Here is a 55,613-nt window from a genome sequence, read left to right as displayed (position 1 = left end):
GAGGTTACTTTAATCCTTCAGGTTCTGGTGCCTCCAAAACACTGGCTAGGGAAATGCTTTCCTCCCTTTAGTTTATTGAGGAAGATGCCTCCCAGTTGTAATGGAGCCACAAACTGGTGTTTGTCAGCTAGTGCATTGGGATCCCAGAAACTCTTAGGTCAGGACAGACTGATGGCTTCCTCAAGCTTTACGGTCCATCAGTCCACTCTCAGAGAATTACAAGGTGCTAGTGTTGGAATACCTGAACTCTGCAGATTTGCCCGCAGCAGTGTTTGCAGACTGAGGAAAATGGTGGCAAAGGATGGCAGCCCAGGTGCTGCAGGAAGCCAAGATGTGTCCTTAGGCTGCCCTCAGAAAGAGTTAATGCACAGCCATGTTCCAGGTGTTTGAAGTGACTGCAGTTGCAAAGGGGAGGAGAGGTCATTTTTGGGTGGGGAGAGCAGCCCTCTCTGTGAGCCAATGGCTAAATGATTCAGTCTCAACGCCCAGTTTTGGGGATTATTTCATGGGCAAGAATTCTCAGGACTTTCCTCTCAAGGGAATTTGTCCTGGATGAAAACTAGGGACTGGACCCCAAGGCTTGTTGGTGTTTCCCTGTCTGTGCTGTAGAAGGTAAAGTGCTGTGCTCTGGTGCCTTGCTTCTTTCAGGCGGGTAGTGGGGAGTTCTTCCCTGGCTGCCTACAGTGAAGGTATCTATGGTGCCTGTCTACAGCTCCCCTTTTCAGAAGAACCATTTTGCAGGGTGGTGTAAGGGCTCTGCTAGGATAGGCTGTATTTGGAACACAACCCAGCTGTTAGACTGAGATACGTAACTCATTTCTAGGCTCAGTTTTCTGTGCAGCCCTGCCGTATACTTGTTCAGCTGACTTTCTTCTGGTGGAAAGGAAACTCAGAAGGTTTCAGCAGAAAAGCTGAAGTCTTTCTTTGTGACTCTGTTAAATCAGGTTGGATTGCTATAAATGGCCTAATAAGGCACTGCTGGTAGAGTAACTGCAGCAGCATGGGGCATCTCTAGGTGCAAACTTCACTGAACCAGTGAGAAATTTGCTCAGATACCAAATCCTGCCTGAACCAGGCAACACTACAGCCCTTCTGGCTCAGTCTCTGTGGCAAGGAAGGGGAAGCTGTGTTGTATCTGTGAGTGTGGGGCTACATAACTACCGTCAGGAAAGCACCACTGTTCACTGAATTGCTTTTCAGTGGAGCAGAGAAATAGGACAGAATAGAAAGCATAAGCAGTTTGTGACAGGATTTCAAGGTAGTGTGCCAGTGTCAGCAAGAACGGACTTTGTGTCTCAGGAGGTCTGCCTCTTCTCTGCTCTATCCCTAAACTGCTGGTGGAAATCCCTGAGTCATCAGCAGTTTGTAAGTTAGGCTTTTCCTGCCTGGTCTAGCTCGTGTTCTGGGTATAACATGCTGGGATGTGTAAGTCACCTGTGTGTTCATTTTTTGGGTCTTGAAGGCAGCTGTTTCTCTGCTGTGCCTTGCTTGTTGCTCATTTTCAGGTTGAACTACAGGCCCTTTGCTTGTGGCAGTGCTGCCTCCTGGATTTCCCTCTTGGCCGTACCAGTCTTGCTCCATTTTCTAAGCATTGCCTTTTGCTCTAGGCTCTCTGGGCTGGGCTGTTCTTGGCTGACAGAAGCAAGTGTCTAACCCCTATCCTGCCACTGCCCAGTGCATACTGATAACATTGAAGAACAGCTACCTTTTTGGTATCTGATATTTGATTTATAGCGCTACATATCTGTCTGTAGACTGGAGGAACATTCTGGATAGGAACACTCATAGTGGGTCCTTCTGTCAGTGAAATATTGAATCTGCAGTCAAGAAGTGACTACAACATTCTGCTAATTCTTGTCTGCTGGCTTTAGCAGGGCTTTCCCCTCCTCAGCATGGAGGTCCATGCTAGGCAATAGTACAGTTAACACACAGGAGTGCCTTGATCTTTCCTGATCTTTCTCACTGTATTGCTCTCTCACTTATGCATGGGGTTTCACTACATCCTGGCACCAAATGCAGCCCTAATTGCTGCTGCTGCTTCGTCCATAGGCAGTAGGTAGTGTCTACAGCTTTCAGAAGTTCTACTTATGGGCTGCATCCCCAAATGGACATATTCCTTGTCTGACATGTGTTAACTAAGCCCAGGAAATTCACTTTGCACTGACAGCTCTCAGGATGGACTCGTACCTGATCCAAGTGAATGGCCATGGAGATCATGCCCCTATGCTAGATGTTCATCTCAAGAACACTGGGAACACCATATCACCTGGGAAGGTGAAGGGTCGGAAGCCAAGATGGGCTGTCAGGGCTTCTGAAATGTCAAAGAAGACTTTTAATCCTGTTCGAGCCATCGTAGACAGCATGAAGGTGGAGCCCAACCCAAAGAAAGCCATGATCTCCTTGTCCTTAGGTGAGCACAGTATTGTGGCTGAAGCCTCCAGGAATTTGGATCAACTGTGTGGCTGACACATTGCAGGGGTCTGAAGCACAAAGTTTGTGCGAACACCAAGGGGTAGGTCAGACAGCCACACAGCTCTGTGCCTGTCACAGATTAGTGAGAACTTTACTATTTTCTTAATCTTTGAAAAGGAGACCCGACAGTCTTTGGAAACCTTCCTACAAATGATGAGGTCACACGGGCTATGAAGGAGGCTTTGGACTCAGGACAGTACAATGGTTATGCTCCATCTGTTGGTAAGTTGACAAAGCTTGTCCTGTGAGAGTTGGATGAAGTCATGTGCCAGTTCCTACCCCACAGCAGGTGTATGGAGCCCACAGATATCTTTCTATTAGTAGCCTACAGCTGTCCTCACCAACAGTCACATGAACACACAAGTATGTATCCCCACATACACCTGTGTACTCTTTCCTGCGTGGGCTGTTTGAGACCCAGAGCTCCTGCAGAAGCTGTTTGCTGCCCCAGCCATTGGGGCAGACAGGGTATCAAGAACCCAGAAGGGCTTGGGACTCTGTCTTCCTGCCATGGGTTATAGGCAAGCTCCTTTCTGATCTGCCTTAACCAGGACTTCCCTGACTTCACTGACACTGTGAGCCTTGTTTGCAGTTAGTGCCAAAAGCATGCACAGAGCATAGATCATGCCTCTATCATGGGACCCTCCATCTGGTGACAGGGAGGGCTACCCCATTGCCATCACTAAACAATGAAAACCATGTCATCACACTTGGCTTCCTTCTGGCTCAGAAAACTCCCTGTCTGCCTTCCGCTCTGCTCCTGTCAGTTCTGTCCCTGGGACATGCTGGGGCCAGTTTGCCTCCCTGCCCAAGGTTTGTCCCTGCTCTTGGCAATCGTGGCCTAGCCTTGGGGCTGCATGGTGCTTGGCCTGAGGCAGGACATCCTCTGCCACCCTGGGACATCACCATATGGGTTTTCCCCAGCTGGACAGCAGCTGTGAACCTTGTACCAGTAAGAAGAAAGAAACAGTACTGGTAACAAGAAGGAAAGAATCTGTAAAAACCGCCCTTTCATGCTTGACTCCTCTTTCCTCAGGCTACCAGTCGTGCCGGGAAGCTGTGGCTGCATACTACACCTGCCCGGAGGCGCCGCTGAAGGCCCAGGTACTGGTGCCCAGCCAGGGCGCTCGCCCTGCAGTGCAGACAGGGTTCTGCTGCCTGCAGACCATGGGCCATGGGGGCCCTACCCCAGCTTGCCCTCCCTGCCCAGTCACAGGACTAAAAGCTAGCCAAATCACCTTGTCCCAAGGTGGCCTCCTGCTGCTCTCATCCCTTCCCTGAGCCCTTCACCTCCACCTTCTGCAGGAGGAGGTTGTGCTTTCCACCCGCTGAAGTTTCCCTGCTTTCAGTCAAGCTCTGGCACTGTCTCTTTGGCTGAGAAGCTCTACCTGGCAGAGCTGAGCCTGGATGTTATGTCACTCCTGTATGTTTGAAGTACTTCCGACTGGCTGTGCTTCCCATGGACCTCTCTCTGCTCTTTGCAGGATGTCATCTTAACAAGTGGCTGCAGCCAGGCCATAGAGCTTGCCTTGGCAGTGCTGGCCAATCCAGGCCAGAACATCCTGGTCCCACGGCCTGGCTTCTCCCTCTACAAGACTCTGGCATTGTCTATGGGGATAGAGGTCAAACTCTATAATCTCTTGGTAAGTGGTGGCAGGCCTGGAAGGAGCAGCCCTGACATTTCTCCTCTGAGAAATACCCTGGGAAGTGGGTGAAGGTGGCATGAGTAATCCTGGCTGCACTGGCATACCTGACCTTGTGTGGCAAGTCCAGTTCCTCAGCTTTTACTTCCCTTTCTCTTCACTTTACTAGCCAGATAAGGCCTGGGAAATTGATTTGGAGCACTTGGAGTCCTTGGTGGATGAGAAAACAGCTTGCCTCATTGTGAACAACCCATCAAACCCTTGTGGCTCTGTGTTCAGCAAGAGCCACCTCCAGGAGATCCTGGCAGGTGAGCCTGCCTGTGTGTTTCTGGGGCCTGGGGCATGGTCTAGTGTCTGTCCCCATTGCTCATGTTCAATCGCTGCAGCACCATGGGCCAAGGCTTTGCTTCTGGCTGACTCCACTTTTGGAATGAGGGCTTGCTCAGTGTGGAGGTGCAGTCTTATCTAGGCAAGAACATGCAGAGTATGTGTCTTCCTCAAAAGCTTTGTGAGACTTGGACTGCTTATTTCTCCCCTCTGGCTCTGCATGGGGAGTGTTCACAGGGCCCTGTGCTTGCTGAGCCCTGTCCTGACAGAGAGGGCTGTGCTGCCAGTCCCCACCAATTGGAGCAGAACTAGGCTCAGTCAGGGCAGGGATCCCCAGTGGTCAGGCTCTCCAAATGAACAGTCTGTAGGAGAAAGATAGGGACCCTTCCCTCAGAGCTCTGACAGGCCCTGCAGCAAAGGGCAAGTCTGTTCCCATGCAGGTGGCCAGGCTAAATGCTCTCTCTTCCACAGTGGCATCAAGACAGTGCGTGCCCATTCTGGCTGATGAGATCTACGGAGACATGGTGAGTGTCAGTTGCAGTACTTTGTACTCCCAATGCTGCCCCTAATCCTTGGCCATGGCAGCCAGGTCTCTAGAGGTGAGGGACAGCTCCACTCCCCTGTGCCTGGGTCCATGCCTGGAGCTCCCAGTCCTTTGGCACACAGTCCTAGGGGAACCTCTCATATCCAACTCCCTTCCTTTTCCTGAGCTGCTTGCTTTCATGTGTGTGCATTTACCATGTTCCTACCTTGAAGCTGTGAGTTTTTACCATTGATTTCCCATCTCTTCCCTGCATCCCTTCTTGTTAAGCCTCATGCTTACACCCAGTTCTCACAGTAAGAGGCAGGGAAAGCTCTAACACAGTCTCCGGTCATAGGTATTTGCTGACTGCAAGTATGAACCCATTGCAACTCTCAGCACCAATGTGCCAATCTTGTCCTGTGGTGGCTTGGCAAAGCGGTGGCTAGTCCCTGGCTGGCGGATGGGCTGGATCCTAATTCATGACAGGAGAGACATCTTTGGTAATGAGGTGAGAACTGCTGTGTTGCTGTCATGGCAACAGACTTGCAATCTTCAGTATGTGGATCACCAGGTCTTTAACTGATACAGGCAGGTACTGCTCTTTTGCTTTCAGGTGGGTGTCACCCAGTTGTGCTTACAGGCTTTTCTTTCATGTCACTTCCTTACTTCATCTGCTCCCAGACAAGGCCTTCTACCCACATCTACATTGTAACTCACTCCGTGTCTCTGCTGCTCGTTAATATATGCCTTGTCATTTTCCTGTGCTTCCAACTTCTCAAATAGCTGCAGTGTCCACTGGAAGTATTGCATGGCTTATCCGGCATATGGAGTCCACGTGTGGTGTCTGCTCTTACATGATTTTTCTTAAAAGTAAGAACAAAGCACCTTGCAGTGCTGCCAGTACTTTATCTGGCTATTTTTCAGCTGTGTTACAAGGACAACCATCTACTGCAGTGACCTTTCCACCTAGAAGGCTCTCTGCAGAGGAAGAGGGAGAAGAGAGGACCAAATGAGTGAGCAGAAAAGCTAATGTTGATTGTCATTACCTGGCTTTGAAACTGTGGATTGTGGGCACAAACCAAAGGGAAATGCAAAGTTCTATTTGGAACAGCTCTGGTTTTATTTGTATTACCTATATTCCAGCCTGGTTTAAGTCAGATTGGGGAGCTCCAAAGGTTGTCTCTGTTGACATTTCAATCTGCTACAGAAGAACAGAGAATGACACTGTAAATAGTCTGTTAAGCCTGGCATATAGTCAAACAAATATTCTTTAGTGCTCTGTATGCTCACTGAAGAGAAGGCTGTGAACAGCTATAGGAAGACAGGAAGTGAGCCTTGGAGCTGTTCCCTTCCTTTAGGGAAGCATCATCTAAGCTGCAAATATGATGTTTTCTCAGATCAGGGATGGCCTTGTACGACTGAGTCAAAGGATCCTAGGACCCTGTACAATTGTCCAAGGAGCACTGGAGCGTATCTTACACCGAACGCCACCTGAGTTCTACCACAACACCCTAAGCATCCTCAAGGTAAACAGCCTGTTACAGATCAAGAAGGTCTGTTCACAGATTGTTTGGAGGGAGTCCTTTCTCTCTAATTCACAATTCTTCCTCTCCTCCCCCCAAATTGGAGGTGCAGTTTTGTGTGTGATTAGGATGACCCAACAAATCAAATTCCAACAGGAGCCATTGTAACAGGCAGAAAAAGCCAGCTGTGATAAGTTTCAGGCAGTGTAGCTCTGCAGCTGGAGCTGTTGACCCAGAGGATGGAGTTTGGCACTGACTTGCTGAGCTCAGCTCAGTAACACCTGCTATACTCAAGGCCATGATCTCCCATGGTGTTTGCATTTGTTGTCCCTTTATTTGCAGTAGGCAAACCTGTTCATAGTCCCAGTCCAGAGTCTAGCTTTCAATCACTGAGTTGCTTCCTGGAATTTCTCCTGTTTTGAAATTTCTCCTTTTTGCTTTTCAGTCTAATGCTGACCTTTGTTATGCTGCCTTATCAGCTATCCCTGGCCTTCAGCCTGTGAGGCCTGCTGGAGCCATGTACCTGATGGTAAGTGAGGGTCGCCAACACTCACACTAGATCTGGTTGCCAGAGCTAGTCAGTGTTTCAGATTAGTACTTGCCACCAGATCTCCATTACTGTGCATTTTCATATTGCCCTGTGTGGTAAATGCATCCCTTCATCACTTTAAAAGGCCAGGGTATGCTGTTCACTGTTCACAGAGCAGAGGCCAGTACTCTTAGCCCACTTGCTCCTGCACAGAACTCCATGACTTGTACTTTGCAAGACAAGGCTGTTTTACCTGGTTATGAAGCCAGCTGGCAACCAGATGCCCCTATAAAACAAGGCAGATTATCATACCTCCTGTAGAAGGTGTAGCCTTCTTCATACTAGCATGCCTTTCTTCTGCCTGTGGTGTTGCCTCTTCTGCCTTTTCCCATGCCTGTTCGCTTTAAAGTTTATAATGTGCTGAAATCTCCTTTTTCATCTCATCAAGCTCGATTGATACATTTATGACACTTGAACATATTTTTAGGGGTTTTGCCTTTCATTTTGTTCCATCTCATAATGTCTCCAGTTTTTCATTCACTCTTAAAATGTGGACTCAGAACTGTATCTGTCTTACTCATTTCTGTAGAAAAATCCTTGTCACTTGACCCTGTTTCCAAGTTTACCCTGAGCTATACAGGTCATTTTGCTTATGCTTTTTATGTAGAGGCACAGCTTTAAGATTCTTTCACGCTTATTGTATTTTTGCAGTAGCTGACCGTCAATTTCAAATTACATCATGTGTTTATTTTTGTTTTCTACTAGCTCTTTCAGAACTTCTTTAAGCAAATTATCTCTCAAAGTATCTGTTTAATAATATTTTCGTGAGATGTTTAAAATCTTAAAAGGTCAGTCTGGATGGGGCCCTGAACAAGCTGATCTTGTGGATGGTAGCCCTTCCCATAGTGGAGGCATTGGATCTAATTGGAGCTTTAAGGTTCCTTCCAATCAAAATCATTCTAGGATTAGAGAAACAAAAGGCAAGAATAGCACTGTCTTTATGTGAGAGATGGACAGCTGCCTTCTTTCCAAATACAAAAAAGAAATGTTTATTGAATACTCTACCATTTTTGTGTCATTTGACCTTATATTGTTCTACAAGGATTTATTTTGTTCATTATATTCTAGAGGTTACTATATTTATTTTTACTTTAAACCAAAGCATTAGTTTTTTTCTTGCATGACAGGACTATTAATGTGTATTGAGTTCTCTACCAAGCTCTGTCTTAATGTCTTATTTATTCCTTTTCACTTCTAATTAGTTACTGTGTCTTTTCTATCAGGTTGTTTTTTTACTGAAGCGGCATTTAACTGAAATTCCATCTTTAGGTAGTTAATGAAGGCTTTTTCAGAAGCCCAGTTTTATATATTTATATACTTGTGTCTTGCATCCCAGGCAGCCCAAATCATGAGGGAAAATTGAAGACAGACAGTTGCACTTGACTGGGAAGTCACTGGGCCATGTGTGTAAAGAAGGCCACTGCAGATAGTTTTGGTGCCCTTGATTGCCATGTTACATCTGTCTGCTGCAGGTGGAGATTGAGATGGAGCATTTTCCGGAGTTTGAAAACGACGTGGAGTTCACCGAGCGACTCATCTCGGAGCAGTCCGTGTTCTGCTTGCCAGCCACGGTGAGCCTAACACTGGGAGCCCACCGAGCTGCGAGGCCAAAGCATGGTGGGAGAAGCTGGAGGGGTTTGCACCCCGGAGCTCTGAGAACAGCTGGGAGTTGTGCATGCTAGTGTCCATGGTCTGTGATAGTGTGTAGGAGCTGGCTGTCAGCTCCCTGTGCTGTGTGTCTCTGGCTCACTAACAGCCCCCTGTCAGGCTGCTGGGATATTCCTAGCTCCAGGCTTGCCCAATATTTCTCAAGCTGGCAGAGCTGTATCCCTGAACTCCATATACTCCCACACTTCCTTGCTGAAGGTGCTCCCACAGAGGAGTGCTATGGGTAACATAGGTGGCTATGTTCCTTTCCTCAGTCTGTTTCCAGGTCCTCACCCCTGCAGACATAGGGAAGGCTGACAACTTCTGTGCCTTGGCATTCAGTTCCAGCACTGGATATGGACAGGGCCTTAAATACTTTCCAGCCCTCCCCTTTGCTAGCTCCTTTCAGCTCATTCCCTGCACAATCTGGTCTGCACAGTTCACACAAAGTCCTCTGGCCTGTGCCACTCACAGCACCATGTCTACACAGATGGAGATGGGAGATTTGCATGGAACAGGAAAAACAGTCTAAGGGAGCAAGAACCAAGCCCTGCTGTTCCACATTGACCATATTCATGATGCAGCTCATGGTGCCAAGACAGGGTTCTAAAACTGGCACTGTCGCAGGTAATCTGCCAGCTTCATCTTTTCTCATTTCAGTGCTTTGAGTACCCAAACTTCTTCCGTGTAGTGATCACCGTGCCTGAGGAGATGATCTTGGAGGCCTGCAGTCGCATTCAGGAGTTCTGTGAGATGCACTACCAGGGTGCTGAGGGGGCCCAGGATCTGGAGTGTGACAAGTAGCCACAGCTGGCCCCCTGCCTCTGTCAGGCTACACCTGAGGCAGCAGCCAGGCAGGCAAGGCTGCTTCCAGCTAGCCCCACCCTGCCTGTAAGCAGTCATTGTCCTGCTGCTTCACTTTTTGTGCTCCACAGACTCCTCAGCATTATGGAAGGAAGATGACACTTCTCTCTCCTCCTCCACTAGAGCTTGCACATCCTTTTGCTTCCAGTCCCCCGTGTCTCTGTAGACTCGGCATCTGTGCCCTGCCTTGGTCTGTGCTACCTGTGAACCAGCTGCAGGCAGGGGCAGAAGGTTGTTCCTAAGTTGGGCCCTGTGGCAAAAGCCCTGTTGGCCTGTGCTGGCCACACTTCCCCTTGGGGACAGGAGAAGGCTGCTGTCTTGGAGGATAAGAGAAAAGTACCCACATCTCACCTATGTTACCTTAGGAGGCTAGAGCTCTTTATACTGAGTCCTTTGTGTGATAAAGGGAGTAAGTTATTGTAACTTTTTTTATTAATAAAAATTCTGACATGGCAGTCCTGCACTGTGCTCCTGTTGTGCTAGGTTGGACTTGGTCACTGTGTGGGTCACCTTTGCGCCCCCATGGTATTGCGGTGCCCCAGGCATGTCCCTGCCTGCCCAGGGCCATCCTGTCTGCCAGCAGGAATATAGTGAGAGTGATTGAGACCCCCAAAGCAGCCCACCAACCCTGAGAGCAGGATGGGCCCTGCAAGCTTGACAGAGACTGGAGCCAGCCCCTCCTGCCCCGATGATGTTGGCAGCTCACCGAGGCAGTCTGTCCACTCCCCACAGAGCCATCCTGTCTGCACCTTCTCTATGGCCCTCACAGCCTCTCCCACTGTGGACTCCAGCAGGGCAGTGGGTGCTGTGCTTGCTGCTGCAGGGAGGCAACTGTCCCCAGGGCTGGAGCCAGCCATGCCTAAGCACTCCAGACTTGGCATGCCTTTCCTGCTGTAGTGTGAATCACGGGGTGGCACCCCTGGCTCACACTGAATGGGGTGTTTGTGACCCCAGTGGTACCGGGGTTGCTGATAGCTGAATACGTCAGCTCCATAAAGTAATAAGGAACTTGTGGCCTGTTGTCTGTTTATTCAGTGGAAAAGGGAGGAGGTGATAATGCCCATGCAACAGGTGTTCTGGTGAGATGCTCAGGAGCCATTTCTGGGTCTGTCAGAGCAGCAACTTGAGGAGTGCCTCACGTTGCACCTTCAGCTCTGTTCACCTGTCCTCCCACAGAGTTGGGATCCACAGGTCAACCCTGCCTCCCGAATGACAGGAAAAGTGAGCGAGCTCTGGATTACACACTGAAAGTTCTTCCAGGTTCTATAACTGTCTAATTGTCTCCCCTTACCTTGCCCAGTACAGAATATGGGTGCCAGTACTCCATTAGAGGGGAGGGCTAAATGAGAAAGATAGCAATGTGTGAAAAGGTCTTTGACACCTCAGCTGAGTATCCAGACTACATCTTTTCCTTTCAAAGAAAGCAATCCTGGAACAAAAAGAGAGGGAAGCTGGGGCTGTGAGTGAATGGTATGCAGTTTCAGAGATTTCATGCCACTAGACCTTCAAATAGAGCTGAATAACCAGAGCTGCTTAAGAAAAAACACTGACTAGTAACAAACAGGGTGGTGTGTGAAGGGTGTGTTCGACCAGGAGGTCTTTGCAGCATGATGTTGCTGATTGTTATGCCATCTTGAACCTACTACAGCTTTCAGGTACTATCTGCTTCCTTTAATTCTTCTCTATGTACCTTAGGTTTTGTGGCTTTAATCCCCATCACTAATAAACAGATCCTGGTTTTAGAGAAAGCTGGTCCTTTGAGATTGCTCTTCCTTCAGGAACCCCTTTTCTTTCAGAGTCCCCTCAGAGATATCTGTTAACATGCAAATATTCTGCAATAATTAACACGATCCTGTTTCTTTTTGACCCAGCAGCATTTAAATGGGAAGGCTGGGAGAGCCAGAGACATACGCATATATATACACCTCATAAATCTCAGGATATTTAGATTTCTCAAGGCCACATCCTCCATTGTCATCTTTTGTAGACATATCACTGGCTTTTGACCACACCTAGGTTTTCCCTGATGCAATAGCAAACTAGCATTAAACCACAAATGTGCTGGTATCATTTTTCAGGTATAAAACTCACAGATGCTTTGCGTCATAGTGTGGGTGTAGGTTGGAGCACCCTCCCAGCCATACAAATTAGCCTAACTTGGAGTTTGGAGGTACTCTGTGCCAGAGAAAACCCCTTCAGCATTGAGATCAAGGAAGAAGTCAAGACACAGGTCTGAATCTGCTCTTTGGGATTTGGGATTTGGATTTTGTAAACCAGAGTGCGAGTGTAGAGGAGCTCTGCAGAAGGAAGGCTTAGCATGGTCAAAGTCATGCTATAGACAGGACAGCCACACAAGACACATCCTCAGCAGGGTTCTAGTAGCTTGAAGGCACCTACCAAGTTTAACAACTGGTCAGAATAAGGTTTAGGTTTTATGTTCTACACTAGCCTTCAGCCTCAGTTCCCAGTACTGGGAGAGCCTCCTGAGAGGCAGAAGCACTGCCTCATGGTTTGGCTGTCTGGCATGGGCTTCATGTGCTGGGAGCCCAGATCTATACCAGCCCTTTTCTTTGGCATATATTGTCTTTAATTTCCTTATTTGTCTTGGGTCAGTGTTCCCTGAAGCTTTGCCAAAGCAAAGAGGTGTTGTCAATAAGTCTGAATGACTTATTTCCTGGATACCTGACAGAAGTATTTGGTGCTAGCATAGGATCTTCGACACTCCAGTGCATGGGCTATGCATGCTTCAGGTCTGCTTGTTGCTGTTGTTTCTCTCAACTCTAAACTAGCTGTTCTGCTCCAGCTTCAGTTCCTGTGCTGATTTCAGCTTTTAGACTGCCTATGTACATAAAGAAGGCAGAAGCTGACCAGTGAAATTAATTTAAAAGTTGAATAAATACTTTTTTTTCTTACTATTTTTCCCATTTTTGTAATGTGTTGGTAAAGTATTATGTGACCTCCTTCTTTCTCTTGTGTTTTCTCATTTTCCTGTTCCCCCACCACTTGATTAGAGTGCTGTATTACAATGAAGACAATAAATGATATGGCAACTGTGTAAGGAAAAGAGAGGGAAAAGGTCAGCCACTATCCTTGCTTTGCCTAACACAGCCTTGGGTTCTTATATTCCAATTCAGACAAGTCTATTTATCTCAAACTACTTGTAAATCAAAATATAACTGTAAAACTTACCTCAAACAAAAGAAAAAAGCCACAGGCACACCAGCCTGTCCTTGGAGAGATGCTGCCATATAGGACAGCATATCAGTCATTTGACTCATTTTTCCTTGTTCTGGAAGGCATATGGGGCAACATCTGCTCTGGCTCAGAAAGAACTTGCTCTGACTGGAATTTAGCATAGGAATTACACCTCTGCTCCTGTGCATTCTGGACCTTCCCTCACTGTTGCATTTTTCCCATCCTCTGTGAATGATGATTTCTAAAGCAACCAAGGTGACTGTATACAGCATCCCAAAAAGGCTCTTTTCTGAAAGCAGAGTTCCCTTCTGTTGCCTTCATCCCAATGAAAGTAATAAGTAGAGACTTTTTTTTTTTATTTTTGTAGATTACTGACAAGTTTCTTTGCCTCAAGGAGCAGGGTTTTTCCTGTGCATTTCAAAACGCAATTTAGCAGTACTCAAATCCACTGATCAGCTCAGGAGACCATGCATGGCCCTTGTATGAGCAGTGACATTGCGAGCCACACTTTTTCATCTTCCCCTACAGCTTCAGAAGTGTAAGCTAGAAAACAACTGAAAGGGAAACATTCACCAATGCATAGTCACAGTATTGACTCTTACAACAGCTCCCCAGCATCACACCTTTGAGATGCAGAAGATGTGAACTATCCCATCACAGACCCGAAAGTGATAGAGACTTTGACAGCATGATTACCATGAGCTGCTTTAGATATCAGCCTGGTATGAGTGGTGTTCCTCAGGGCATATAACAGCAGATATGAAAAACTTGTATAGCTTGAAGACTGCAAATAGGGAGAAATTACTCATTGTGTCTCTTGATTTAAAAAAAATGTGATTATACCAAATACAGTTTTTATATGTAGGTTCACAGCAGAGGAAAGTAGTTCTCACAATAGGCAGCCAACGTACCCATATTGCCAGGAAATCCTGTTGATGCCAAAAGTATCTTAAGTTCAAAACAAGACTGGAAAACTGAATAAAAAAATGTCTAGGTGCTGTAAAATGCAAAGACAAGCTTGATCTGAACTGATTTTAGACAGCTGTGTTTACTCACAGACACACTCTCCACTCTTGTCACAGCCAACGGAAAGAAACGAGAGTTTTCAGGGCATCACTCAGTAGCTTATTTTGGACATCTGCATTCAGAGAGGTGAATCATGTGCTCCAGATCCGTGGCTTCAGGGAGGAGATGTTTTTCTTGTTCTCTTCCCTAGGCATCTCCTCTAGATGATGGCAGAAGACAGGACATGGGGTTAGCCAAACCTTAGGGCTGATCAGGTTTCACTGCCAGAGGTATGCCTAGCTCTCTCATCAGCTGTCAAAAACATGCTCTCAGGTAAAGAGGCATCTCCAGTGTAGGCACTGTGGAGTTAAAGTCCAGTCTATACCATTGGCATTACTCCTCAGCCTACTTCTGCTGCTGCCGCACTGGGTCAGGTGTGATCTGTTTATGCATGCTTGGGAGCACAGCACATATTGCTTACTTCTTCAGGGTGTAAGAAATACAAAGTGTGATTGCGTGGGCAATTCACAGAGCTCACTAGTCTCTGAGTGCACTGAGGGAGGTAGAAAATAGAAATGTGTCATTCCCTGAACACACTGCTACAGCCTGTGTCTTTCCTGTGCTGAGGACCCCAGAGCTGGATGAGTATTCCCAGTGGGGTCTTGCCAGAGCAGAGTAGAGAGGAAGAATCTCCTCCTTCATTCTGCTGCCCACATTGCTGGTGACATAAACAAAGGTTTTTGACACCTAATGACATACAGGTAAATCCTGTGTGTGAGTGCAGGGCATGGGAATACATAGCAGAAATCCAGGTTGCACTGAACATTGTGTGATCCTCCACAGGGCCCTACCTGGACCACTGCCAACTTCTCACCTTGTTTCCCAGCCCAGGGTTACCAGGGCTTGACCATCTGTGTTTGCAGTGCAGCAAGTGAAAGGGAACGTGACCTGCCCCATTCAGATTGTCCCTCCTGCTGGAAGCACCAGCCTTGCCCAGATTTTTTCTTTTGCTGTCTCCTATACTCCACTTGCCCTGACAGCAGCAGTGAGGTCCTTGGGAAGACAAAGAGGGCACAATTAAGAGGTCTATGTTGCTTCAGACTGTGTTACAGAATCTATGAGCTCTGGAATGGGAATGACTCAAAACAACTGTCTCTGTGTGGAAGTATTTCTCTTGAGCCCACTGCTTCCCTGTTTCACTACCTTACCTGGCACAGTCCCATTGCAGCTCCAGCACCCTTGTGAATCATTAACAGGGCAAGTTCAGCTGCTCCTTTCACAGCTTGTCCTTTCACACAGTTTTCTTTCTCAGCCCCCAAATGTTTAATTCAAACAAGGTGTAGAGAGAGGAGTCAAAAAGCTTTTATGTGAATCTGCATCTGATGACAACATGACAAGCAGCGAGAGCAATAGTAGGAAAGTATGCCCTATCTCTGCACTCATGGTAGGCAAGCTGGTCTTCTTTGCAACTTGTTTGTCCTTTGCTCTGACACTACAGACATCCCTGTTCCTGCTCTTACAGGCAGCAGTCCTTTTTGGGGCTTGAAATAGGAGTTAAAAGTATCTCTCAGTCTCTTTCATTAACTTTAAGGCCCTTTCCTTTACTAGCAGCACCTAGTCATTCACAACCTTGCAAGAAACTGCCATTTCTGTACTTTTTGCTTAGTGCAGGGTGGAGTTTTCTAGTTCCAGGCTGGTCAAAGTAGGCGGGCAGTGTAGAGCAGTCACTCTTAGAGCTGGGATGTACACAAAGAGGACAGGAAAGGGCAGGCACAGGTGCAGGTAGGAGCTAAGTACACGTGTGTGTGTCCCCAGCATGAAGGCAGAGCACCTGCACGTGAATGCGCGGCTGTTCGCGTGACTGCTTGGAGGCACTGAACGTGTGCGAGGGCAACTCTGCTCGAAGCAGGTCTGGTGGTGCTTCAAGAGGACCTGTTAAGGTGAGATTTTCAATCATTTCTTGGTATCTAGCATGGATGCTCTTGATGCCAGCAAACTGAAAATTTTCTGCAGACAGAAGCTATGGGTCTGGCTTAGAGGGTAGTTCCTGCCTCTCCAGATAGTCTTCTCAGTGCCCCTGCTCAGCTTTTGCCACTAGTGACAGTCATGCCAGCTGCTTACCTTTGAATGGGCAGGTGACTTCTAATTCTGCAGAAACTGGCCTGGCCAAATGGAAGCAGCATTTGAAAAAACTATGAGCAGTCATCAGTGCCACCAAAGACCAGTGACTGGAGTTTCTGTGGTGTCAGATCCTCTTAGCTATTCTGCTGCCATTACAGCAATGGGGAACCTGTAAATGTCTGGAGAACTCTCCCAGACTGGCAGCACACTCAACATTAGTTTGCACAGCACAAGGTGGTTTTGGGCTGTAAGTGTCTCACGCCTGCCAGAGACATGTACATGTTCAATAAACTTGTAATCTGGGGATATGGTGCCCAGTGCTGAATGTGTTTCATGGGTACATTTCCCTTGGGCTGCTTGCTGCTTTCTGTAGTGCTTGCTCTGCCAGGATCAAGCTTTTCCAAGGTTCCTGTGTGTTTCTGGAAATATCTAAGACACTGCTTATTTTTTTCGAAACAAGCTGCTCAGGCAGTATTTTCATACCTTTGCTGTGGGAGACGCTAGCAAACATGTTGACAGTGGATTGTCAAAAAACACATATTGTATTTTTCGGTAGTTTCTGTATTGTATCTTTTGTGCCCTGAGATTCTTCCAGTTCTTTCTGCTCTCAGACAAATCTTGGCTTCTCTCTGTAGGCACACAGTAATAGTGTGCTTTTCTTGTTCTGCAGCTGAGATTGTCTCAATCATCCTGGGCTGATCTTTAGTCGGCAGATCCTTGACAGCTTCATATTTTCACTTTTGCAACATGAAATTAACTCAATCACTGCTGACAGTGGCTGTTTGCTATAGAGAAAATGTGATTAAGCTTAAGACCTTACTTTAGAAACATCCCATCTCCCATGATTGAGAAGTACAGTGGTGAGAAATAAGGTTATGTAATTAGTATTTCTCTCATATTAGGGAATGTATGATAGTATGATGTTGCTCTTTCATTCCTCTTCATCAGGCACACAATTCATTTCAGTCCCTCACTCTCTGTGGAACAGACTTGTGACGGCAACAATTATCACTATTTCTATTATGAGTGATAAAGCTGTTGCAGCTGTGGTCTCACATGAGGTAATTTCTGTCAAAAGTAGTCACTCTGTGAAATGTCTAAAACATCCAGCTATCCCACCCTGATTTCATTAAAGATAAGAGTATACTCTTGTTTCCTGAAAAAAAAAACCAAACTGATTCCATTCTCATACTCAGGGAATTCACATGTAGGTTTCCAAAAAAACAACTATTTCTGTGGTTTTAAATCTGCCTGGGTATCTACCTTCATGGCATTGTTCATATCTGCTCAACAGAGTTTTTCTCAATTAATAGCTTCTGGTTTTATTCCAGGAACTCTGTCAGGAGTTAGAATAACAATATTAATGGTGCCAGTTGGAAGTGATATCATCAAAGTTCATTTGGAAGCCAGGACTTTTGGTAAACACTGCTTGTATTCATTTGGAAGGAAGAAGTTGATATATCACTTATTTTTACAACAGTCTGTCTTTGCAGCTCTTCCTAGGGTTGGTCCAAATAGCAGCATGATTCAGCTCCTTGTCAGACGTGAACACCACAGGCCATTTGTGTAACCAAAAAAATTCAGAGGGCTTCTTGTCCAGGAGACAAGAATTATGTGGTCCCTCACTAAATGCACAGCCCCATCCTTTTACTTTGCAAGTAAAATTGATATTGTGGTAGCACCTATTGGCAACAATCAAACTTACCGATTGGGCTGGTATTTTCTTTACTCTGAGAAATTATAATTGCTGCCTTATAAACCCTAAGCTCGACACAAATTCACAGCAGGTAACTTAGACAAACTAATTTATGCATGTATGTTGGAGGCTCAGATTACTGTTCCTCATTGGTTAGCAGCAGTGACTGTACATGAAAATCTAAAACATCAGTACTAGGGGAACTGAAATAATGGAGGAGGCACCCCTGTGCAAATGAGTCTGAAAGCTTTGCTGCAGGGGAAAATTGAGGCAGGGCCTAAGGAGGACATTAGGGAACCTTTGGGAACATTCATAATTACTGTGGACCCAGATCACATGGTAAGATGCAGCAGGGAAGCAGTGTCTGCATTGCAGCTGGTTGAGTCATTTCATACTTCTGCTGCTTGAGTAGAGGGACTCTGCATGGGCACAGCTGCTTGAGTCTTGTGCACTTGTGGACTGCACAGGAGTGTACAAAGCTCTAAGGGCCTGGACTCAGATGCTGCTCTGTCTGAGATTAACATCTTGCCCTAAAGGCCTTCTCTCTCTGTCCTGTTTTGTTGTGCATTTCCCTGCAAGGAGTAGGAACCAGAAAAGTGTTTTCAATTTTAGTTCACCTTGGAAAATATAAAGCATCTGCACTAGCAAGAGAGGTCTGTCTCCACTGTGGCTCAGCTGAACTGCCAACGTGGCAGACAGTGATGGGGAGTACTCCATTCATTCTGCCAAGACTTCAGTGCTGCCCAAGGAGCCTGTCCCCAGGGCTGGCCCATGCTGCAGACACCCAACCTGCATTTGAGGCACAGTCAGGCACTGCTGGGGAACAGAAGGAGAGTGCACAAGACAGGAGTAATTGGCAAAGAGTGCTTTAATGTACTTTGAAAAAATTTAATGAATTCTTTCTGCCTCAGATCCCATCTTCAGTGGTGTACTTCCTGCAGATTCCTGTGCCAGTTGGTATTGAGGCTATGAATTCTTCTTGTGGCCTTTTCATGCCATGTCCCCAGTGACATGAAAATTATTAGACATTTTCCAATAATTCAGTCATCCTCCAAAAAGGAAGAGAGGTTTAGTGTATGGAACAAGGAGCCAGCTTTGGGCAGACCTTTGAGCTCAACTAGCACATTCTGTTGCAGGTCTTCTCATTAAAGACCTATAGGATGAATGGGATTGGAGGAAGGGATAGTAGGTGACAGTCAGGAGTTAGGCTAAGAAGGGGCTTAGTAGGGCAGGTAAGCAGTTAAACCTGCCTACACAAAGATGAGTCCTTCTTGCCTACAAAGCTCTGTCTGTGGAGGAGATACTGCTCTTGATTTTATTACAGTGCCAAGCTTCTTCCTTGGTATGTGAAGTTTTGCCTGTGGTGACAATAAATATTTCCTGAAATTTCAAAATAAGTATAATCAAAACAAAAGGAAACCTACATTGTATGTTCCCAGCATTTTGGCATAAAAATAATAGTAAATATTGGCCAGAGTAGGTGTTCAAAAGTAAAATGTGGAACTGTTGAATTCTCCACAAAAAGCAAGGTTTTGCATGTTTCCTTCATAAAAATCGCCAGGATCATTTGCAGGGATTATGTACATGAAGTACACGTTTGTCTGTACCGATTTACTTCAGTGCACTCAACTAGCTCTTAAACTCTGATAAAAGTGCAGACAAGCTTTTCAGTATCTTCTAAGACTATACTAGAATAGCTTACTGACAAACTGCTTTTGCTGGAGAAAACCTTCAGCCCTGCAGTACTTACATCCTTTGCAAAAACACCTTGTGTGGTGGTGGTCACAGTGTACAGTACTACACCAGTTGTCACAGTACTACACTAGTAGTGTGGCAGCTTTCCAAAACCCTGTGCCTGCAGAGATGCACAGGAGCCTGATGCACCACATCCTGCCTTTTTTATCATCTTGTGATGCTGAACTTCCTCTGTCTCTGCAGGTCCCTTGCAATCATGGTGAAGTCTAGAAGAGCACAGGTGCTCCTGATTCTGGTAGTTCTGTCCTTCCTTCTGATCCACTTCCTACCCTGCAACAACAACGCCCACATGGAAGAAAAACCTTCTCCTGTCCACATCCTCATTCTCTCCTCCTGGCGGTCAGGATCCTCCTTCACGGGACAAATCTTCAGCCAGCACCCCAGCGTTTTCTACCTGATGGAGCCTGCATGGCATGTTTGGGTTAAGATGTACCAGAACAGTGCCAAAGTCTTACACATGGCAGTGCGGGACTTAGTCAGGTCGGTCTTTCTGTGTGACATGTCTGTGTTTGATGCTTACATGTCTAGCCAGAAGAAAAAGTCTGATTTATTTCAGTGGGAGACAAGCCGAGCCCTGTGCTCCCCACCTGCCTGTGACTCATTCAGTCGCAGTGACATAATCACTGCAGGCAACTGCAAAACAATCTGTGGCAAGTACCCATTCAGCAAGGTGGAGGAAGCTTGTAAAACCTATAGTCATGTTGCCATCAAGGAAGTTCGGTTCTTTGACCTGAAAGTTCTCTATCCCCTTCTCACTGATCCATCCCTGAACCTCAAAATAATTCACTTGGTACGTGATCCTCGGGCTGTGTTCAGATCCCGAGAGAATACAGTGGCAGACCTGAAACGCGACAGTAACATCGTTGTGGGATCTCAGAAGACAAATGGAGAAATGGGGCCCTACAACACAATGCAAGTAATCTGCAAAAGCCATGTTGAGATCTACAAGGCAGGAAGTCAGGCCGCTCCAAGCTTCCTGAAAGACCGGTATCTGCTGGTTCGCTATGAAGACATTGTCAGAGACCCACTAGCAAGGGCTGCTCAGATGTACAAGTTTGCAGAACTCCATTTCACACCAGAGCTTCAGAAGTGGGTCCACAACATCACCCATGGGAAGGGTCATGGAGCACAGGCCTTTGGTATTGGGTCGAGAGATGCACTAAGAGTATCCCAGGCCTGGAGAAAGACACTTCCCTTCCAGAAAATAGAGAAAGTGCAACATGTGTGCAAAGATGCAATGGATTTGCTGGGTTATCGGCTTGTTCAGTCTGAAGAAGAACAGAAAAATATGTCTCTGGATCTTTTGTTTGCCCAGAACTCCTCTGAGCATCAAATTTTGAAGGCAGAAAAGCTGGTCTCTACACTTACTGTCTGAAGGCTGAAGAATGCTGAACTGTTCACTAGAGCAAAAGAGGAGAGAGGTGTAGGCATGGAAGTGTAGGAGTGTGTGCATGGATGCGCATGGATGCAAGGACAAGTGGCACAAGAACCCTGACTACATTCAGGAGAGCTCTCAGCAGCACAGGGTCACTCTCCACGACCCCTGGAGATTCAGCCACAATGGAGGCTAAAGTAATGCAAGTTTGTTTTCCAAATTAATTGTTTAGGTTGGAGCATACAGAATGCCAAAGGAGTAGGACCAAATAGGAGAAAATCAAACTCCCCACAGACCACAGCTGAAGACCAGGGAAAAGAGCAATTGCACTTCAAAGAAGATGAAATATAAAAGGAAGCTGAATGAGGAAAACATTACTCGACATGCTGCCATGCAGGATATATAGTACCAGAAAAGATGCAAGGATGACCGGACATTTGGTTTCCAGAAAGATGTTGGGTTTGGGTTGTTTTTTTTTTTTAATGGTTTGCAAGTCCAGTTTTCCTTTTGCTCCACTCGTGTGCCTGAGTATCCAGCCTTGGTGGCAAAGATGGGGAAATGTTTGTATTCACTTACTGTATAGTGGGAAAATGGAATAAACCAGCTTTTACTGAAAATAAAAATTCCTGGGCTTTTCTGCAGGAAACCATTTCTGGGATTATGTGAATCCATTTATTTTTTAGCTCAAATAATTCTGTCTTCTAGCTTTCAAACCCAAGAACAGTTGTTTTCTTGGAAGTTCCTACAGTCCACATGGGTGGCAGAAGAATTCAGACTAAGGTTGAAATCCTAAAGACACAGTAAAGGCACAGATTTTATTGGCATATATACTGAAACTGATAAGATAGGTTAATGGGAGTGGATTGAAGAAACCAAGAGAAGATCAGAAAGTTATCCTATTGAAATATTTGGCGATAATATTTCTTGTCTTGGAGCACAAAAAAATATGCTTAATGGACTATGCCATTCTCCCACCTCCAATGGGAATATATAGTTCAAACCTGAACAACAGAATTGTTTTCACCTGGTTTTAAGTGTTCCAGAAGACAAGGAGAAAAACTTGCTACCAGATTTGGGGAGGAGTGAAACGCCTCCAGATACCTATTTCTGAACATCCTCTTTCATGTGTAAGCTGCAGAGTCCCTTTAACATGTGTCTACAGAACACTCGCTACCTTAGCAACATGGGTATCTGTATTCCTAGAGCTAACCCCCTAGGTTCTGAAAAGGGCAGGATATTGTAATATGGAAATAATAGTCTTATTTCTAGGGATCTTGTTGAAGGACAAAATCCATGCTGAGCAGGCAGCACCGGCATCATGGTACTAAGTTCACTGAAAGCAAGGTATATTCCTTTATGCTGTGTTTATGCAAATTTAGAGCAGGCAAGCAGACATAGAGAAGTGGGAGCTGCACTGCGCCAGCGCAGCTGTAACCCTTTACTATCCCTTTAAAATAGACCTTAACATTTTCAGCTAAGGGCAGCTAAAAGCCCATTCTTACTGAAGCTATAGTAAAGAGCTTCCTCCTATAAGTGCCAAGAAGCTGCATTCTGAGCAAAACCAGATTCTTTTCAGTACACTGCTAATTATCGCTACATTAACCAATGTCAGCTTGAGTGGCTTAAGTTTTATTATGAATCCTTGTTTTCAGTGGATGCAATCAATTCTGTTTATCAAGTATTTACCTGAAAAAAAACCTTCACAGTGTTTCCAGTCAGTAAAAAAAATGACATAAAAATAACATATGATGCATTTCCCTAATGTACTGTTTTGAAAATTACTTTCACTTCTGCTTCCTAAGCTTAATCAGAGAAAATGAAGGATTGTTGATTTCAGTATATCTTTATTACAGTCCTTTAGGTATGTTTTATCAATACAACAATTTGTAATATTCTCTTTTTTCTGGAAACAACTGCCAGACTGGTCACATGAAAATTTAAAGTTGTCTCAATGTGAGAAAAGATAACTTAAAATGCTTTTTGGAAAAGAAAAAGAAAACTCAACACGAAACCCCCCAAAATATCAAGATGTTGATGATGACATGTAAAACTATGACTATGTTCTTTGGCATATGCAATAAAGATCAAAGAAGTCTGTTTAGAAACAAACATTAAGTTTATAAGAGTAAACTCTGCTTTTGTACCAATGAAATGTAAGATGGAGAAGTCTCCAGTCAAAAGGAAATTTAAAAGCTGAGTCTGTAGTATTCCTGTCTGTTGCTCTTCAAACTGCTGCATACAATCAGGTTTTCATTGGTAACTCTAGTCATGAAAGCACAGAAATTAATTGATTTTGATGAATGCTGGCTAGCTCTAAAAGGAAGCAAATAGGAAATACCCAAATTCTAGATGAGAGTTTGCAGACCCAGAATTTCTGGCTGTAGAATTGTCTTTAACTCAAAATTCTTGAATGTGCATTGCCACTTTGCTCACTTTTCCAGGTATACAAATATTGCTACTCCAGGCAATACTACAAAGAAACTTCTTTGAGCTACAAAAAGAACGTTCCTGACCTTTTGTGACAGTACAGAAACCTGATATGAATACAGAAAACCAAAGTGTCTCCAGCACGTTGAAATGAGCATAACTGTTGTAGGTAAGACAAAGCACAGAAAATGAGGATTTTTATCATGGGAAAAGACAGAACCAGAAGTAGAACCATACGATATCTCTGGGTCCTCCAGGTTTTAACCTGGTAAAGGAGACCTAGACCTGCAAGGAGACATGCAAGCACAAGCAAGTGAATCTGTGGATAAGCAGTGCCTTTCAGGAGTTCATAACAGATGAAAGAAGGCAACCTTGAGTAAACTGTGGTCTTTGTGTCTTAGTTCCTACACCTATGGAGTGCACCAAGCACACATGGAAAGATTCTCAGCGTTAGTGTGCCCATATAGCTCTACAAAGACAAAAACATGGTATTTGAACTCAGAAGTTTGCACTGCACCTCAGACTAACTGCCCCAATAAGACAAACTCACTCTTAAAATAAGTGTCACTTAGAATTATAGAAAGATAGAGTAAATCTTACAATTTCATATTGCATCTATTTAATGTGTTCTACCTCTCACTTTGAATTCTAGAGCAGTTTTGCTAAACAGGACCATTGCAACACTATGGTGCTGCTGAGATGTGTATACAGCCCAAGCTAGAACAGGAGTTTTCAGCTGGGAGAGGTGACAGGTGTGCTCTTCATGAACCTGGTCATCAGCAATCTTGGATATCAAACCAAGCTGGTAGCATTTCTAATTTTTTAAAAAATAAACTATTACTTTATTTGCTATGTTGTCTTGCACTCTCTCATTAAGTGCTTGTCTGGCTTCCACACGAATCTCAAATAACTGTTCAAAGTCTGAATAGCATGACTCACTTTTTCAGTCCAGTGAAACACTGCATAGTGCTGTTTTAGCATTTATTTGGTTACATTGATTAACGCCTCAAATAATCAGTAGGTGTTGCAGTGACTTCCTGAAACAGCAGTCTCATTATATAGTTTTTATTTTCAGTATAATTTTAATTTGGCTTAACATCAGCCATTTCCCATTTCATCTTCATTTTCTGAGTGCCATAGTGCAATATGCTAAAACCCCAAAATTTTAATCTTTAGAGACGTTTAAAAAAAACCCAAAAAAACCTTTGCTTTTACCAGCCTATTTTATTTTACCAAAGGAATGAATTCCAGATTCTTAGGACTCACTTCAAATAATATTAAAATAAGGGACCAGAGCTCAATTTCAGGCTAAAAGTACCGAGTTTTTCAGATTATGACTGTGTGTGTATCCTAGCAATGATATTCTTTATCAAACACAACTTAGGTGATAGATACATAACCTCTGATCATTCTCTCTTAACTTTCATTTCCTACTTCAACTATTACTTATAGCCCTGAAAGCTGGTGTTCTTTTCCCAGCTAGAATATATGGCCTGGTGTAAGTGTTACTTTGTTTGGATTAAAGCAGCTGCATCTCTTAGATCTACAAAAGATCTTAGAGATGCAAAATAGGCCTTTCAATATGAAAAAATTACTTTAAAGCATTTCTGAAACTTCAGAACTTTGATCAAATTTTCCTTTGTTTCTGAAATGGCTATTAGATTCATGCAACTGCACTAGATCAGTAATGTTCTCTTGTTAACTCTCTCTAAAAGCTATCCGCTTTGCTACATTTTCAGCTCCAAATTTGGCTATCAATTTATTTCTGACATGTTCATCATCCTTTTGCAATTCTAAATCATCCTCTCTGCTCCATACAGGGTACCCATCCAAGCGCTGCCCTGTCTGCAGAAAGTAGGAAGTAGCCTCCACATCACCACTGTTTTTCAGAAAAGCCTGTGTAACAGTGAGCAGGTCCACAGCAAACTTCTCCATGAAGTGCTCCATAGTTTTTATTACCTGTCCCACACTGGAAGAAGAACAATTGCTCTTTGGTCTTTCTTGCCTTTGAAATTGAATGTCAGGGAAAGCAGAGTCCTCTGGCCCGGTTTTCAGATCAGATGCTGTTTCTCCTGGGGACTTTCCCACTCCATCTTTTGTAGAAAGCTCTGCAACATCTGAAGAGTCACTTTCTGACTAACAATAAGAGAAGTGGAATCAGCAATTAGACATGGTATTTTCTGGGGTATCTTTTACCACTGCAACCAACCACCTTTTACTCTGACCCCACAGTATATTAAAATATATATCGAAAATTACTAGGCATAGTAAAAGCTAGTGACTGAAGCAAAGCCTTATCTGTTAATGAGGCTGCACATGATCACAGAAATGCATGAACTATAAGGAAAAATTTGAAAAAACTAAGCATAAAAGGCAAAAGTGTTGATGCAACGGCAGGAACGTTTTTTACCTGAGGCGAAAGGATGACTTCCGTTTACCAATACAGCTTTTAACGTGACAACTCCCATCACATAAACCTCCTCGTGTTAATTTGGGCAGGGAATCAAGAAAGACTGAACCAGTGAGACATCATTTATGGCAAACCACGTAGGTGACAGCTCACAGGAAGCTCCATTTTAGCCACAGTAGAAGGGATATCGCGGTGCAAACTCATGTCATTATGTTAATCGTGAGTTTCTATTGTGCCATCTGTGATACCGGGGAAGGCCTGCCCCAGAGCAGTGCGCGCAGGGGCAGCTGCGGCTCCCCAGGCTGGCCTCGGTCGCTCACCTCCGAGCTTTCGAACTCCTGGTTAGCAGCCGCGAACAGACCCTTGATCTGCGTGGGATCCTCCGTCCGCGAGGGCTCTGCGGAAACACGCGGGCATTGTCTATCGGGCCTCGGCGGGGCCCGCGCTCGTCACCGCCACCGCGCTCCCTCACAACCCAGCCCCGCCGCTGAGGCCCCGCTCACCCCAGAGCCGCGGCCGCAGGTGCCGCAGGTAGCGATCACGCATGGCCTGCCAGCTGTGCCGCGTCAGGCCGCTCCGCTCCAGCTCTATCCACAGCGCACAGCCGCTCACCCGCACCGTGCCCTGGCCGCGCACCGCCCGGAGCAGCGCCGCATCCTCCGCCTCTGTGAAGGCCAGGCGGCCGCGGGCGGCCAGCAGGAAGGGCTCCAGCGGCAACCGCTGGTTGCGCTCCACGCACTCCGTCACGTACTCGGTTGAGAGGGCCCCGTCGGGAGCCGCTTCGCCGGGCTGCGCCAGGAGTACGGCCCCCGGCTCCAGCACCCGGCACAGCCGCCCGCCGCCCGCCAGCACTAGGGGCGCCAGGCGCAGCTTGGCCACTCCGGGCCGCAGGTAGAACCGCATAGGACGCCCATCATCCCACAGGAACAGCGATCGAGACCGCGCCGCCTCGGCCTGGCCGCCCGCCATCGCCGCCCCAGCTACGCCCGCCATCGCCGCCTCAGCTCCGCCCCAGCTCCGCCCGCCATCGCCCCCTCAGCTCCGCCCCAGCTCCGCCCGCCGTCGCCCCCTCAGCTCCGCTCGCCATCACCGCCCCAGCTCCGCCCAAGCTCCGCCCGCCACCACCGCCTCAGCTCCGCCCGCCATCGCCGCGTGCGCAGGCGTGCCAGGGCGGAAAGGCGGTGGCGGCAGCGGGAGATGGCGGCGGCGGCGCGCGAGTGCAACGCGGCGGAGATTGAGTCGCACCTCAGCAAAAAGTGAGGGTGGGCGGGTGGTCAGGTGGGCCGGGCCGGGCCGGGGAGGTGAAGGTGAAGTGTGTCCGGCTGCCCCGGTGCGTGTCTCCGTCAAGGCGCCCGTCGAAGCGCCATGCTGAGCCCCGGCGCTGCGCGGCTCCGCAGCTGGGTCTGGAGGGCCGCGCCCGCGCTCCGATGGCAGCAGGCGCTTCATGACCAAAGCAGGTCGGTGCTTTGCGTCTGCCTTGGCCCGCTTCTTTCTTTATGGAGTCGTGGAAGGCGGGGTCAGGAGCGCGGCGGGAGCCCGAGGGTCGTGGGGGAATAGACTGGACCGCGAAGGTGTCTTCAGAAGCCCTGCGTTACTTTGGAGGGAGTTGGCCTTCTTTCAGTTACGCTGCCTAGAGCTAATAGTCTCTTACGGATAAAATGAAGTGCACCAAGGGCGCGCGCCCTCAAGGTCTGGCTAAACTCTGTTTAATTTCGCTTTCACTTTCTCCTTGTACCATAGGGGATGAACTGAAGGAGTTCAAAGTAGAGAATATTTAAACGTGTTTAAGAATAATTTTGACTATTGGGATAAGGAAGAGAGGTGACCGGGTTATTTGTACAGTTCGATTTTGGCAGAATCCTGCCATTCGTTTCCCTGTAGAAGTATTCGAGTACTTGCTGCATCTGGTTTCCTTCTCTTTTGCAGTGAGCTGAAGAGACGTTTAAAGGCTGAGAGAAAAACAGCTGAAAAAGAAGCAAAGCAGAAAGAGCAAAGTGAAAAGCATTCAAATAAGCCTTCCTTGACTTCTGAGGATAATATTGGTACTGATGAGGAGAGCTTGGATCCAAATGTGAGCATCTGGTCCCATGTTTATTAGAAATTCTGTGAATAAATTTTACTGACTTGCATTAGATTTTTTTTTAATTCACGGGTAGTTAAATTGTTGAAAGGGGAGAGATGTGTATTGCTACATTAGGGTAGCTGCATTTTAATTCACATATCTAATATTTTCAGTTTCTAATAAAATCGTTTGATTTTGTTTATTTTTGATGACAGCAATACTACAAGATCCGTAGCCATGCAGTCCAACAGCTTAAGGGCTCCAGTGAAGATCCCTATCCCCACAAGTTCCATGTTGACTTGTCTCTCTCAGATTTTATAGACAAGTACAGTCACCTGCAGCCAGGAGATCACCTGACAAACATTACAGTGAGAGTGGCAGGTAAAGGTTTATCTGGGATACAGAAGATTGCAAAGTCTTAGCTGCTGTTATTGATGGGTTGGTCTTTTTTGAGTTTTGTTGATGTCTTAGTCATGATGCCTTGTAGCAGTGTTAAACTATTCAGGACATACCCTTCAGACTGAGTGGGCCTGTGCAACATCCCTTGGCAACTGTAAGATCAGGTTGTAACATGGGTTCCAGAACCCAAAATTTTTACCGTCTTTTTTGCACTAGTTTTCATTTTGAGACTTAACTGCTTTTCTTTCATGGTTAGTGAGTAGTTCAGAGCTCATGATTCTAAGTGATAGTACTGTGGCTTTTGCCCCGTAGCCTTTCTGCAAGGGACTCTTTTCCTAATGTCTAGCATACTTCGTTATTTAGGTCGAATCCACGCAAAGCGTGCTGCTGGAGGGAAACTGATTTTCTATGATCTTCGGGGTGAAGGAGTCAAGTTGCAAGTCATGGCAAATTCCAGGTAAGTAGAGGTATTTCCAGTAGCATTCTAAACTGCATTCTGGGGTCTAGATATTTGTATTTGTGTATTCTATTTCATCTGTAGTTTGGCTTAGGCAGCCAAGTAATGTTTGGCTTCAGATGTTGTGGTTGACTTCCTGTTAAAATAACTTATATATATATATATATATATATTTTAATGGATTTTGTCATCTGAGACACTTGAGGACAGTTTAGAATATTGAATTTTAAACAAATGTGCTTACCTTTGTTTTTCAATTACAGCCTCTACAAATCCGAGGAAGAATATTTCCGTGTTAACAGCAAGCTGCGTCGTGGAGACATTATTGGTGTAGAGGGGAATCCTGGGAAAACAAGGAAAGGAGAACTGAGTATTATTCCTTATGAAATCACTCTCTTGTCTCCATGCCTGCACATGTTGCCTCATCTTCATTTTGGTCTCAAAGATAAGGTATTTATCATACCTGGTAGTCTTTGAGGCAGTTTGACAGATCATAGAAAGGTTTGGGTTGGACCTTCAGGATTCATTTAGTTCTAACACCCCTATCATGAGCAAGAATGCCATAGATAGGTCTGAATAGATGGTGTTTGTTACCATCAGTCAACAGTGGAATATTAGTTTTGTTTTGGTATTTTTTGGCATGATGTTTTATCTAGCTTGTTCTAAAGATGCGTGTTCTTTTCAGGAAACCAGATATCGTCAGAGATACTTGGATTTAATTCTTAATGATTATGTGAGGCAGAAATTTATAACTCGTGCAAAGATCATAACTTACCTTCGTAGCTTCCTAGATGAGTTGGGCTTTCTTGAGGTAAGGCGTGTTTGCTTTTCACTGCATACTGAATGTTTACAACTTCTTAGCTTCAAGGATGTTTCATCTCCAGGCTCATATACAAAGTCCTTACAGAATTGACAATAATTACCTTGGCATAGTGTGTTTTATCAGTTTAATGTAATGGGAGCAATATCTTTCCTTTCTTTGTAAAGTTAAGATTATTCCTCAGTTGCTGAGTTTATGTCTTGGGAATCTTTTATCAAGGTAATACTCCAAACTACTGCTGTCCTTCCCATATTTCAGTAAATTACGGTGAAAACAACATCTTTGAAATGCTGTTTTGCCTCTGGAGATAAAAGCCAGTTCTGTGTTCTGTAGGCAAAATTGGATTGTGTTCACCTAGGTGTAGGAAAATGCACTTGGTCTTGTTGAATTTAATTTTCTGCAATGTAGAGAGAGGATTTCGTGATAATGCCATGGCACTATTCCTGGTTTTAATAACATGAACCCAGGAGGATCACATTTGTAGTAAATATGAATGACTCTTCAGAGCAGCAGAAGAATTAAGTAATTTGTTATTACTGACTGCATGAAAAAAGTGCAGTTTTGTATAGTGCACTTTAGTTCAGAATTGTTTTCATATACTGCAATGCCGAACAATAAGTGAAATACAGATTTTTCCATCAAAATTAGGTGTTTTGGTTGGTTTGTTTGTTTAATTTATGCATTTCTGGTTTGGAAACAGATTTCACAAAAACAGAGAAATTTTTTTTGCTGTTACAGGTTGAAACTCCTATGATGAATATAATTCCAGGTGGAGCTGTGGCAAAACCATTTATCACATACCACAATGAACTGGATATGAATTTATATATGAGAATTGCTCCAGAACTTTACCATAAGGTAAAATGCAAGCCTCTCATGGTTAAGGCTATATTCTTCAAACTGTATTAAAAAAAGCAAATGTAGCTAAAATGATTGTTTTTGAAGAAAGGTGCACTTGTCTCATGAATGAGATTTGTAAGGTTGTGTTGCAGTTGCATGTGTTTGAGCTCTCTTCCATTCTTTTGAGAAAGTGTATTTACTAGAATTTCATTTTGTTTAGATGTTGGTGGTTGGTGGTCTGGACAGAGTATATGAAATTGGGCGTCAGTTCCGGAATGAAGGAATAGATTTGACTCACAACCCTGAGTTCACAACTTGTGAATTTTATATGGCTTATGCAGACTACCATGACTTAATGGAAATTACAGAGAAGTTGCTTTCAGGTGAAGTATGCAATATTATTAAAAAATGAGTAAATCTCTGGAAGAATTGGTTATTATGTAGAATACTCTTCTTCTAAATATCACATTCCTTTTGTAGGGATGGTGAAACATATTACTGGGAGTTATAAGATCACTTACCATCCAGATGGTCAAGATGGACAGGCTTATGAGATAGATTTTACTCCTCCCTTCCGGCGAATTAGCATGGTGTGTGATCTGGAAAATGTCCTAGGAGTGAAGTTTCCATCAACTGAGTGTTTTGAAACTGAAGGTTAGATGCTGAGTATGAATGTCTTTTAATACTTCCTTAACAGAAAGTGGCCAGAAGGTTGCAAGCTCTCAGGCTGCAGTCTGTCAGCTGCATTTTTTGAAGTAGTACTAAGACATGGGATTCCTTTCCTCTGGTTTTGTTGGTTTACCTGAGTCCAGAAAGAAGCCTTCATTCCTTGCCATGTTTGGCAGGATCTGACTCTTTTGCCTCTTTGTTTCTTGAGTATATGTGAAAGGACATACTCAAAGAGGCTTGATGTAGGGAATTCTTGATCTTTTGAAGAGACCCAGCTTTTTGCTTCTTCTCTCTTGTGCAGTTGAGTTTCCATGCCTGTAATTGTAGCTTGGGTGTATTATTATTTGGGGCTTTGTGATTATGTGAAATGTGATTATGTGCTATTTTATTCCTGGAATTGAGACAAGGAAACAAGTTCATATAATTTATAGTGATTGTTTGTTTCCTCCAGTTCCCTCTTCTCTCCTCCTCTCCCCAGCCTCCAAATAATAATGTCCAGCAGTTATGTGGTATGTGCTTAACTGTTGTCAAATTTCTGAAGTATAAAATACCTGCTATTTTACTGTAAACAATTAAACACTGTTTCTGTAGATTGACATTTAAGCTCATGTTTTCCATAATGTCAACCATTGAGATCTTACAAGTCATTCTAAGAAACATTGAAGGATCTAGTAAGAACAAAAAATGGTTGTTGGGACTGCTGTTCTAATTTTTGTCTGCAATTTCAGAAACTCGCAGGTTCTTTGATAACCTTTGTGTGGAGAGAAATGTTGAATGTCCACCTCCCAGGACAACAGCCAGGCTTCTTGACAAAGTAAGTAAAGGTGCTATTTTTTTAATATTAATGTCTTTTAGTATCTCTCTCTATCAACAGAAGTCTCTTAGAAGAAAAGGTTTAGCTGCACCAGGAAAAACATGCTGCAATGCACTTCAGCTTTTGTTGTATTACAGTGAGAAAACGTGCTGTGTCAAAACCTTCTTCTGTGGTTTACTTATGTGTGCTTAACTTGAGCACTAGGGGATTTTAGTCGGATAACTGGTCTCCTGTGGTTAAAAGATTTGCTTTATCTTAGGTCAGTTTTGTCTGTGATGTGTGCATCTGTATGTAGCTGACCAAAAGAATAGGAGTATCATATAGTTCTATCAGCTGTATATTCCTTTGTACCCAAATATTGTCTGATAGCCATTCTTTTGATTCTTTTCCTATTGGCCCTTAGTGTAATGTGCAAATTGAATTATTATACAGCTTTTGCTCTGTCATTTCTCCTTACTAGGACGCACTCTCTGTTGATGAAGACTTTACTATAACCAGATATATTTCGGAGACTCTTCAGGTTTTTGGTACCTTCTTCAGTAGCAAAAGTGAGGAAATTAGGGTGCTTGGTGAAGGCAGTGCTAGGAAAGTGCATAATTGTACACTGCATAATTGTTTCACTTTTGTTTTCCCAGTTAGTTGGTGAATTCCTGGAAGTCACTTGTATCAACCCTACATTGTTTTGCTTTTTTTTTCCCAGTTAGTTGGTGAATTCCTGGAAGTCACTTGTATCAACCCTACATTCATCTGTGATCACCCACAGGTCATGAGTCCGCTTGCCAAATGGTAAGAGTATGACACATGGTCTGTGTGTAACTCAAATCTACTTCATTAGAAAAAAAAGTTACATATGTGAAAATAGAGATTTTGATGCTGTGTACTAGTTTGGGAATTTTAACACAAACCAAGATAGACATATGTTCCTGAGCTGTGAAACCTATCATCCAGGGAAGAGGTGTGTCGATGCTTAGCACTTTGAAATTTTGACAGCTGTTAGTGCTAAGTTTGAGCAATGCCCCTAAGTAATGCATGTGCTGTTTGCTTCTATAAGTATGATTATTTTAAGGGTGCCCATTTTATCTACTTCACATAGGCATCGCTCTCTTCCGGGCCTAACAGAACGCTTTGAACTCTTTGTAATGAAGAAGGAAGTGTGTAATGCATACACAGAACTTAATGATCCTTTCCGACAGCGTCAGCTTTTTGAGGATCAGGCCAAGGTATGGTGTCTTGCTGATAGTGAATGTAATACAGGCACGTAAGCAAAGAGTACTTTCTATGTCTGTCCCAAATCTGTTGTTAGTACCTACTGCTGAAAAGAGTTGTTACTACTTTGAGCAAGTGTTTCTCACTCAAGTGAAAGCCTGTCATTAAAATGCAATTCCTTTTATAGGAACCTTGGTCTTTAAGGTAAACAAAATCAAACACTGCTGTTGATTAGGTATCTTAGTGCAACTTTGTTTTGGAATATCTTCCCTTCTATTCCATTCAAAGTACTAATCTGGGAAAACACAAATGTGCAAAAAGTTTTCCAATGGTTGAAAGGTGTTTTTTTCCCTTGGTTAAGTATTTATGTAGAGATACAACATTACACTTCTAGGTTCTTAAATGAATTTTCATGTCCAGTAAGAGTTTGAATGCTGTGTAAGAAATACCTTCATTTCCTGAATAGAGTACTAATATTTTAGGTTGACTCACAGGATAGAGGTGCACATTGGGAACTATTAGGCTTGCAGATTTATAATTACTAGATTTCTCTATGTAAGCCTCCAAAAGGAGTGACTGAAACTCATTTTGTTATTAATTTGGTATACACATCCATGAATGCATGCTTGGCTACATGACTGAGGTCAAATTATGTGGTCTGCAGAAACAGAGTTCCTGATCTTCATATTCTTTCTAATGCCTATTTTTGTTCTTACTAGATCCTTCAATGTTTCTTATAATGACTTGTAATATCTCAATGGCCTGAGAGGTTTAAACAATTGTCAAAACCAGGAAAATAAATTTACGTTAACTAACTAACTTGATAGTAAGTTTCAAAATGTTCAGTCAGAATTAATAATCTTACAGATGCCTTTAATTTTTGGTCTGTGGTATATATGCTTGCTGTAGTTCTTTCATGATTATTGGCAGATTTTGCAGACATGTGATTATAGCAGTTGAATGAAAATTAGCCTCAAAATTTAGTGTTAAGGTGGAGACTAAGGTGAAGGATTACAGTTTGCATTTTAGGATTTCAAGGAGAAAAATTTGCAGTAACAGTCTTTGCAAAGTCTTCATTGAACATGTGAGCAAAAATGTTTGCTGTTGTTCTGACACTTATTTTTGTCTTTTTTAAAATTTGAGATGGTTGACTAATCTGTCTTTTATTATTATGACTTTTGTCACTTGGAGGCTGTTCGGGTCAGGTGCATTAGTTACCATCTCAGTGCAGGGTTTTTTAGTCTTTCTATTTGAAAGGGAAAAAAACAGCTGCTATTTGAGTCTAGAGCTATTTTGGGAGCACCTGTACAGAGGACCTCCAGAATTTTCTGTGTGCTGAGGTTTCTTCTGTTCTATCTATTACTCATTTGCACAGCTCTATTGGGCTTTGGTTTCATCAGTTACACTGCTGCTCCTTTTTGGTAGGGGTTAGCAGGAGTGGTAGTGTCTAGCTCTGTACAACTCACATTTTACTGTTAATTTCCTCATTTAGGCAAAAGCTGCAGGTGATGATGAAGCCATGTTTATTGATGAAAACTTCTGCACTGCACTGGAATACGGTCTTCCTCCTACAGCTGGCTGGGGCATGGGAATTGATCGCTTGACCATGTTCCTTACAGATTCCAGTAACATCAAGGTAAGCATAAGCAGTGGGAATAGGATTCAGCAAGGCTGGCCATCTCTTTGATGAAATCAGTGCCTGCCAATGCAGCTGTGTGAGGTTTTTTAAGAGCAGAATCCCACCTGGGAGAAGCTCCTCGGTGCCCTCTCTCGGCGCTGTGAGCCCGCAGCGCAGCCCCGGCTGGTGCAGCTCTCGCGAGACATGCGCGCGGGATGTGGCGCTGCCGGGCGCGCGGTTGTTGACGCGCGCTCTATTTGCAGGAGGTACTGCTCTTCCCAGCCATGAAACCGGAGGACAGCAAGAAGGAGGCGCAGCCCGCCGAGGGCACCTCTGTGTGAGGCTCCAGACCGCCGCGGGCACCTCCGCGGGAAGCCCGAGCGCGGCGAGGGCACCTCCGCTTGAGCTTCGGAGCGGCGCAAACCTTTAATAAAGGCAGCTTTCTCTGCACCCGTCTCTGCCTCTTTGTGCGCTTGCGCAAGAGCCGCCGCTCTTGGCGGCTGCCGCGCGCCAGAAGCAGCTGCGCGTGCGCGACCTCTGGCAGGGGCTGTGTGGGCGCCGCGGGCCCGGAAGCTCGGCGGCTCGGCTGCCGCCGCCCGCGCTGACTAGGAGCAGCGGCGCCGGTGTCCCGGCGGGTAGGGAGGGGCCTGCAGGCAGGGATTGCAGCTGGGGTGGCGGGAGGCCCGTCCGAGCGCCGCGGCATCGCCCCCGGAGCGTGGGCTGCCTCGGCTCCCGGCAAGGCGGAGGCCTCGAGGGGAGGCGGGTTGTGCCGGGCGCCTCAGGTGTGCTGCAGAGAGCGCACCGGCGCGGCGGCGTGGTGCGTGCGGGTGACTGCTGCACAGTAGGAGCCTTGGGAACTCAGCAGCCCCACCTGGTGCTGTACTTAAGGATTCTAGCATTGATTGTTTTATTTCTTGCTATTTGGAAAAAATTATTTCCTATAAGTAGCTCTGAAAGGACGATGCAGTTAGGTCCTTGTTATTCAAAGGTGGTGCAGGAAAGTGTCATGCAGAGCAAGATGGCAGGGTTTGAAGAGATGGGGATTGTTATTCAAGTGTTGTGATGGAATCCAATTCTGTGTAGAACCTGCACTTGAATCGAGAGCCATGTGGTCAGCTGATGAAATCGCTGGGTTATGCTACCTGCATTATAAGACCAGACTTCCTAAGCAGGGGAAACCAGATCCAAACAGGGAATGGACTTCCCTGGCAGCTGTTGTCAAAGTGGAATCTGGAGCCCAAAGAGGGGCTCTTGATAGTCCAGGAAACTTTCAGGGTAAGAATGAGTTTTGGGGATACGGGAGGGAGAGAAGGGAGGGGCAGAGAAGGTTCTTGACACTTTCCTTTTATTTCCTTTTTTGAAGATGTCTTTGAAAAAACATACACCCCTTCCTATTCCGTTTCAGTCTCCACCCAAGTTCTTAACTCTTTGTGATTGTAAACTTTGCGATTGTGATTCACAACTGTCTGGGAGGAGGTGCTTTTAGTGAAATGCTGTTCATCCCAGACTGTAAACAAGACAGTGAAAGCTTTCATTTGGCTGTTTAATATGTGGTGAAAGTCTATGCAGGACTCGAATTCCTAATTTAAACTCTTTAAAAAACGTGTTTAATTTGATAGAGTCCTAGAAAGGTTTGCTCTCCTATAACAGGTTGTTTACTGCATCTTGCCTTTCTGTTACTTCATCATTATCTTCTTTTCCCTTAGTGGGACTCAGTGCTGTCAGGCAGATTGTATCCCATATTTATTATTTCTTATGTGCCTGAGGAATGTTACAGCAGTGTCTGCTGCGTACTGTCTATCATATCAAGGCTGTATTAGCATTCTTCCTCTGCTGTCATAGACTTTTCCTAGCACTGGTGCTTCTGCCTGCTGTATTCAGTTCTCGATCTGATACTGTTTCCTTTCTGTAATTGCATGGGCTGTCTCTCAGTACATTTAGTTAATGTTGTTTCTTTTTCAGTAAGTAAGGAAGTTGTTGCTATGGGAACTGGAACAAAATGTATTGGCCAAAACACAATGCGAAAAACTGGTAAGTATGGTGTAAAATTCAAGAACAGACTACCTGTGTGCCATCTTCTTTCTTGCTGGTATCATAGAATCAATGAAAATGTCCAAGGCATTCTGCTCAGACTGTTCTGGATTGAAGCCAGAACTGTAAGGCAGACCTTCCTTAATCAATGCGAGAGGGGCTTAGGGAGCCACAGTGGTTGCCAGGAAGGTTTGCTGCATTTGCTGCCTCAAAGGTGAATTAAATTTTTATATCTGGAAATGTCTAGTTTAGGTCCTTAGTCTGCATACTCAAAGACTTCATAACTAAAAGAAAAACAGAACATAAGCAAAGTAATTGTGCTTTGGTTACCTGTTGCAGTCTCATTTTGTTGGGGTCTGATGCAAGAGGAACCACTGCTGGTACTAACCACCAGGAAGGTACTAACAGGGATTTTCTTCCTTACTGCATATTACCGCTAGATAGTTTGAAGTGTTGTACAGTAAATGTATGGGATAGATAGATGGCTTCTCATGTAGGAAACTACTGTTTCCTACTATGTATTGTAGGAGACTTTCCTTGCTCTGTGTGTCCATTTTTAAATTCATGATGTATCTGTCTTCTCTGCTAGGACAGGGAAGAAGCCACAGTAATGATGAATGCTGTAAAGTGGCTAAGGGGGAAGAGCATTTATGCATACATAGGTGCAGGGCTTTCTACCCTCTTTAGACTTCAGAGCAGGACTAGACTGAGATATGAGAAACGGTTTTGCCTGTATCTGGTTTTGGTTACTTCATGTTCTCTATAATGTCCTTCATTTTGAAATTAATTAGTGGAGCAAAAGAGAAGAAACTAGATTCTGTATATTAGATTTTTTTGGATCTTTCTTGTGATTTGGCCATTTCAGCAGAGTTTTAATACAGACATTTTTATGACCGATTTAGGAGAATTGATTATACTGTTCTACCATTTACAGTCTAGATCTTAAGGATCTAAGTAGAAAATTGACTAGGAAAAAGTAAACACTAGTTTGTTTTGCTGTTGTCTTCAGTGATCTCAAATTTAGAAAATATCCTCCTCTTATGATGACATTTTTAACTTGATGGTAGGTCATGTTAATGGTTATCTGTTAGACACTTGCAAACTTTTAAAACTGTTAAAGAGGATTTCTATCACTTGGCCTTTTACCTCTGAAATAAAGGATGATCTGCAGCTTCTGATCCTTTACATAACATAACAGATACTGTAGAAAAGCTGAAGGTGCGATGTGCAAACTTAGTAAATATCAGAATTATTTGTAGGAAAAAATAGTTTAAATTGTAGGGCATAGTTAAAAAAAGCCAAAACTTCAACCAAAAGCTTAACAAACACTTGAAAAATTTTGGCAGAATGTGTTTTGAGAATATCAATATTTACCCTTGAAAACAAAAGCCAGGAAGATTCTGAAGGATGGTAGCGTTTATTCAACTCAAACGGTTTCCAGTATCAGATGAGTTAAAATTTGGTATTCAAACAAGTGTCTAACTTGCTGCAGACTGAGTGCTTTTCATTTGTGTAGGCTGTTGATCTCCTTTTGTGGTGATTGGAAGTTTAAATATCTTGCAATACTCTAAAACCAATGGTAAACCTTCAGATACTAACAAACATGGAGAACTGTCCTATGTCAAATTCTATTCGTTTTGTCTTTTTTTTTAGTAATGATTTAGTATTTGTATGTGGGTTTTGCTGTAGGAGACATTCTGAATGACAGCCATGCTGAAGTTGTGGCCAAGAGGAGCTTCCAGAGGTGAGGCATGAAGGAAGTTTTACTCAATGCTGTAACAGTGCTGTTACTCAGTGCCACTTGAGGTTGTTGTGATACAAATCATTTTGACCTATTGCTGAAATAGCCAAATATTGTAGCTTCAGATATGAGAATGTAGTGAAAGACTGTATTATTTCTGTGTGGGCAACACTCTCTTTCCTGTTGTCAGCCTGATTTTTATACTTCTAGGTAGTACTAAGGCCTTTTCACAAAAGCCTGTTTCTTCCTTATTCATGTGGAGCCTTTGTATGAGGAATTAGGATCTGATTTCATGTGACATCAATGCAGATCTGATGACTATTATTCAAGGATAGAATTTTTGCTCTTTCCCACATGTCAGTCCTCTTATTTACATGGGATAAACTGGTTCAGGGAACTAAGCCGGGAGAACAGTAATTCTGCAGAAATGAGTATGTTTCTTGCAATTTGATGCCACTAAACTGAGTATTGTAGAATCAGATGAGTTGATAAAAACACACACAGTGGGAGGAGAGGGCCTTATCTATACAGTTTGAAATGGCTAACATTAACTTCACTGAATCCAGCTCTTTGAGGTCTGTTATTAAAGTTCCAGTGATGTGTTCATATTTATTATGTTGGATGCTGTCTCTCTGTAAAAGCATAACTGATTGGCTCTTGATAGACTCCCATCATGAAAGAACAGGCACTAGAGGGCATGTAAGTTTTGTTGTTTTCTCATGCATCAAAAATGAAGTCAATGTTTCATGAAAACTTTCTGCCTAACAGGTATCTTCTCCATCAGTTGTGGCTTGCAGCTTCCCATCAGCAATGTATCTTTAGCCCAGGAACTGAAACTGGGAAATGGAAACTCAAACCAAATATTATATTTATTTTCTTCTCCAGTCATACCCCATGTGAGTAAGCTGGAATGAACCAAGTACATTGCTCCCACTTGTAGAATCTTTTCTGCCCCTTGCCTTTCTTCAGTCTCTCTTTGGTCTGGATTGAGAGTGAGGCACTAATTCTGATGTTACTGATACGTGCCTGAAGATGTACTTGACTGGTTCTCCACAGATAGATTTAGCATTTTATCTCACTGGATGTGATTCATGAGAACTCAGTAAGTCTGATGTACTGCTCATTATACACTGGAATGTTTCACTTTAAACAGTAATAGCTATTATTTTCCTTTCCTGAAAATAACATACTTGTCAGAGGTCTGCCATATTGCCTAGTTACTTTGCTTTAACCATTATCTCCTTGCATTAAAATTTTAATAAAAAATACTGACATTTATCACCATTCCTAAAAACAACCAAATGAAAGATACCGCACACCCAATCAACAATCAACCCCAACCCCGTGAAGCAAACAAAGAAAAAAAACCCAAACAAACACCAAAAAACTCCTAAACCAACAAGCAAACAAAAAAACCAAAGCCAAGCAAAAATGAAAAAGGAGGGAGAAAAGCCAACACCGACACACACAAAACCCCTCAACAAACCAAAACCACACTCCTGCAAAACAGGAAAAAAAGCCCCATTCGTGAAACAGCAGTAGCTTCCCAACACAAAACCTCTTAGGGAATATAATGAAACTTCTGTCATGGAAAACATTCTTTGTGTGTTTAAAAAATCCAGCACCACAAAGGTGAAGATCTGTTGACAGAATGAAGGAATGTGGCCTCATGGTCTACCACTGTATTGGGTATCTTGATGTTGCCATGCTCTCTCACTGATGTGTTCTTCAACTGCTAGTCTATTACAGAGCAAAGGAGTTTTAAGAACTATCAAAATATGCCTTATCAGTACTTCATAGAGTGAGTTAGAGAATACGCAGTATTATTTCTCTTCATTAGCACATTTGAGAATAGAAATTACGTCTTCAAATTTAAGAGTGAGAATAATTTTATTACTTTCTTTTTCTCACATTGTGAGAAATTTCTCACATAAATCAGTAGGCCTCTCAGGCTTGCTTTACTTTGATCTGAGCTTCAAAATTTTGATTCTGAACTTGTTTCAGTGCTACAGATTCAAGTTTTCACCCTTAAGATTCAAGTTTTCACCCTTATTTGACAAATTATTCTTTCATTATTCTTTTGAGGTTCATATTGTTTGGTTAGATCAGGCTTGTTTTCCTGTGAGTCTTCAGCATAGCTTGTAGTCTGTCAAATGCCTTTGTTACCTTTTGCTTTATAGATCGTAAATTTTGCTGTCTTGATTATTTCTTACATTGAATATAGAACTTGAAATGAAGCATATATTGGCTCACATTTCAGTGAGATTTGATCCAGCAGGACAACGTTGTTTCAAAAATGTGTTCTCATAGTTTAGTTTTCCTGAGTGCAGATCTGTGAAAGCTACTAGTAGTTGTACTATTATTGGTATGATGTGTTCCAGTCACAAGATGTTCTTTTGGCCAATTTTATATTTTTCCTTTTTTTTTCCAGGTGGAGATGCTTCTATTTTTCCAATCAGTGAACCAGAGAACCAGCTTTCTAAGCCAGTGACTGGAGGTCATGCAGCTGGACAATCAGCAGAATGTAGAAGAAACCATAATCACTTGTGTCCAGAAGATAAAAGGAAATCAGAGAAGATGGCAAGTAATCATATAATCAAGAGAATGAAAACTGATGATGGTGATTGTTTTTCCATAATCACTGAAGACCTGGCCGTTCAGCATGAATCTGTGAAACGAGAAGACAACACAAATCAAAAGAGCTGTGAATGTTCTGCAGAGATGCAAGCCACTAATAAGGATACTGGCTTAGTGAGACCAAAGGTAGTAGATGTTCACAGAACCGGAGCAAAATGTGTTCCTGGAGAGCTGGATGATGCCCGAATACCTGGACTGGGATACCACTGTGTGGGATTATTACGGGTGAAGCCAGGTCGAGGAGACAGAACATGCTCTATGTCCTGCAGTGATAAACTGGCTCGCTGGAATGTGTTAGGGTGTCAAGGAGCTCTTCTGATGCATTTTCTGCAGTATCCGGTGTATCTGTCAGCAGTTATAGTGGGGAAGTGTCCATATAGCCAAGAAGCTATGCGGAGAGCAGTTATTGAAAGGTAAGTGCTCTCCTCAGATGCTTCATGTGGAGACAGTGAACTTTGGAGGGCAACGCGTGTCATACAAATATTATAACTTTAGTAAGCTTTTGCTAATGTGCCTCCTAAGATCCTGATAGAGAATCTGTTAAAGTGTGAGCTGAATGAGCAGACACGTGGATTGAAAACTATCTGAATGACTGGGGCCAGAAGGTAGTGATCACTGGGCTAAGTGTAGTTAAAGGCATAAGTAGCCATGTACCCCAAGGGATCAATACTAAGTCCAAACTTATTTAATATCTTCATTAATCAGTCATTTGGATGATGGTGCAGACTGTGTGCCCAGACAGTTTGCTGAAGAGTCAAGACTGAGAAGTGGCTGATTGGCCAGGGCATTGTGCTGACATCCAGAGTGACATCAGCAGGCTGGAGAAAAGTAGGGACTTCATGAAATTCAGCAAGGGGAAGCAAAAACCTGCACCTGGGCAAGAACAATCCCATGCACCAATATATGCTGGGGGCTGCCCAGTTAGAAAGCAGCTTCAGAGAAAAGGACTAGGGGTTCCTGCTAGACATAAAGTTGAAAATGAGCCAATAGTGTGGCTCTAGCCACAAAGAAAGCTAATGATGTCCTGGGCCAATTTAGGCAAAGTATCACACCGGGACCAGGGAGATGATCCTTCCCTCAGATTGGTACTGGTGAGGCCACATCTGAAGGGTTGTGTCTAGTTCTGGGCCTATCAGTACAAGAGGGACATGGACATACTGGAGAGAGGCCAGCACAGGGCCTTGAAGATGCATAATGGATTTTTAGCTCTCATACGAGGAGAGCTGGGACTGCTCAGTCTGGAGAAGAGAAGGCTTGTGGGTATCATCAATTTGTATACATACCTGAAGGGAGGTGGCAGAGAAAATGGAGCCAGGCTGTTTGCAGTGGTGTTGGTGATAGATCAAGACAAAGTGGGCACAAACTGAAGCACACAAGGTTCCCTTGGAACATCAGGAAACACTTGTTTACTGTGAGGTGATGGAGCACCGGCGGAGGTTGCCCTGAGAGATTGTGGAGTCTCCCATCTTTTAGTTACTCAAAAGTGATCTAGACGCTGTCCTGAGCAGGTTGTAGGTTGCCTGGCTTGGAGGGGGGGTGGTTGGACTAGATGATCTCCAAGAGGTCCCCTCCCACCTCAGTTGTTCTCTGTGTTACTGAGGTAGTTTGGGACACATAGTATGTGACAACTTGTACTGGTCAGCTGGAAGAAGACAGCTGTGTTACACTGGAGAGGCAAAGCTTATATGCATTTTCTTGGTGGTAAAAATTTATCTGCTTCTTTAATCTCGGTTACATCCAAGATCTTATCTTTCTCTGTGAGTAGCAGAGCTTTCATAACACAGCCTGTCACCTCAGGGAGATCTGTGTGATAGATGAAGTGCACTGCTGCAAAATGAGGCAAGTTATATGTTCTGCACTGGCCTTCTTTCTCCTCAGATTCTTCAGCTGATGGAAACTATCCCAGCAACAAGGATAGGAAATGGATATTTTTCTTACCTGGGAGGCTAAATCACTGGAGTAGAGCAGTAGAGAAGAATAAGTGGATTTGGACAGAGTGAAGGGAAAGGAGGGCAAGAAAAAAACTGGGGACCTGAGCCTTTCTTTTTATGTGGCAGCTACTAGACCAGTTCATATGAAAGATTTGACTTTGTTTAGTAACTCCTTTTCTTTATACTCCTGCATCCTTCTAAGATGATTATAAAAGAGGTCTTAAGTCTGTTAATGGAGAAACTCTAGTGACGTACCTGAAGGAACTTTCTGTATAATACTTTCCTCATTTTGGAACACGTAACAAGAATTTCCTTACCTTGTTAGTCCTAGTGCAGTCAGGCACTTTTTCAGACTTTGGATCTGACAGTATGAACCTCCGGCTCTATAATTCCTGCTCTGTGTAAATATTGTAGTGATTAAACACATGCTGCTTTTTTCCTCATATGAGCCTAATGTCATGCAGTTTGCAACGGTAATTTAAGGTAACAAAGATAAGATTATAGATGGAACCATAAGTATATTTTGTATGTTTTTAGGCTTTGATTATAAACCTTTAGGCTCATAAAACAATTCTGATGTAATGCGGTTGACTATATAAATACTTTATGATTTTTATTTTTCTTTGTGGTTGCAGAAGTATATTGCAGTTTTTGTACCTGCATACTTAATTGATTATAATAGCTTTTAACTAGACTTTTTAAAAAACCAATTCATCATAGGTTTTTTTAGCATGGACAAGGTCCTAATAAACTAGTGTGGCTTTGGGGTTTTATTTAATAAATATTTTTCTGAACGGAAAAATGCTTCTAAACCTTCTTGTCTCACCTATATAACTCATGTTCAGTTCAGTCCTAATGTAAAAGAAATTATTTTAGATTTTTTTAGATAATGAAGGGAAATTGTGCAAAATTATCTTGTTTAGGAGGAACATACTGAAAATCACTTGCATTTTTCCTGTGTTTACTTTAGGTGTCAGCACATCTCACCTTTACCAGATGGTTTTCTCACTCAGGAGGTTAAGCTGCTGCAATCAGAACTTCAATTTGAACATAGCCGTCAATCAGTTCAGCGAGTTCAAACTAACAGCAAAACAAAACTTGTTCCTTGTAGTGCAGGTGAGTTAATTTGGGCTAGTTGCATACCTGTATGCAAAAGTCCAAATAGAAATGAGATGGGTTTGGTTGTTTGGAATGGAACATCATTCCTTGCCAGTATACTAGCAGCAAAGTATGAAAAGCAAGAAATTAATTTCAGGCCATGACTTACTTGTTAATAATTAATAATATTTGTCTCAGCCTCTAGCTTCCAGTAGAGAGTTTTCAGACTGAATAAACACTAGGTTGATGTCATTAAGAATTGATAATATAAACATAGACAGAAAATAACCAGGGAAAACAGAAGTTGAGTACAAGAAGAAAACAAAAGACTTCTTATTTCAGCTAGTTTTATATTCTCCTTGGTAATGAACAAAAGACTTGCCATGCTGACTTACATTTGTAATTGCTTTGGGAAGCAACACATGAACAAAGAGAATGAAAGAACTGTTAGGTTCTGCTTTTGTGATAAGAGCATCTCCCTTGTTCATAACAATTTCTTCTACAGCTATCAGTTGGAGTGCAGTCCCTGAGCAACCTCTGGATGTCACGTCAGACGGCTTCCGCCAGGGAACAACCAAGAAGTGGATTGGGAGCCATCAGAGCAGGTGGGAGAGTGTTGTAAGATCTATGTTTTATTTTGTTAGCCTTTGTCAGCTCATGTGACGTTGTCAGAGCAGGAGGAAATCTAGACAGTGAAGAAGTAGAAAGGTAGAGAGCAGGGGAAAAGAAACTGTAAGGGAGAGAGGGCAGTTGGAATAATGAAAGTTAAATGAGAATTAACAAGTTTATCCTATTTCTTTGTCACTGTTGAAAACATTGTAGGCAATGGTGGTGAGGGACTGTGAGTAGTTTTTATTGAAAGGATGTTTACTGTTGAAGGAAACAGAATTTTTGCTTTGTGTTTTTTTTGGTTGATGACTGAAGGAAATGTGTGCATTGCATGTTCTCTTTCTAGAGGTTTCTTTTTCTTTAATAGTTAAGTCAGCTGACCTGGATGTATGATCATTAAAAGTGTAGCTTTGAAACATTACTTTCTGCCCTAAAGTTTGAAAATGTGTTGACAATATGGCAGCACACTCTTAACATGAACATGTCACCTTTCCAACTGTCTTCTTGGCACTGTGCTCTTTAAGAAATCCTCTATCAACAATCACAGTTTAAAAAAATAGTTATGTATTTTTCTTGAGGTTGAGAGGAATTACTCATAAGCATCTGCAGACAAATTTCTCCATCTCTATGTTATCTTCATTTTAGGTGAGATGGCCAAAATTATCATTATTCTGTGGAAATTCAGCTTGAGGATTGGGGTTTGTGTTGTAGCTGTTGCCTTATTATACTACCAGTTTATCAATGATCATATTGTTCATGTTTCCCAGACTTTTTGGGAGGATGATGACAATCCTGACGAGAGGTGAATAGCATAATAAGTACAGCTTAGACAATTCTTGTGGAGAATTTATTCATATGCCTGCAAGATGCACATTCTGAGCTTCTTGAAGTTAGGCCATATTTGACTGAAGTTTATCCTGTATATCCTAGTATTTCCAAATTTTCAGTGGAAAGAAGAGGACCAGGAACTTCATGGTTTGTGACCAGTGTTGGTATCTGGGGTATTGCTAAAACAGGTGACTTTGTGCATCTTTTAAGACAGGTTCCCTGTGCACTGTAGAATATTTATTTTCGGTATGTGGTATGTAAGTATTCCAGAAGATATGTGAAAAATCAAACAAACCAGCTAACCCCTTTTTCTCAGTAGGCTTAAATTTGTTGCATAGCATTTGTGCATCTGCTCTAAAACTCGAGAGTCACCTGCTAGCTGACAGCACAAAAGTGTAAGAACTCAATTATTGTTGAAAGAGCCTCTTCTTGTGTTCCAAATTCACTAAAACTTTCAAGTTATTACGCCCTTCAAGACTGTGTGATTACAAACGTCACGTTTCCTTAGGAAATCAGGATTAAAAACAATGTCAATGAACAAATAAACTATTTATGCTTTTGAAGCAAAGAGTCACAAAAGGAACTTTTATAATGAAAATAAGGAATTTGCAGCCTTACTGGGGCTGGTGGTGCTTAATAATAAACAAGACTTGTATTTCTGCATTCTTTCTCCTCTCAAGGAATCTCAGGGTGATTGCTGGGACGTGTTGTTTGAGGGTTTTATCCCCTTTCAATATGCTAGATAACATTAAATACCAGGGAAGGTAAAGCTGACTGACTGAAAGGAATTTTTAGGTAAATGTCTGGTATGTGCTTTTGTTAATGCTTAATTAATTAAACCACCAAAACTACAAGATGAAACTTTGACAGATTAACTTCAATATCAAATTTGCATGCCATTATCATCAGTGGGGTTCAGCAGGGCTCTGTTTTAGGGCCAGTGTTTCTCAGCATCCTCATAAATTACTTGGATGCAGGACTCAAAGGTACACTAAGTAAGTTTGCCAGTGACACTAAATTGACTCCCTTGAAAGAAGACAAGCCCTGCAGAAAGACCTCGACAAATAACAGGGTTGAGCAATCACCAGCCACATGAAGTTTAACAAAGACAAATGCCGGTTTCTGCACATGGCACAGGGTGACTCTGCATGTCTGGACAGGATGGGGAATGAGAGGCTGGAAAACAGGGCCATGGAAAGGGACCTGTGGGTCCTGGTTAATGGCAAGCTGTATATGAGTCAGCAGTATCCTGGCAACCAGGAGGGCCACTAATATCCTGGAGGGCATCCAGCATTGCTGGCTAGTTGAAGGAGGGAATTGTCCTGCTCTCCTCTGCTCTGGTGTAGCCTCACCTCCTGGGGGGCAGTTCTGGGCACGGGAATATAAGAAGATGAAGATCTAAGTGTCCAAAGGAGGGGGTCATCAGGATGATGAAGGGTCTGGAGGGGAAGCCCTCCAAGGAGCAGCTGAGGTCACTTGGTTTGTTTACCCTGGAGAAGAGAAGACTGAAGGGAGACTTCACAGCAGGCTACAAGTTCCTTGTGAGGTGACACTGAGGTGCAGGCACTGCACCTGCTCTCTCTGCTCTCTTGTGACCACTGACAGGGCCCAAGGAATGGCTGGAGCTGTGTCAGGGGGAGTTTAGGCAGAATATAAGGAAAGGTTCTTCACCCAAAGGGTGGTTGGGTGCTGGAACAGGCTCCCCTGGACAGTGGTCACAGTGGCCTGAGTTCAAGGAACATTTGGACAATGCTCTCAGGCATATGCTGGGATTATTGGGAGTTGGACTCGATGATTCTTGTGGAGATTCTATGATACTCTGCCATTTTTGATGTTCTTAAAATACATGCTAGCAACATAGGAAGATTTTTTTTTTTGATTGATTTTGTTTTCAGTGCTTCTGGAGAATCAGCTTGCACTTGCTGGAGAACTTAATCAGTCATTGTTCAGACAAGTATGCAAAGATGATTAAATAGAGGAAACTGCTGAGCCATTCAAAACCAAACTACACCTTACAAACAGTGATTCTGGTTGCCATTTCTTTGGGGAAATAGAAGGGCTCAAAGCTGACATATATAGGAAAGTTTGAAAAAGCCTTTGGAGTCCTGTGCTTGTTTGATCTGTTCTGGGACTAGTCCTTCTGGCTAAACCTTACTGCAGTTGTGAACTGATGACAGTAGAGTTTCATGCAGATAACAGTGTCATATTGAAATGTTCATTCTGCAAACTGGTGAGTGTCAGCTGGGAGAATGGGTGCAATGCAGCTCTTTGTCAATATAACATTTAAAACTACAGGGAAAAGCAGGTGGGCAGCTTGAATGGGGTAGGAAAACTTAAATGATAGACAATATTTTACATTCTTTGAGAAGTGAACATAATACTTTCTATCAAAAATGTTTAGCTGGGATGTACTGCTGTGAGCTGTACGGTGGAGTGAATTTATGATTTATTTTTGCATCAGAATTTCTAATTTTTAATTTTTTTTAATATCAGATCCAAAATCTGTAAAGTGGAACTCTTCCATAAATTCCAAAAGCTGTTGACAAGTATTTCACAAGAGGATCTACCAGAGACTCTACGGTAAAGACATTATCATTGCCTTTAGAAGAGTGAATTTATGTTAAGGAAACTGAAGAATATTGTGATGATACGGTATCTGCTCATGAATCTCATTTTAGATAAGTCCACTGTTAAACTTTGATACTTGAAAAATGTGGAAAGAGACACAAGATGAGGAAGTAGTATCTTCTTTGAAAATATAAGCTATTAGATCCACTGCCTTCAGCTCTCTAGCCTTGGTGGTATCCAAACCCAGTATCCCAAAATTGCCATGGAGTTATTGATATCTAGTTGGTGTTCAGTAATTCTATCAAATTCCATTTCTTTGATATACAAGAAGGAAGAGTTTGAATAAAAATCCTTTTTTTTCTTTTTTTTTTTTTTAAGTCTAGGTTAAAATCAGTTTTTATCTTAGCATACGGTGGAGTAAGGTGAGATAGTGCTCTTTTTGCATTTTTCTCTCACATGGTTGGTAAGGATAGATGGGGCTCTTTCTGCAATGTATATGTTGCATAAACAGAGACCTTCTGGGAAGAAAATAAAGCAGCTTTTGTCTGAGGAAGCCATAATTGGAATTTTCCTTTACATTATTAAAAACAAATTTGGTTTATCAGACTGGAGTTAATTACTTTGCAGTAATCATCCACTATGGCATAGCATTAGGTGCATTATGTATTTGGTGGTATACCAGTAAAGCATAGTTTCACATGTGCAGAAACTTAGTTATCTTTGGCTTAGAGACTCTGGAAGATGTAGAAGGTTCCAAATCCATTGCCATGGAAGGTTTATTTCTTTTTAGACTTACTTCCAGATATCATTTCACCAGCTTTAGGATGCAGTTATTCCAACTATTGAGCCAGTTTAACTGTTTGTAGCTGCTGATGGGGATGGTCCCACAGCAGACCTCTGCTGCTACTGGCTGTTGATTCCTGTTTTCTCCCTTGTATCATTAGCATGTCTCCAATCTTGTGATGAGCCAGTTCAACAAGGTGATGTGTCTGAAAACAATTTCCTTGTCTTCTGTGTTTTCTCTTGGACTAATGAACTTAATTGGCCAATAGAAATCTGAAACAGATAAAATCCGTGTCAAGGAAGTAGGAGGCATATGTGACTGGAAGTAGGGGAGATGGCCATTTCAGCCTTTCAGAGTACTAAGACAGTAGATACATTGAACTTAGCCAAGTAAGTGCACCCTGGATCTTTAACTGATGGATCAATTGATGGATTGCTTTCGAGTTTTGTTGAATTAAAGACTGCAGTTACCTGCTATGTCTATAGAAGTGTCATAACTGTTCCAAAGTTTTGATGTCAACATGGACCATGCTATTGCTGAGATGCTTTCAACTGATTCTATAAGAAGAGATACTTTGTCCTTAAATCAGTTTGAAATACAAAATTTTTAGCCTCTTTTGGAGGCTTTTTGGGTAGGAGTTTGTCCTCACTTGTTTAGGCATCATGATTTCCTCAAAACAGATTGTGAACTTGTGCATTGTTGGGTAGGTGACTCATGCTGATCACGTGCTGCTTACATAAAGTCACTTCACCTCAGGGCTTTTCTAGACTATTTGCTTTGTCGTTTCCTTTGACTTTTTTGTCCTCTACTGTTTTTCTATCTGGGCTTCTCCTGACAAAGTCCAGCTGATTCACAGATGTGACATTGTTTTTATGCTGCTCAAACTCTATTTATACAGGGAAGGTGCTAGCTCACTAATCAGCTTGTGCAGCTGACTGCCTTTGAAGTCTTTTGTTTTTCCTCCTCTTCACTTAAAAAGCAAAATTAAAAAGTGTCTTCATGTTGCTGTTTCCTTCATCTTCCCTTTTCCTTTCTACACAGCATTCTGATGTTTTGATTTTTCTTTTCCCCTTGGAGTCTGAGTTTGAGTGAACTTCAGAGAAGAAATCCTACACTCTCAAATTGTTTCTTTAAACTTCTGTGTTTTTAACTGTTACCCAGTTTTGTATTTTTTTTGCATCAAATGTATCTATTTATCTCTTCCCACAAATGGTTGGCTCTCATCCAGTTACCTTTTTTCCACTTTGACCCCAAATTCCTTCCCTGACTCTTTTAATCTACTTCTGTGTCTTCGCAGAAAGACATCAAGGAAAGCTCCATCAAGGAAAGCTCATCCTGTAGTACTTTCAAATTTGCTGAACAGCATGTTTTGTAGTTGTAGGGTATATTAGGACAAGGGTTATTTTTCATGTAACACTGTCTTCATTTACTGTTGTCCACTGTCAGACTCACGAACTGGGGAATTTAAAGCTTTACATGGCACTGACTGTTCTTTTGCTGGTTTTGGGGGTTTTTTTGTGTTCTTTGATTTGGTGGATTTTTTTTGTTTTTTGGGTTTGGGGTTTTTTTGTGTGTCTGTGTGTGTATTTAAAGCTGCTTCTCCTGCCTTTGTGACTTTCTTATTCATTCTTCACACAGAGGATCTATGTGGGTGCTGTTCAATTGGAGCAGGCAGACAGCCTACTGGGGCCAGAACTTTGCTGGCTCTTCTAAAAGGCAAATTTAGGTATTTATAGTAGTATAGCTTATCTAAGATGTTAAGCATGACATTCATTGATTTGGGTATTTCCAGGATTTAGTTTATTTGCTTTCAGATGAGACTGAGAAGGAGGTGGTGTTTGGCTGGCATAAGCTACTTCACCAGGAACCAGATAGTTCTGTATTATGCTGTCACACCTTCTTTCTTCCTTTGCGATAATTCTTATGATCTGTCTCCTGTGCCTTACTTAAACTCTCACTCATCTCTTTAGGTAGACTAACTCTAATGTTGTTTATTTATTACCTGTTACTGCCACCTATCATACCTAATTTTTTTCTGTTGATTCCCTCTCACATTTTATCATTTTGAAATTACTGGTGCATACATTTTTTTTTTCTTTTCATGTTTTCCATGCTGACTGCCAAGGGAATGGTGAAACACCATTGGGCAGTGTTGTGCTATTGCTAATCTGAATTGTTACATAAAATCCTCAGCAGTATTGTTTGTAGATCACTTGATGGTAATGTGGAAAATGAGATTTTTTGCATTACTAGGGGTATTTTCCCTGCTGCTATTAGGAAAATAATGTGCCTTAGTAACTACCTGGGGAAGTGAAAACCTTCTCTTGTCATACAGTGGCATCCACCATAGAGAGTCTCCAGGCATTGCTGTTTGTACAAGGTGTGGCTGGCTGTATGGCCTTTTGTCTGAATCTAAGGGAGACTTTGTAAAATAAACCTGCCCTGACTTTCTTGCTGGGCTTATTAAATGAATTACTAATTCTCCTTTCTCTTAAATTGTAGTCAGGAGCCATCAGAATTTAGACTGTACTATTATTCTTCCTTCCTGCCCAGTTCACAGTATGGAGGATTCCAGTTCCAGATCCAGTACTGATCATGGGGTTCTGTGACCAATGATCTTCCCTTCATACTGGGTTTAATGCATTTTACTGGGTTTAACATTGCATATCACATGTGGCTGACAGATGTTTTGGCAAAGGAAGAGGTTGGGAATGGAATACAAGGAAAGGAAAAAAATATTGATGAAATTGTCTTACAGGCACTTGTGTTCAGATACTCTAGACCTGAATTTCCCTATTTTGAAAATCATTGGTATAATTTACTCAGCAGAGTGACCAGTTATTCTGCTGAGCTTGTGGGGCATAGTTGCTACTTGAGGAAGGGGAATAAGACCAAAACTGATGAGTCTCTTTTGCTTTAGGGAAAGAAAAGAGATTATTTTCTCCTTTGTCTCATTCTTCCCTGGTAGTATTTTTGTAGGAAAAGGAAAACTGTCCAGTTCATTCTGTCCTTTTCATTTCTAGCCAGTTTTCTAGCACGCTAAGGTTACTTTGACCCAATTCAAAGCACCCTAGCCACCTTTTCAGCTTTGCTTCAGCAGTTTTTGCTGTCCTGGAAGTTTTCTGTAACCTATGGTCACACAGTCAAACACAGATATTTCTAGTGCTAGAAGAGTTGTGTTTCTTCCTTTTGTAAGATTGATGACAGTGTCTAGCTTTAGAGCCTGGGTATCTCCAAGTCTTCCTTAGAATACAATGTCAGTAAATAGTATGGAAGAGTTCAGAGGAGATCGTCAGGTTCTTAGATGTTTGATTTCTCTTTTCATTTTTTGTGACTTCATATTCAATAGGATCATAGAATTGTTTTTATTTTTGTGCATTTTCTGTCAGGATGAAGACACTAAAAACCTACTGGGACTACAAGCAAGCTGCATTAAATTATCAAGAAGCCTGGAGAGTGCTACGTAGCCAAGCTCTGCTGGGTTGGATCAAGAATTCCAAGGAATACCTGCACTTCACATGACAATCCATGGGATTCTGTGAATCCAGTAATAAGCTGTGGTCCACAGCAGATACCTCTGCAGTTCAAGGGCCCTCTAATTTATGTGCTGTAAAGAGACAAGACTGAAAAGGAAAACAATTTAGAGAATACTTTTATTTTTATTGAGTTGAAGCCCCCATTTTATTGAAATGTAGAAAAGGATCGTTGCTGGCTTAAAATTTTGAGCTGCGTGAAACAATATGCCTCCAAAAGAAAGGAAGCAGTGATGTGCTATCCTAGTATCTGAGGATATGATCTATCAGCCATAGTCATTGCAGCGAAAATAATGTCAACTGAAATTGAAGCAGTACTATGGAAAGTTTTAGTGCTGCTTTTTTCTTCCACTTCTTATAATTTTGTGGTTGTTGCTGGGACAACCTTCATGTATAGTAAGTAATACTTTTGTAACTCTGAGCTCTTCTTGTCTGGTAGAATTTTCTGTGTTCCCCAGCCCCTTTGCTTCTAACTGGAAAAACTAGTTCTGTAAAGTGCCTTTTTTTTTTTTCTGGGAATTCTTCATATATGCTGCTATTTACTAAACATAGCCACAGATATCACCACAGTAGAAGCAAATTATATCCTTATGATATCCTGTGCATCTTAGTTTCAGTATGTTGCCAGATAATCTTTAAACTGCTTTGCTTCTGTAGGCAGGAAAGAAAATTCCTGAACGATTTGGTTCAAATTGGCCAATCCTGTGCAATTACAGGCAAACGTTTACCTGTTTTTCAGTGTTTAGAGCTCTATGTCCATCTCCACACCCCCCTGTGGAAAATGGTGAGTTAAAAGCAGAAATGCCTCAGCCATTTATGTCACTGTTCCTTGTGTTCATTAACAGCCTGGCAAAAGTGGAGATGCTTTGGGGAGTACTGAAAGTAGTCTCTGGCTTGTCTCTTCTAGTGTCTTGTCATTATGCTTTATTACCAGTTAACATCTGCATGGCAAGACAGTCAACATTGTGAGCAGTTGTGGGGGAAGCAGTGTGTAACCCTCCTTAAATCTTCTGTCCCAGTTACTGCCCTTTATGAGCAATTTCAACTGCTACTGAGCACATTCTCCTTTTGCATTTTTCTGTTGTAAACCACAATTCATAAAATATTTGGACAAAGCAATGGCAGAATGAAAGAAGTGGATAATTTAGAACTTGAAAATTCTTAAGTGATTTGAATTTTGTTTTTGTTCTTTGGTATCCTGTAGTTTTGGATCTGAAAAATGAGCACAGCAGCTCTCCAAACAGCCTTTGCTGTCAACCTATTGAGCTACGTATGGGACCAAACAGCATACATAACATTACAGTCTGAGAATTGATAGCACCAATTCCTTTTTACTTTGCACTTAGGTTGACTTGTACAGTAAGAATAGTTCTCTTCTTGAAGAAACAACAACTTTAATTGTGTGCATATATGCCCATTCACTCAAATCCAGCATTAACGTGCAGAAAGACCAGTTGTACTGGTTGAGGGGGAAGTAAGTTTATGTGTTTGTAGAGGGCAAGGGATTATTGAGATTAGGGACTTGCAGTAGTCATCAGAGGAAAAAAAAATTACCAGATGCCATTGCACATGGGCTACAGGGTAAACTGCTGAACATAAATGGTAGCTGTTCCTGTAACTGAGCAAGTAGCATTCCAAAGGCAGAGTTCTATAGTGTACCTAAAGAGCTATCAGTAGATTTCCAGGTTCCTGAAATTTATCTTTGTTCTTCACAGAAATCTTGCAGAAACTATTAACTTACCATACCTAGTTTCCCATAGTTAATCAACAATGCCTGCAGCGAACCTGCTGACCAGACTGGAATGTTCCCATTTCCTATCCAGCTGTGATATTAAAATGGATTACACAAGACTAGTTCTATAGTCTTGCATCAGTTTTCAGATAAGCAGTTATATGGTTTAAATTCTTTTAACTCTTTTCTAAAGTTTGAGCCTGGCTGTTAGGATTGTTTCTTGTAAGATTTTCTGTGCATTTCTATAATACTTGTGAACACTAGACTGCTGCTTTTCTGTTACTTGTCAGGTTTAAAAGTAGTTTTTGAGGTGCTGAACACTGGTGCTAGCCTCGCTTTTTGGATGGAATTGAAGACATATTTAAGCCTAGAGCAAGTCAGTAAATATGCGAAGAGAGGGAAGGAGCTGAAACAGAACAGCATTTAAAAGGCTGAGAGGCTAAGCCTGTGGGATCTCATCCTCAACTGATGGCATTTCTGTGATGGAACATCAGTATCTAAAGGCTGCATCTGTTTCATTCCAAAATGTCAGGAAATGCTGTTGGCAATACCATGAAACTGCTCTAAAAATCAGATGGGAAGAATGCAGAGATAGGAAAGAACAGTCTCTGCTTTTGTAAAAGGTAGCAAACTAAACTTGGATCATTGTCAGCAGGCCTTTGGAAGAACTGCTCCTGGAAAGTAACAGTTGACATGTTCCAAGCCTGTATCACTCCTTTGCGCTGAGATAGCTGACAGCCCGATAAACAAAGATAGGCAAGGCATGCTGAGGACAGTACAATGCAGAGACTGCCACAGGAGAGCAGAGTTAGCAGGGACAGAAGTAGAAGGAATGAAGTGCCCACAGTGCATGTTTAATGAGGACAAGCAAACAATTGGCAGTGGGAGCAGCAGAGCACAGGAGGGCATCAAGATTCCCACCAAATGTGTAAAATGAGCACATCTATATTACCCAAATAGGTCCTTGCCTATCCCAAACTTTTTTGGGGACCAATGGCTCCTAATTGCCAGGACAAAGGAACTGTAATCATTGAGTGGGATGTCTTTAGCAGTGTCACTGTTACAGACCTCATTCTGTTTTCAGTCATAGTAAGAAGGCAGGACAGACTGCCTGCTTATCTTTTAAGGAAGTCAACACCAGGGCATAGAAACAAGTGGTTTTGTCCAAGGGTAGGAGTAATCAATCTGTTTGAGGCTGCAGTTCCATGAGACCAGATGCTAGCATCCCCCTGTCTTTGGAAAGGCAAGGTTTTGATCTTCACAGTGTGCTTCCACTGCTCACGTTAACACAGGCTGGAAGGCTTACTGATCTCAGTACATTCCGAATGAACAGAAAAACAAACCATGAGCCCAAAACAAGATATAGCCTTTCACTAGGAATTAAAAGACCTCTGCAATAAATCCATTAAGCACTAGAGGAAAGGAAGAGCTAGGGTTGTGCTGCTAAGGGCAGGAGAATTCTATTGGCAAGGAGGAAAAGAAAGGTGTTTGAGTTCTCTCTCAGACTATCTGATAATGTCATAAGAAGGCTGTAGCAATGATAGGTACATAATATATACAATTGACATATATATGTAGAAGCAAGATAATTTTTGAGGAAAGACCATCTAATTGGTCTAAATTTGGCCTGAATACTAAATATTTATTGAATATTAAATTAATCC

At 42.9% G+C, this 55,613-nt stretch overlaps 5 protein-coding genes across 9 annotated transcripts; 4 read left to right on the top strand and 1 right to left on the bottom strand.

Moving 5' to 3' along the window:
- The first annotated feature begins 415 nt into the window (after nt 1–415).
- Nucleotides 416–10,043, top strand: TAT (tyrosine aminotransferase). Its single transcript, XM_056500843.1, has 12 exons — nt 416–612; nt 2,168–2,410; nt 2,590–2,694; nt 3,509–3,576; nt 3,957–4,115; nt 4,285–4,423; nt 4,914–4,966; nt 5,321–5,473; nt 6,363–6,491; nt 6,934–7,017; nt 8,550–8,648; nt 9,385–10,043. The coding sequence occupies exons 2-12, from the start codon at nt 2,176–2,178 to the stop codon at nt 9,526–9,528; spliced, it is 1,368 nt and encodes a 455-aa protein (XP_056356818.1). The 5' UTR covers nt 416–612; nt 2,168–2,175; the 3' UTR covers nt 9,529–10,043.
- Nucleotides 10,044–15,211: 5,168 nt separating this feature from the next.
- Nucleotides 15,212–21,384, top strand: CHST4 (carbohydrate sulfotransferase 4). The gene is made up of 2 exons (XM_056500844.1): nt 15,212–15,728; nt 19,544–21,384. Exon 2 carries the CDS (start codon nt 19,557–19,559, stop codon nt 20,733–20,735), a length of 1,179 nt encoding a protein of 392 aa, XP_056356819.1. The 5' UTR covers nt 15,212–15,728; nt 19,544–19,556; the 3' UTR covers nt 20,736–21,384.
- Nucleotides 21,385–24,211: 2,827 nt separating this feature from the next.
- TERF2IP (TERF2 interacting protein) lies at nt 24,212–26,589 on the bottom strand. Its single transcript, XM_056500845.1, has 3 exons — nt 26,076–26,589; nt 25,893–25,969; nt 24,212–25,298 (listed from the first exon to the last, which is right to left on the bottom strand). Exons 1-3 carry the CDS (start codon nt 26,563–26,565, stop codon nt 24,861–24,863), a joined length of 1,005 nt encoding a protein of 334 aa, XP_056356820.1. The 5' UTR covers nt 26,566–26,589; the 3' UTR covers nt 24,212–24,860.
- A 99-nt stretch (nt 26,590–26,688) lies between these two features.
- KARS1 (lysyl-tRNA synthetase 1) lies at nt 26,689–34,907 on the top strand. 2 transcript variants are annotated; one of them, XM_056500838.1, is made up of 14 exons: nt 26,689–26,828; nt 27,499–27,643; nt 27,850–28,015; nt 28,397–28,490; nt 28,754–28,940; nt 29,176–29,301; nt 30,049–30,168; nt 30,371–30,533; nt 30,631–30,804; nt 31,548–31,633; nt 32,334–32,419; nt 32,727–32,853; nt 34,332–34,475; nt 34,721–34,907. In XM_056500838.1, the coding sequence occupies exons 1-14, from the start codon at nt 26,770–26,772 to the stop codon at nt 34,796–34,798; spliced, it is 1,755 nt and encodes a 584-aa protein (XP_056356813.1). In that variant the 5' UTR covers nt 26,689–26,769; the 3' UTR covers nt 34,799–34,907. The 2 variants fall into 2 exon arrangements, with proteins under 2 accessions (XP_056356813.1, XP_056356811.1); XM_056500836.1 differs by having other exon boundaries at nt 26,689–27,029.
- Nucleotides 34,908–34,971: 64 nt separating this feature from the next.
- On the top strand, nt 34,972–53,030 carry ADAT1 (adenosine deaminase tRNA specific 1). Of its 4 annotated transcripts, XM_056500839.1 has the most exons (10): nt 34,975–35,092; nt 35,541–35,732; nt 36,420–36,488; nt 38,178–38,232; nt 38,998–39,125; nt 40,661–41,279; nt 43,768–43,913; nt 44,401–44,500; nt 47,826–47,912; nt 52,074–53,030. In XM_056500839.1, the coding sequence occupies exons 2-10, from the start codon at nt 35,564–35,566 to the stop codon at nt 52,204–52,206; spliced, it is 1,506 nt and encodes a 501-aa protein (XP_056356814.1). In that variant the 5' UTR covers nt 34,975–35,092; nt 35,541–35,563; the 3' UTR covers nt 52,207–53,030. The 4 variants fall into 4 exon arrangements, with proteins under 4 accessions (XP_056356816.1, XP_056356815.1, XP_056356814.1 ...); XM_056500841.1 differs by lacking the exons at nt 47,826–47,912; nt 52,074–53,030 and adding an exon at nt 47,228–47,297 and having other exon boundaries at nt 34,972–35,092; XM_056500840.1 differs by lacking the exon at nt 47,826–47,912 and having other exon boundaries at nt 34,974–35,092.
- Nucleotides 53,031–55,613: the final 2,583 nt, after the last annotated feature.

The sequence above is a fragment of the Oenanthe melanoleuca genome, chromosome 11 (assembly GCF_029582105.1).
Source record: "Oenanthe melanoleuca isolate GR-GAL-2019-014 chromosome 11, OMel1.0, whole genome shotgun sequence".
NCBI lineage: Eukaryota > Metazoa > Chordata > Aves > Passeriformes > Muscicapidae > Oenanthe > Oenanthe melanoleuca.
This window is presented reverse-complemented; position numbering and strand designations above follow the sequence as displayed.

What these genes read in the sequence shown, in the direction of transcription:
- TAT (XM_056500843.1), top strand. Translation starts at nt 2,176, where the DNA reads ATGGACTCGTACCTGATCCAAGTGAATGGCCATGGAGATCATGCCCCT. An exon ending in CATGATCTCCTTGTCCTTAG is followed by an intron (nt 2,411 to 2,589) that starts GTGAGCACAGTA and finishes ATCTTTGAAAAG; the next exon opens with GAGACCCGACAGTCTTTGGA. An exon ending in TCAAACTCTATAATCTCTTG is followed by an intron (nt 4,116 to 4,284) that starts GTAAGTGGTGGC and finishes TCACTTTACTAG; the next exon opens with CCAGATAAGGCCTGGGAAAT.
- CHST4 (XM_056500844.1), top strand. Translation starts at nt 19,557, where the DNA reads ATGGTGAAGTCTAGAAGAGCACAGGTGCTCCTGATTCTGGTAGTTCTG.
- TERF2IP (XM_056500845.1), bottom strand. Translation starts at nt 26,565, where the DNA reads ATGGCGGGCGTAGCTGGGGCGGCGATGGCGGGCGGCCAGGCCGAGGCG. An exon ending in CCTGCGGCCGCGGCTCTGGG is followed by an intron (nt 25,970 to 26,075) that starts GTGAGCGGGGCC and finishes GTGTTTCCGCAG; the next exon opens with AGCCCTCGCGGACGGAGGAT. An exon ending in AGGAGTTCGAAAGCTCGGAG is followed by an intron (nt 25,299 to 25,892) that starts GTGAGCGACCGA and finishes TCTTATTGTTAG; the next exon opens with TCAGAAAGTGACTCTTCAGA.
- KARS1 (XM_056500836.1), top strand. Translation starts at nt 26,938, where the DNA reads ATGCTGAGCCCCGGCGCTGCGCGGCTCCGCAGCTGGGTCTGGAGGGCC. An exon ending in AGGAGAGCTTGGATCCAAAT is followed by an intron (nt 27,644 to 27,849) that starts GTGAGCATCTGG and finishes TTTTGATGACAG; the next exon opens with CAATACTACAAGATCCGTAG. An exon ending in TTTTTGAGGATCAGGCCAAG is followed by an intron (nt 32,854 to 34,331) that starts GTATGGTGTCTT and finishes TTCCTCATTTAG; the next exon opens with GCAAAAGCTGCAGGTGATGA.
- ADAT1 (XM_056500839.1), top strand. Translation starts at nt 35,564, where the DNA reads ATGTGGTCAGCTGATGAAATCGCTGGGTTATGCTACCTGCATTATAAG. An exon ending in TAGTCCAGGAAACTTTCAGG is followed by an intron (nt 35,733 to 36,419) that starts GTAAGAATGAGT and finishes TTTCTTTTTCAG; the next exon opens with TAAGTAAGGAAGTTGTTGCT. An exon ending in AAACACAATGCGAAAAACTG is followed by an intron (nt 36,489 to 38,177) that starts GTAAGTATGGTG and finishes GTTTTGCTGTAG; the next exon opens with GAGACATTCTGAATGACAGC.